This window comes from Pteronotus mesoamericanus, unplaced genomic scaffold, assembly GCF_021234165.1.
Source record: "Pteronotus mesoamericanus isolate MK-2021 breed Mesoamerican mustached bat unplaced genomic scaffold, CSHL_Meso_final contig_347, whole genome shotgun sequence".
Taxonomy (NCBI): Eukaryota; Metazoa; Chordata; class Mammalia; order Chiroptera; family Mormoopidae; genus Pteronotus; species Pteronotus mesoamericanus.
The window spans coordinates 11,259,158-11,326,872 of record NW_026555137.1 but is presented as its reverse complement, the minus strand read 5'-3'; the positions used below and the strand labels follow the sequence as shown (position 1 = coordinate 11,326,872).

The 67,715-nt window shown below is 50.3% G+C and overlaps 1 protein-coding gene across 1 annotated transcript; it reads left to right on the top strand.

Annotated features, from left to right (window-relative positions):
* The first annotated feature begins 32,136 nt into the window (after positions 1 to 32,136).
* On the top strand, positions 32,137 to 65,292 carry PARP1 (poly(ADP-ribose) polymerase 1). Its single transcript, XM_054576659.1, has 23 exons — positions 32,137 to 32,397; positions 36,474 to 36,639; positions 37,320 to 37,435; positions 39,226 to 39,440; positions 40,979 to 41,078; positions 42,310 to 42,426; positions 43,112 to 43,288; positions 46,060 to 46,207; positions 47,199 to 47,339; positions 47,979 to 48,221; positions 48,457 to 48,525; positions 48,755 to 48,887; positions 50,654 to 50,849; positions 55,144 to 55,272; positions 57,604 to 57,687; positions 59,135 to 59,257; positions 59,844 to 59,972; positions 61,336 to 61,434; positions 61,867 to 62,019; positions 62,992 to 63,119; positions 63,861 to 63,922; positions 64,523 to 64,637; positions 64,926 to 65,292. Exons 1-23 carry the CDS (start codon positions 32,278 to 32,280, stop codon positions 65,005 to 65,007), a joined length of 3,045 nt encoding a protein of 1,014 aa, XP_054432634.1. The 5' UTR covers positions 32,137 to 32,277; the 3' UTR covers positions 65,008 to 65,292.
* Positions 65,293 to 67,715: the final 2,423 nt, after the last annotated feature.

The window sequence follows — 67,715 nt, the reverse complement described above, 5'->3', positions numbered from 1 at the left end:
CCTGCCTGAACCAACTGTGGGACCCTGGTGAACCAGGCTGGCTGGCAGGATGGTCCAGGGGAGGGGTCTGTGTTGGCCTGAGAGGGACCAAAATCTCAAGAAGTCAAAGCCAGAGAACCAGCGCTGAGCATAGGTCTGTGAGGTGGGGCAAGGCCAGAGTGGGAAATAAACCTCAAAGACAGAGCTGAAGAAAGAAGAACAATTTGCTTAGAGGCTTGGGAGGTGAGTCAGAGCATGTAATTCTAATCTAAACACAGGAAAATTATAAGAACGCCTGAGGCTAGCCTCGCGTGGTCCAGCCTGAGGCCTACAGGCTGTGAGGCAGGGTGGGTGGAGGCCCAGGACCCCGACTGCCAAAGAGCCGCAAGGAAGGCAGCAGTGACGGAGGAAAGGACAGCACTTCACCATCCGCCAGGAGGGCGCTGGTCCCTCCTCCTGCCCCCCAAACCTCCAGCTTTTCCTGAGTGTCTTCCATGCCCACATTCTGACTTACAACATGATCTGATTATTTCTTGTACCTGAGCACATACAAATGACAAAGGCTTGTAGATTCCACTCCGCTCAATTCCGCCCTCCAGGCGGGCTGCCAGCCTCCTATTGCATTAGTGTGCAGTTCAATGGATTTTTTATTACAGTTGGAATTAAATAACTGAAAGATGGATCCAGTGGGTTGAGGGAAAACAGAAGTTTAATCAAAGGAAATAACAGAGTTGATCTGGTTCTGGAATTGCAGGATGTACCACAGGGCCCGTCAGGGCCCGCTGACGCCATCTCTCTCATACTTTCCCTTTGAGCCTCCCCCCAACCCCAGCCTGTGCCCTCGAAGGAGCCTCAGAGGTGGCTCACACCCCCAGGTCGGAGGGGCAGGGGGCTGGGCCAGGACGGCTCTCAAGGCCACCACGAGCTCAGGGAAGACCAAACTCAGGGTCTCCAGCTCATGTCCGAGCTCTGCTGAAGGGCTGAAGGGGTAGCCCTTTTATTTCCTCTCTTGCCCTGAGGGTCGAAGGGCCACAGACCCCGCCGAAAAGGACTATACGTGAGGAAGGGAGATACAGTGGGAGCTTGTGGTGGGCAGCTGGGCGTGGCCCCTGTAACTGAGGCAGCTTGAGGGTGACAGGGCCTGGGCTGGACCTCCACAGCGGGTGCAGTAAGGAGAGGCACGACACTTCCTCAGGGAAGCCTTCCCTGACTGCTTCAACCCTGCTCAGGTTCCCCTATAAAACACTCCACAGCCCTTAGGATATCCATGACGCTGGCCACCATTATAATGTTATAGTTAATATCTTCCTGTCTTGCTGCCTATAAGCTCCCCAAGGACTGGGACCAACTCATTTTGTTCTCCACTGTCCCCCTAGTGCCCAGAGAGGTGTCTGACAGGTAGAAATGGCTCAACATTAGAAATGAAGAGTTTGGATCACACCTGAATGGTTGGTTTTGGGAAGTTTTTGAGAAAAGGCAGAGCCCAGGGTCAGGGAGGTCATCCCCACAGGGAGGAGACCAAGGCCAGGGCTGGAGGGCTCCCAGGAGGCAGTGGGACCGCAGCCCCCGGGCAGTGGAGTCTGCCAGGAGTGAGGAAGGCCCAAAGCCCAGGCCCCGCAGCCTGGGCCACTCACCGTGATGGGACTCGGGACCCCGGAACGAGACGTAGTTCAGTTCTCTGTAGTTCACTGTGTGATCCGGGCCGGCCGTTCAGCCACTGCGAGCCCTGGTTTCTTGTCTGTAAAATGGGGATAAAAATCCTCACAAGGTTGCTTGGAGGCCTCAATGCCTGGGCCGGCTTTGGTGCTATCTCTGTATCTACAGCTATATAACTCCATCTGCATCTACACATCTGTATCTATTTCTATGTCTACAGCTAGATCGTGACCTCTTTATCTCCATATCTTCCCCGCCACCCGAATCTCCCTCAGAGCCTGAACTCGGGCCACTCCAAGATGGTCCCAGGCAGCAGCGGGAGGTGGTTTGGGTTCGGGACTTTGGATACACGTCAGTAGGACATGTAGTGTCCTGGGTGATGTAGATGCTTTGGCCAAGCTTGCAGATGCCCCAGACCCAGTTAGCCTGACAATCTTAGGAGAGCTCAGGACAGCCTTGCCTGTTAAATCCTGCTCCTGGCTCCAAAGGGCAAACCCCGACCCCCACCCCCACCCCCGTCCTGAGTGCTGGGGAGAACAGCCACAGGGCTTCCTTCAGCTTAGCTGCCAGGGTTTCAGGGTGTGCCATGTTATTAGCGGAGTAAACCAACCTGCTGATTCTGGGCCATGCCCACCCTTAACAGCAGCTCTGGATCTTTCCTCAGGAGATCCTGCAATGAGTCACTTCTCAGGAGGTGGCCAGGTGGAGGGGGAGAGGTTGTGCTTGGCTTTGGGCAGGTTAGGGTTTGAATCCTGCTTCTGCTACTTGTTACCCACGTGACCCTGATGGAGCTGCTCAGCCTCTCCGCACTGTGCTTCCTCCTCTGCATGGTGGGTGTCAAGGCCATGGCAGAGGGCTGAGGGAGGAGCAGGTGCGAAGTGCCTGCTCAGCAGAGGCTCCTGCTCTCAGTGCAGCCGAAAGAGCATCAGAGTTGCTGGTACGCAGGACAGTGCATCTCCCTCCTGTTCACGGAGTTAGTGAGCAGGGACACTTCTGCGAAAGCTTGTCATCACCCTAGAAGCAGCTCTCACAGGGAAAGCCTTCTGGTGTCTGCTCACCAATGTCACAGTGTCCCCAGGGTGGGAGCAGAGGTGGCTTTTCATTTCTTGTAGGTTCTAACTTCCTGACATGAGACCGCAAAGACAGCATGCCCTTGGGGGTCCCAGGGAGGGTCCTGGGACGGCGCAGCAGCTCTCCCAGCACCCAGAGCTCCACCGTTGCTCAGAACGCCCCGGGGACCCCAGTCTGAAGAAACATACTTCCTCCCAAACATGACCGCAGGTGTTTACCCTGTCTTTCTCCAAAACCCGCTAACGTGAAAGCACATTCATTTTGGAAAGTATAAACCCAAAGGCTAGAAGACAAGGAGAAGAGACAATTATAGATAAGAGATTTAGACAAAGTTTAGAAGACAGAAAGCAGACGGAGGAGGAAAATTAGCAGAGAAAGATGTAAGCCAAAGTGCCTGCGGAGGAGGTTCCGGCTGAGAGGCAAACCAGTGCCCACAGGAAACCCAAGACCTGCAGGACTGAGAGGCAACAGGTGCGGAAAGTGTGGTCACGCGTGGGCTGGGAGGAGGAGGTCTGTGTGGGAGTCTACACTGAGGGAGACCCCAGGCTCCCCCTTGCCCCACACAGCCGGGTGGCTCACATTGCTCCTCCGCCCCGACCCAGGTAAGAAGCCCCAAGCTGTTCTCAGGTGAAGCAGAGGGACAGCTCTGAACTTGGGGCTACCAGGCAAAGTGAGGGGTAGAGCGAGGTTCAGGGCTGCAGTCTTAACACTTCACAGTGGGTTTCTGGTCTCCTTTGCTGGCCCTGCTACAGATATCCTGCCCGCAGGCAAGTGATTAAAGGATCCTTCTCCCGAGCTGCTGACCTACCCCAGAGAAAAAGATCGCTGCATACTGACATTTGGAGCTTTCCAATGAAAAGAGCCCCACTTGTCCTCATGCTGCACCCAAGCTGAGCTTCCAGTAAGCGTCACAGAGCCTCTCAGAACTAGGAACAGACAGCCAAGGAGTAACAGATATTTCAGGACAGGCTCCAGCATGAAAAAGAGATCAAAACAAAGGCAGGACTGTGTGGGTGTCAGATCTGAGATGGTGCAGGACCCAGAAGACAAGTTCAGACAGAAAGAATTCTAGTGCAAATCATCAGAGAAATGAGAGAAGACTGCCATTTATGGAAAAGGAAATAATCAGAAAACAAGAAAGAACTCATGAACATTAAAAATATATAATAGTTGAAATAAAAATTCGGTAAACGGAAACCTGCCAGAAAAGAAAACTGACAAAGAGGGGAAAAAGGACAGATGAGAAGATTAAAGAATCAAAGAGACAAAAAACAAAACAAACAAACAAAAAACCACCAGGTGGGAGGAAATAATTTTTAAAATATTTACAAGATATATTACTGGAATAGAAGGGCATGGATTTCCAGACTAAAAGGACAAATTGAGGGCCTATCATTACAAATGAAAAAAAAGACACATACCATGTTTAAAATTCAAGGACACCAAAGAGAGAAGATCCAAAAAACTTCTAGAGAGCTAAAAGAGGGTACAATGAGAGAAGCAGGAGTCAAAATAACACTGATTTGTCTGCAGCAACTCTAGAAGCCAGGAGACCAGGAAACCATGCCTTCAGTATTCTCAGGAGGAAAAAAAAGTTATTTTTCAACTGGGGGTTCTATATTCAGCCCCCATCAATGAATGTTACATTTTTTTCAGATGTAAAGGGATCCAAACAAATTGACCTGTCATGCATCCTGTCTTACAAAACTGCTGAAGGGTGTACTCCAACAAAACTAGGCTGTAAACCAATTTAGAAGATACTGACTCAGGAAGAGCAGAGCTGGGACTGGGCAGAGCAGTGAATGCAAGTATCTGAATGACAGCTATGCAGCAGGCCTAGAGGGCAAGCAGGCAGTGGGGTCGAGGGGAGCTCTGGTCAGGAAGGAAACGCCCGGGGGAAACGGCATGGATATTTTAAATGGTAGATCTCATCTCAACATTCAGAGACCATATTGTTAGGCACTTGCAAGAACTGAAGGAGCAGCTGGGGAAAAAATAAGGCAAGGTACATAGGAAACTAGGTAAATTTAAAATGAGGTAATTATTAACAGCAAGATAAACAAAGGAAGGAAATATAATCACTGCGTGAGACTTGCTCTGCCACAAACAATATTTACACAGTTATAATAATTAAACACTGCCTACTGATATTAACTAAAAATACTGAAGCTATTATCCTGGGAGGGTATGAGGAGGGCAGGGGATGTGAAGAGAGCAAATCCTTGTCTGCCGTAAGAGGACATCAAGAGATCATTTCTAAATTTGGTAAACTGAGAAAAGCAACATGAGCACATTACTTAGAAATATGGAGGTAAATACCAGAAGACACAGCTCAGAGGGTGTTTGTTTCCTGTGGCTGCAGAACAAATAACCACAAACTGAGTGACTGAAAACAACACATGTTTGTTAGCTCACAGTGGCCCTGTGTCAGGAGTCTGGGCCTGGACCTCAGCAGCATCTCACCTGGCTAAAATCGCGACATCAGTCAGGAAGGCGTACTCACCGGAAGGCTGGACTGAGGAAGGATCGTCTTCCAAGCTCATTCAGGTTGCCGGGAGAATTCATGTCCTGGTGGTTGTATGACGAGAGCCTCATCTTCCTATTAGTGGTTAGCAGGGGGCCACCCACAGGTAATAGGCCACCAGAGGTCCATAGAAGCCTTCCACAGTCCCTTGCCAGGTAGGCTTCCTCCTCACAGCCATGGACTTTATCTGGCCCGCAAGGAGAGCCTCTCCATCCAGCCTGCTAAGACGAAGTCCTATGTAACACAGCACAACCATGGCACTAAAGTGCCCCTATCATTGCCAGAGGAGTCCTGCTCTCGGGGACTGTGAGCAGCAGGAGCCCAGGACCCCTGGGGTCACCTCAGGTTCTATCCATCACAAAGAGGTTATTTTAAAAAAAAATTTTTCCTAAGTAAGTAATGCAAAATACATAAATACACCCATTTCCTAACCAACATTCTCTTCCCTGGAAGACAACAAATATAGCCAGTTTCTCGCCTAACTTAACCAATGAGTGTATGTACGGATACATGTGCACATACATACATCACTCCTCACTCTCTCAGTTCTCTGTTCAAATGTACCAGGTCCTCCCTGAGCCCTCTATAAAAATTGCAACACACATATATCTTTTTCCCCTTTTTCACAAAGCAGGTAGCATGCTAGTGACCTCGTCTGCCCCTCACTTTTTGTATTTAATATACCTTGAGATCATTTTATATCAGTACGTAAAAGGATTCTCCGTTGTCTTTCGCTGCTGCGTAGCATCCATTGACCACGGATGGACATTCAGGCCATTTTCAATCTTTTTCTACTGCAAGCAGTGCTGTGATAAATATCTCGGAGGGAGGTCATTTTGCTAAGTTTTGCTTCTGGGGGCAAAGGGGAGGGATGCAGTGTTTTCATCATAAGCCCTGTAGACCTATGCGGTCTTTCTAACTATGAGTTCGTATCACATTAATAACTGTAAAAAAGAGCTGTGTGATCTCTTCAGGGGGTGAGGCTGGCTAAGTGGGGAACCCCTCTTTTCCTCACCCCCATTAGAACAGGCTTCCAAGTCCCTTTTGAGCTGCCAGCAGCTGTTCCCACTCAGACTTTCTTCTTTTTATTTCTCAGGATTTATTGAGCATCTGCTATGTGCCAAGCAGTCGGAGGTTGGGACTTCAGAGAAAAATAATGCTTTTCACTTCAGGCAAAACATTCCACACGTCCCTACAAATATACAAGAGCAAACGTGAACACAGCTTCTCCTGGGTGCTCAGGAGAGAAATGGGCTTCTGGGCCCCTCGCCTGGAGCCAGCGCCAGCGAGAGCAGGAAGTGCATACATCTGAATTTGGGGCGTGGCGGGGGGGGGGCGTGGGATCTGTTTGGGGTTAAGGTCCTGCTTTGCCGTGAGTCTGCAGGGCAGCCCAGGGCAGCCGTGTGCTCCCTTGATCACAGCCCTTCAGACCCTCATCAGCCCCTCCTGGGACACAGCTAGCCCCCTTGTGGTCCCCATTTGTCAAACGAAAAGGCCTTCCCCCAGGAAAGGGCGAAACGAGAGAAAGCCCCCGAGTTTTCTCCTTTTCTCACCCTCATCTTTCTCTGCCCTCTTCCTATTCCAACTGTGATTTTTTTTTTTCCCCTCGTTACAGTAGCTTCCTGGCTTTAGCCGAGTCCCCGAATATCCGGAGCACAGGGCCCTGTGGCCCTTCATCGGCTGTCTCCCTTTGGCCCGGGGGACAGCGGAGTCTAGCGTTTGCGGCAGCCAGGCAGGCACACACCTACTCAAATGGGGGAGGGAGGGAGTTAGGCCTTTGTGCTGCCTCAGTTTCCCCACAGCAATATGTAATGATGAACTTGACCACCACGGGAGTGATGTTTACTGAGTATCTCCTGGGCGTTAGACCATTTCATCCTCATAACAACCTGGAGGACAGTACTGCTGTTATCCCTACTACATAAGTGAGGAAACCAAAGCTCTAGATGTAAGGAATCTGCCTGCAGCCACATGGCTCCCACATGGAAAGCCAGTATTTAAACCTGCATCTGCTTGTTCCTAGGACCAAGGCTCTTAATCTCTGTTGTGGGGTGTACCCTCTAACCACGTGACAAACACATTTTCTGTTTTCTTTCTCGCAAGCATCGGCCTCATCAGCGACCCACATCGATATCCATCCAGCGATCACAATGGCCTGAGTGCAGTTTTTCCATCAGGTAAAAATCCACTTAATCCTGCTCTCAACTGGCCTACATTTCTTCAGCCTGGCGACCAGGGCATGAGACCGTTCATCACCTGCTTTGCTAAAATCAAGGCTACCTTTCAACACGAGGTCTCATCAAGGCTTTACGTCCCGGGGCCTTCCGAAGAGATAAACCAGGAGCCCTTCAAGCCGTCCCCCATGCCCCAAGATCCGTGGGTGCTGTCACATGTGGCCGGCGGGCCTGGCCCTGAGCAGGGAGCTCTTCTGCACTCCCGAAGACCAGGTCAAAAAGTCCGGCCGTGTCCGGAAGTGTCAGCGCGCAGTGGGAGGAAGCCGAGGGTGAGCCTGCTGGCTGCGGCCAAGGGGCAGAAGCAAGAAGATTTGAATGGATCTGGGAGGTCGCTGTCGAGGGCGGTGTTCTCATCAGGCCAGGGCAGCAGCAGGCGGGTGCTAGCCCTTCATCCTCCACTGGAGCCGGGCTTTCGCACGCTGGGCCTGCAGGCGTCGGAGCAAGGCCCTAAATAGGGAAAGGAATCGTAAAGCGCTCCTTGGCATGCGTCAGCGCTCCCGAAGTGTTAGCTCTCATTACACTTATGATTGTTGGAGGAGCAGCCGTGACTCAGCTCCAGGCAACTATTGTCCTTCAGCAAGGTGGATGCTGTCAAAGTTGGGAATCTGGGTTTTTGTTCAAAATCTCCCAATTTTTCCATGCTGCCAACTAAGACAATTAGAACAAAAACAAAGGCACGTGTGGACCAGGTGAAATCAGCCAGCAGAGGTCCCCTCCGGCCTGCCAGCTCCAGGCAGAAATTCTGTGACCCTTTGTAATGGGTCCCCTCCCCTCCCCCAGGCACAGGCCATCGTTGATCTTACTGTCACCAGAGATTGGTTGGCATTTTCCAGAGTTTTATGTAAATGAAAACTTAACAGTATGTATTCTTTTTTCGTCTGGCTTCTTCCACTCGAAATAATCTTGAGATTCATCCGCATTGCTGCTTGTACGAGTAGTTCACTCCTTTGTATTGCTGAATGGTGATTCCATTACATAAGCATAATTACTTTTTATTAAGTGCTTCCTATATGCCAGACATGTATCATTGCTTTACCTACGTTATCTCTTAATCCTCAAATCCATTCACAAAGATGAATTGCTGATCTCCGCTCTGCAGTTGAGGCAAGCAAGTCTCAGAGGAGTTAAGTAAATTCCCACCCGTCACTCAGCTTTCACTCCAGGATTTGAACTTAAGTCTCACTCCTCGGGGCTTCATTGCCATGGGTACCTTTCCCTATGAGGTCCTGGCCTTCCCAGGTGTCCCAGGCTCTTTGGCGGCAAGATGCCTTTGACCTTCCCTCCTAGCCCTGACCCACAGGCTCTGGAGCACAGGGGGAAAGGGTCCGGGCCCCTTGGCAGGAGACTCTTTGCGATGGACCTGGAGGGAAGACGTCAAAGGAAAGGGGCAGGGGCACTGGAGGCCTGAACCCTTTTTGCCCCGCACCCTCCACCCCATGTCTGCTGTGTGCGGAAGATTTTTAATAGACTCCACTTGTTTTTGTGCCGAGGTGGAACACACTGCCTAAGCCTATCAATAGAACCAGGCAGAAGGGTGACCAGGCGGCAGATTGCAGGGGTGGGTGGAGCGGCTCCCCAGTCGTGCTTTGGGTGGCGGTGAGAGACTCGGCTGCTGCGGGCACCGTCGCTCCCCCTTCCCCTCCGGCCCACCCCCACCCCCACCCACTTGAACTGAGCTTCTTCATTCACAATCTGCCTTTTCCTTGTTCTGAGGGAAAAGCCTCTGGGAGTGAGGCTGCAGGGCAAATGGGCACAAGGAAGCTTGTGCCTTCATGCCTCCGGCCTCCATCTGGGAATCCCAGAGAGCAAGCGCCAGCCTCCAGGTGACTTCTCCAAGGGGCCAGCAGGAAGGCAGGAATCACTGTCACAGGAGTCCACCTGTTCGGCGACTTCCACCCCAGCCCACCGGCCTCCACGGGACATGCAGCACCTAGGCCTGGCATCTTCTGCCTGCCCTTTGGGGGAACATTTCCTCTTCCCAGAAAAAAAACCTCTTGGTCTGCTTGCTCTGCACAAAGCCTCTTCTTTATTATTAAACCCCCTTCATTATTTCCTCAGAAGACCTCCCAGCCCCCAATGAACTGGGTTAAACTCCCCTAAAGTCCTCTCCCGCAAGTCCGTTTGGAGCGGGCACCCTATACCTCCCCATCAGCAAAATCCTGTGCCCGTTAGGCCGCCAGCCCCACAGGACAGGGCCTCGCCCACCCTGTTCCTTGTCACCCCCCAGCACCCAGCCCAGCGCCTGCGCCTAGCAGATGCTCAGTGAGTAATCGATTTCTTACAGGGAAGTTTTAAAACTTGCAAAATTAAACAATGTGTTATTTAGAGGTTATGTATAGTTAGTAAACCATAAGGAAGGGCCAAAGAATTGTACACTCAAAATCAGGATGGTGATTGCACACATTAGGATGGCTGTTGTAAAACACAACAGAACAAACAGCAAATAGCAAGTGTCGGTGAGGATGTGGAGAAACTGGAACACCAGTGCGTTTCTGGTGGGAATGTAAAATGGCGCAGCCACTGTGGAAAACATATGGCGGTTCCTCAAGACATTAAACATAAAATTACATTTGATCCGGCAGTTCTACTTCTGGGTATATACACAAAAGAGATGAAAGCAGGAACTCAGATATTTGTATAGCAATCATCACAGCATCCTTATTCGCAATTGCCAAGAGGGGGAAACAACCCAAATGTCTATCAACAGATGACGGGATGAACAAAATGTGGTGCATGCATGCAATTGGATGTAAGGAAGCCTTAAAAAGGAAGGAAAATTAGACCCGTGCTACAACATGGATGAACCTAGAAGACATTACGGTGAGTAAAATATGCCAGACACAAAAGGACATGGATATGAATCCACCTATGTGAGGCCGAGAGTAGTCAGACTCATAGAGACGGAAAGTAGAATCAAGGCTACCGGTGGCTGGGGACAAAAGGAATAAAGTTATTATTTAACTCGGCCTACTAGCTTCAGTTTGGGATAATGATAATGTTCCAAAGATGGATGGAGGCGATAGTTACACTACAACGAGAATGTACTGAACGCCACTGAACCGCACACCTAAACAGGGTTGTGATGGTGTTTCCTGTTATGTACATTGTACCTCATTGAAAAGAAACAAGGTGGTGGTCACCAGAGGGGAGAGGGGGTGCTACATCAAGGCTACATCTGTACCGGTGGTAGGTATGCGGACACGCATTCTATGATACTTACGTAGACCATGGCCTGTATCCAGCCATGCCTGCTTCCTCCACTACTGCATATGTCTGCTCTGTACCTTATTTCATGAATTTTGAAGCATGCATTTTTAAGATGTAATCTCTCTGAAGTTGGGATGCGTCTCACAATCCATGTGATAAGAAAAAAATACCCTGTGCCAGGGTATACTTGGTAAGATTTTATCTTTCTCTGTGGGACATAAAATAACGATGCTTCTATCAATGGATGATGCCTTTAGAGTAGATGAAATACAGGGTAGATATTTGTAAGTAAGAACATATCATAATAAAATTTAAAATAACAGCCTTATTGACGTGTGACTCGCGTACAAGAATACAACACAATGGGCGTAGGCAGAAAGAGGAGAGAATGTGGCTGGTGGTGTGCTAACTGGTGTTTATCAGCCAGCTCTCCAAGAAAAAATAGCCTGATTTGAACATTTGCCCATCTCTGTGATGTAAATACACCACCTTGAGAGATTTCAAATTGCCAGCTTGAGGCTGGAGTTGGAAGAGAGTCAAACAGTCGGCCATCACCAGCCAGCCCGAGCCGGTGTGAACACACCGTTGGTGTGAGGAGACGGAGATCTGGGAAGGACTGTTCCCCTTTCTCCCGCCTGGGTCCCGGCAGGGGCTGCATTCCGCTGGGGGCGCAGCGCTAGCCTGCAGCTGGCCATCTACTTACCACGCCCTCTCCTACGTCTCCGGGCTGGGGATGGCTTCTCAGTGACACTGGTCCCCGCTTGCCTCACTACCCTAGTTGCCTTTCCCAATTCTTCATTAATGCTCTTCAAAATCCCTGCGGGATGTACTGCCTGTTTCCTGGACTCATAAAGAAGGGTTGCTCCTGTTTACGTAGTGCAAGGGATGCCTCTCTGACCTGTAACAGTAAAGCAGAGAACAAGGGAGTGAGAAGCGATGGGTGTGTTGGTCTGCCGACCCCTCTCCAGTGTCCCTGTCCCCGGACCTGCCAACCATCTTTCTCACGTTTCGCACATATCCAAAAATCATCTGTTGAATTGGACAAATTAAAACTATTTCTTTTCTTCTGCTCTCTAAAAAGGACTCTTTCATTGATCATTGGAATCTTCTCTTGGGCCCTTGCCTAGTGAGCCAGTGCTGGCAGGAGCTGGTATTAAGTCCTCCTAAAAAACTTACGGTCAAAACAAACAAACAAACAAAAAACCCCACAGTCCACTTATGAAAACTGCTGGATTTTGGACCAGCGTGGTGAATTTACATACATTAAAAAGAAGAATTCAAAAGCCACTAAATCCTAGTCTGTGAACTAGAAATCAGGACAATGTGTACTTAAACTCTAAGTGAAGGCCAAAGCGGTAAAATGGCATTCTGACGTTCCACCGCTTTGTAGAGTGAATGCCACCAGTATTCCTGCAGCCTGGCGGGCCGGGGTCTGAGAAGATGACATTCCTGATGTGGCCCTGCCCCCAGCCCAGGCTGTTAACCCCGCTGTGCCGAAGCAGCGTCTCTATGCAGCGCCCACACTCGACCCACCACTCAAGTGGCCCCTCGCGTCTTGTCACCCAGCCCATCTGCAGAGGGAAAGCTGTCTTGGTGGAGAATACGGATTCTTTCTGCAGACGATTCAGATGAGGGTTGGGGTTTGGGCTGAGGTTTGTGGTGGTTCATTTTATCTGTCAGCTTGGCTGGGCCACGGTGCCTGGGTGTGTGGTCAAACATTATTCTGTTTTTCTGAGGGTGTTTGGGGGTGATATTGACGTTTGAATCAGTGACTTGGGGTGAAGAGGATTGCCCTCCATAATGTGGGTGGGCCTCTTCCAACCATGTGACAGTCTAAATAGAACAAAAGGCCGACCTTCCCTGAGTAAGAGGAAATTCTGCCAGGAGACGGCCTTCAGGCTTGGGCTGTTCCTGGGCCTCCAGCTTGACAGCTCACCCTGCCAATGGGGCACTTGCCAGCCTCCATAGTCATGTGAGCCAACTCCTTAAAATGCATCTTTCTTTATATACACACCTCCAGTTGGTCCTCTTTCTCTGAAGAACCTGACTAATGCATGGTTGGGGTTGTGATTGCATTAAGAGTTACGGCAGGGATTACAGTTAGGTCTGGGATTAGGGTTAAAATTAGAGGAAGAGCAAGAGTTAGGGCTGGAACTGAGGTTTGGGTCGGTATTGATGTTGAGGTTGAGGTAGGGGCTAGGGCTAAGTTTCCAGGTCAAGTTAGAGTCTGGGTAAGAATGAGATTTGGGTTGAAGTTAGGGTTTGTGTTAGGGTTAGAGTTAGGATTAGGGTTAACATTAGAACAGGGATCAAGTTGACCTAAGGGTTAAGATTAGGGTTAGTTGGGGAGGCAGAGACAAATGTATTTAAAAAGTAAATAAAAAATATATATATAAACAAAAAAAATGAATGAAACATGATGTAAACTAAAAAAAAAAAGATTAGGGTTAGTGTTAAAATTATGATTAGTGTTGGGGTTAGTGTTAGAGATGGGGCTCTTGTATGGGGTGTTAATCTAATCATGGTTTGAGTCTAAGTGAGGGAAAACAATTTCCAACTGGGAGTTGGAGGAACTGAAAAGCCTTACTTTCTCCTCTTCCTCCCCCACCTCCTCCTCCTCCTCCTGAATTACCTCATAGACCTACCTACAGCTTTGGACTTCAGGCTGCCTTGGTAAAATCACAGGGTTTAGTAGTGGAAATGTTATCTTCCTTGAATAACTTACCCAGCTTCTGGCAAGTTCAGCTACCCTAACATCCATTCTCCCCTTCATAGTATTGAAATCTTGATTTTATTTTGGGTTTCTAGCCATGCTCCCAGCTGAACACTCTATTGCTAGGGTCTCTTCCAGCTGGGTGTGGCCTCTGACTACATCCTGGTCCTTGACAAGTGAGGGCAGCGGTGGGTGAGGCTTCTATCACATCTCTGAAAGGAGCTCATGCGCCTCTCTCTGCCCCTTTCTTTTTCCTGCTGCCTTGGACCAGAGTTTGACAACTGCATAGTGCACCCTGTCCCCCTGGGGCTGCCTAACCCAGGCCTGCTGTTGCAATGAAAGAGAAACAGACTCTTTTGAGTTCCTGTTATTTTGGGTGTTATGGTTTTATGCAGTCAAGCCAGAGCCCGGTTAACACAGCCCCCCAGAATGGGGTGCCTTCTTCCCCAGAGGCATGGCAAGCACCCTGTTCCTCTTTCGTCAGCACCCGGAGACCATGGTCCATGAGTACTTGTCCATGTTTTCTCGTCTGCGTTTCTACATGACTCGGGTAGTGGATGACAAGAACTTAAGTTCCTAGCGCATGTACGATACCCGGATCAGTACCCCACTGAGGACCCTTCATGCCCTTATCCTAGCTATTAAACGTGAAATCCTGGCTTTTTTGGTCCCTAGTCTAGCTGTACTTTAACTCTGATTTTTTTTTTTTTTTTTAATATGAGCTGTATAAAGTCAGGGACTCCACTGGTACTTTAATGCAGCAATACCTTATACTTGTTCTACCGTTTTGTTCAGCACTTCATATTCAGTATGAGCTTCTACTCTCTACATGGTAAATCAGAGGCAGTGGGGCGTAGGGGGGGTTGATATGATAAGCGAAACAGAACAGATAAAGTAAATATCAGTAGCAATTCCACTTTATCAGGCAGTTTCCAGGCAGCTCAAAGGGAGAGTTCTCAGGATAACCCTTCTTGTTTTGCATTGAGGGGATGTGGATCTGGACTCATTAAAACCCAGGTACTACACCTCACCAAAGAAGATATACATATGGCAAATAAGCATGTGAAAAGATACCCCATGTCACATGTCATCAGGGAAATGCAAAGTAAAATAATGGTAAGACACGACTGCACAGCTATTGGAATGGCCAAAAGCTGGAACCCTGGCAATACCAGATGCTGGCGAGGGTGTGGAAAAACAGGAACTCTCATTGCTGGCGGGAATGCAAAATGGCACAGCCACTTTCGGAGAGAGCTGACTGGTTTCTTATAAAACCAAACATACTCTCGCCTTATGAGCAATCACATTCCTCGGTATTTGCCCAAAGGAATTGAGACTTACATCTGCACGAACACCTCTGACGTCAGAGCAGGAAGCTGCAGAGGGGACCAGGGCTCAGGCAAATATCCCTAGAGAACCTATTCCCACTTTCTTGATCACATATAAAATAAACAAGAAAAGCTGCCACCTCAGAGTGGAACGCCGTCTTCTGTTTGAATTGTCACATCCCACAGCCTAAGTAGGACCTCAGAGTGGATTTTGTGACATCAGCTATACCTGAGACACCTCCCCCCCGTATCCAATCAAGCAAAAATAAAATATCTATAAGCGGACCCATGCAGTTCCAACCCACATTGTTCAAGAGCCAATGGTAGTTCCCTTTATGGAGCAATCCAAAAACAGGACCAAACAAGGTGTTGTATAGGGTACCTATTTGGCAAAACACAAAATCCCGGAGAACGGCTACTTCTAGGGCAGAAAGGACAAAGGTACTGTCACAGAGGAGAACAGAACCCTCCAAAAGTGTTGGGGGTATCCTTAAGCAAGGTGGTGGGTGCTGGGTGTTTAACACCCCTACCATCCGAATGGTCTTAAAATTGCTGTCAGCAGTTGTCATTGCCTGAAATATACCTTAACCAATTTTTTTCACCTGTATTTTCCTTTGGATGCATGCACAGAATGACACAGGACAGAACTTGAAGTCTGAAAGACCTCTCTCAACGAGTGTAAACTAAGAGCACCGAAGTGCCATGAAGAATACAGAAGAGAGGGCAGAATGGGGGCACCAAGGCCGCATGGGTGACGGACTGGCTCTCCGGAGAAAGCCGGCGATGGAATCAGGGAGCAGACAAGGAGGGACTAGCGGCCCAGCGGGAAACTATACAGCGGATTTGCCCTTTGAGAGATTTGAGTAGAGGGCGCAATTACTCTTCAATTATTTACTCCCTGTTTTTGTAAGCGCTTCTTCAGATGTGACCCAGCTCCAGGTCAGAACTGTGGGGGTCGAGGCTTCTACCGGGTTGCCTTGGGTAAGTGACTTTTATTTAGTATTAATTAATTTATGTCTGCCTCTTCGAGGAAAAAAAAAAAAAAAAGACCTGAGGTGAAGCAAGTCCTAATCTCTCTGAATTTCATTTTCTTCATCTGACAAATTGGACTCCTGATGCCAAGTGGCCAGGTGGCCAGGTGACCAGATGTGAGGCAGGGAAGAAGAAATGAGAACCCAAGCGGAGAGCTCGCACAGTGCCAGGGGCCCAGCAAAGCTCCAGAGCTCAGGTTCCCTCTCCCTATAAAGGTGTGTTGCTGTTTAGTGGGATTATATGACTGTTTCAAATGAGATAATAGGGGTAGAAGTGCCCTAAAAGCAAACACCCTCTGTAAGTGCAAGTGGTTATTGCCGTCTTTATTATTACTTTAATATGTTTTGCAGACATGGAGTTCGCAAAGGAAATAACTTGTAATAACAGCTTTCCAAGAAATTTCAGGCATCTTATGCCTTTTCCAAAGCTCTAATGGCTCGGGAGGAAAGAAAGGTAGGCAGAGAGGCACTTTCAGTCCCTGTCCCTTCCAGATATTGGCAGGGGGGAGGGAGGAAGGACTCAATGTTCTCCACCTCTACCTGAGCCGTCCAGGCTCAGAGAGCGGGGACCGCTGGGTGTCCTGGCTCAGAAGTCATGAGCTGGGGCATCAGCCCATGTAGTTGAACTCCTCCGTGAGTGCTTCCTGTGCCACTCAACGTGGTCTGACAGTCAGGACGCCAGAACTGTACCTACCAGGCTGGACTGTTAGAAATAAAACGAGCCTATGGTCAGGTCTCCGGGGGTCCCGCCTCTCCACCTGCGGGGACTGCTCTGTCAAATGCGGAGCCAGAACGGAACCTGGATGGGGCCCCCATGGACGCAGCAACAAAGCTTCCTGGGAAAGCTCAGCCCAGCTGACAGTCCCGTTGCGGGTCATAGAGCCACGTGCTGAAACCTCTAGAGCCCCTTGGAAAGACACAGAGGCACGCAACCCCTAACGGCCCTGTTTCTCCAGGGTTGCAGACCCATGGGAAGCAGGTCTTAACCTCATCTGCACCTGATTTGCATATGATTGCCATATTCCTGCGCAGCCTTGGAGAGTCACTTCAGTTTCTTCCCACCTCCCCTGGAGTCTTGTTCTTCCTCCATCCCAGGCAAAGCATGGGTTTGTCCCACGTGCCCAGCCGCTCCTTTTGTGATTCCTGAGCACGAATTCCAGCTGTCACCGGGGGCCATTGCAGCCTTCGTTGAACCTGTCACTATTTCCTGCTCAGTCACCTCCCTAGCCACCTACGCTCACCTGCTTTTAAACATGCCCTGAAAGAATTCGTGGTTTATTTCCATCGATTTGCTCTACTCCTTTTCATTGAACTTATTTGACTTTTCCTTAAGACGGGCCCGGAGTCAGGGTCTAGCCCAGCCCTTGCTCGTCAATATTCCACTGGGTGCTGCTCTGCTCACCAGCGTCTGCGTGTCGCCAACGTCCACAATGGAGACTGGTGGCCGGCAGGCAGGGGGGCAGTGGGCGGCCCTGCCCTGCCCCATCTGCCCCTCTTTCCCATCCGCCGGGGAGGGCTGTCTGAGGCTCTGTCCCAGTGGGCCCAGTACAGCCATCCTTGCGTGCGAGTGGGCATGCAGCCACCCACAATGGATACATCCGCTGATACGTGAAGCCGAAACCGTCCAACCCTCCCCCTGAGGCCGTTCAGGGCATAGAAGGAAGATACCTCTTGGCTCATTAAGGGGCCGTCAGTGAGCCAGAGGGGTCTGCATGGACTGGAGGCGAGAGTTCCAGGGAAGACCCTGCCCTCGGGCAATTCCACATCTGCCCCCACCCGACCCCCAGGTTCCTGGGCCTCAAAGTGCTGCAGAAGCACTGGTTCGGATCCTGGAGAGGCCCCCGAGAGGACTACTAGGACTGTTAAAATGAGGTGCTGGGTAGAGGATACTGAAAAGAAGAGCACCTGGCACAAGCAAGCTGCTGGTGTTGGATTATTACTATTATTAAGGTAGAGTGCTCTGCAGGCCTAAAAGCTAACGAGGGAGAAGTAAAAACAGCCAACCCAACAAGCCTTAAAGCACCTGTCCTCTTCCTGCCATCCTAACACTGTGAGAAACAGGAAAGGCGACTCTGCAGAGCTGGAATCTATGTATTCCCCTCTGCGATTTGCTGTCTGCAGTTCATCGTCTGCAAGGATGTGGGAGCTAATGGGGTCCAGCCCCGAAGTGCTCCAATGGGCTCAAGCAACACCCTAGCCCGGCTCCTGGGCTAAGGGCAGGACACGGCCAAGGCCAGGGGGCTGCATTCTGCTTTTCAGAATGTTCCCTCGACTCCCAAGATCTTCCTGCAGAAGGCTGCCAGCTGCAGACGGAGTTTCTCCCTGCTTGCTGGAATGTTGGATGGCTCAGCGGTCCCACTCAGCCCCCGCCCGCAGGCCTGATGCGGGACCACGGCCCAGACCTCACCCTCAGTGCCTCCGGTCTGACATGAAAGCCCCTCCACCACCCTCTAAGATCTAGGACAGAGGTGCTCAGTGCCTCCGGCTCTTCTGAGCAGCATCTGCAAAAAATCATTTAAAAAGCTATTAGATTCATCGCCTGTCCTCAGCCAGTTGTGTGGCCGCAGGTGTGGGAGGCAGAGCTCTGCCCTCGGCCCGCAGGAAAAGTGGAGGAGGTGACCCTGGTCTTGTGGCTGAGCCTCCTGGGCAGGCAGCATGGGCACCTGCTGAATGGGCCTCTGTCCTCTCCAGAGAGCACCACTCAAGAGTTCAAAGGTCTTCCTCTTCACTCCCTCACTCCACAAAGTGGGCCTGATGTAGGGCCCTCACTGAGTCAAAATGGGGTGGGCGGGGTGGGGGGGGCGGCGGTGGTCAACCTCCAGGAATTCTACTTAGTCATCCACCTTGACGTAACTCATGGAAACCAGCCAGAGGCAGCCTTTTCAAATTAACTATCATTGTTACAAGATCATTCAACTCAAAAAAAGATTATCCAGTCCTAAATAATCTAAACGGCTCTTCTTATTTAAAATGCACACATTCCTTTGGACTCAGAGTGAAAGGCCACTTGTACTTTACTTAGCCTCTAGGTGGGTGTCGGGGACAGCCCCTTAGTCACCTTGCAAAACGAATATTCCCGCCCCGAGCAGCTGCCCAGGCCGACCTGGGTGTCGGACCCAGTGTGGAGACTTTCACAGGGACTACGGTTTATATGCAAAATAGCAACCTCGGTCACAGCCATCCTGGATTCGATAGCTGGATGGGCTGGGTTGGCCACTCCTGCCGGTCTGGTTGTAGTTTTGAGGACAGCCAAATATGTTAATGCACATAGGATGAGGTGGCATTCATTAGGATGCAGGCAGCCATCCGGGGTTGGTTAGGAGTCATAATTCATACATTCTACACCAATGTCCTTTAGTCCCCCTCAGAACAGAATCAAAATTTCAAGGGCACTTCTATTTCTCCTCGTCCTTCTCAAACTGCCCCTTCCCAACAACCCGCTTCGTGAGGGGGGAATGAAACCAGAGCCTAATCGGTTTTCCCCCAGCAGAAGACAGAGCTTGTAAACGTCTGGCCTGCAGGGAGCAGGTCTGTCTGGCTCCTAGCTCCCTAGCAAACCACTGCACAGAGATGCAAAATGGGTTTGGATGATAATGGAGGCACATGTCCTCTACCAGAATCCCACAGGGTCTGGGTAAAGCTGACCTAAAATGGGCCAATCGTTGGACCTTACCCTCCAGACATAGTGATTGGTTTACAAAGGGACTTGTGACCAAATTGGGGCCAAACACAGGCTTCCTGGAGATTACCTGGAAGAGACTCCTCTTCATCCGGAGTGGCCTGAGGCAGGAGGATATGCGCCCAGGGCAATCAGCAGCCCTGGGCCTGTGTGCAAATAACAGAAGCAGGGGTGAGCTAGGCCAGAGGGAGGGAGCGAGAGACACTGAGGACCTTGTGTGAGCAGCTGGATCTAGTCGTGCCTAAAATGACAGCAACCCTGTTATGTAAGCAAATAGAGTTTCTATTTACAAGACAGTTTGGTTTCCAGAAGTTCTGATAATATGGTTATGTATTCTTGCTTTTATTTTCATATCTCCTTATGCTGTTCCCAGAGCCAGTGATTAATAAGTGTTCATTAACTTGCTAATTAAGGACAATATATAGCAGCTAAAGCTCTTCTACGCCTATAGGCAGTTAAGCTAGTTCCCAGGAACCCAGCCTACAGGGCAGGGTTCCATGGCCTGCAGACTACTGTAGCTCCTACCCCACCCTTGAAATGTGTGCCTAGAAAATGTCCAAATGTCTCCTGGACAGTCTTATTACCTATTCACTTATCGGTCGCCACCTTGGCCACCCACGATTGTGTATTCAGATTCAGATTGAAAAAAAAGAAATGGTTTTTTCCAATGGGCCCGCCCAGCTTGGTATCACTCCTCCCCTGTCTTCTAGAACCTAATTCCAACAGTCACAATCGTGAGCATAATAATATTACATGTTTACACTTCTCTAGGTGTTTTAACATAGAGTCTAGTTAGTCAGTTCCGGAGGTCCAAACATCCTTAATCCACCAGGGGTTGTCAGGCTTTGGCCAAATTATTTATCTGAAATTCCAAAGAAATTACTTGAGAGACCAGAATGGCTATTTATTAACTTTGAAGGAGAAATAGAGTACTTTATATTTAATTGACAGGAAGAACAGAAAACATTGTCCACTCTGAACGTTATCTTCTTGGTAAGAAAATCTACTTGAGAAATCGAATTGAGAAGGTCATTGGGTAAACTATGAAACAAGGCGAATGGTCTTGGATAGCCACGTTCTTCATTCTCATCAGGCTAGAATAACCGGATGACCCACGCCTGCCCAGTGGTCAGATGGTCATTTCCTCAGGTCAAAGCACCCTCTCCCACAGGCAGCCACAGACTTCTTAAGAAATCCTTACATATTACCAGTTCCTTTCTCACCTCCTTCTCACACTCAAGTTGTTCTCATCATTCAAGGCCAATGAATGGGTTACAATAAATGTGTAATATTATTATGCTCACCATTATGACTGTTGGTGTTAGGTTCTAGAAGACAGGGGAGGAATGATAACAAGCTGGGTGGACCCATTCGAAAAACCATTTCCTTGCTTTCGATCTGAATACACAGTCGTGGGTGGCCAAGGTGGCAACCAATAAATGAACAGGTAATAAGACTGTCCAGGAGACATTTGGACATTTTCTAGGCACACATTTTTTAATGAAAGCCTCAGATATGAATAACCAAGAATAAGAAGGAGGTGGAACCCATCTCTGGTAAAAACTCCTAATTGTCTACTCAACATCTATTTCTCCTCCCTCCTGACGGGAAACTCCAATTTAGTTCAGGGATCACATTCACCACCCCCCCGCAGCCCATGTGCTTCAGAGAAAGTCAAGTTTCCACCAGCAGTAGGAGCAGGTCTGATTAGTCTCAGGTAATTTACACCAATGAGGCTCACGGCTTCTGGAAATTCTCCTGACCGTGGTCCTGCGAACAGTATCCTCCTCGCCCACGAAGCTGAGTGTGGGCTGCCAACTCGCACCAGCCTGAAGATGAAGCTGGCCTCCAGCGGAGCGTGAGTGAGGGAAACGGCCAGAGGCCCTGGATGTCGTCCCCCGCGGCGGGCACCCAGCCTAGGAGTCGAGTGTGCAGGACCATGGCTGTCTTGATGGTTTAAGTGAGTCGAGCTGTGTTTTTTATTTCCTGCAGCCACGGGGAGCCTGGCTGAAGCGCTCCCTCATTTGAGGACTATCTGGAGAGACAGGCCTGTTTGTTTGGTATCCTAGGGCAGAGCATAATAGGCTCATCTCCTTTAGCAAAGTTATTTGATTAGACTCCGAGCCAATGCAGGTGAAACCAGGACCTTCGCTACCAAATTCTAATTAGCTAAATCATAAACTTTATTTCCTCCCATTCATAACCCAAGGAAAAGAGAAAAGGAGGAAAAGGTGAGATGATGAGACTCGTGCTGGGGAGAGCCAGAGAGTTTGACACAGGAGAGCTTGGCCTTGAGGGTGGGGCTGTGACCCGAGCCCACCTGCAGCTTCCCAGAGGGTGGGCGGGGTGGGCGTGGCCAGGCCTGAGCTGGGCTGGCCGCTCTGTGTGTTGTGGGATGGGGAGGGGGAGAGGGAGGGGAAGCAAGAGTTACAGTGTTCTTAAAACCTGGCCGAGGCCAGCCGCCAAGGCTCTTGGAGCCTCCTCCCTCTGTCTCCTGGATTCCCGCCCTGTCTTTCCCGGATAAGATTGCTTCAACCTTCCTTCCTTTGAGGCACAAAATCATAATCTATTCATATTCCCCAAAATATCTTTAAAAGGCTGTAATAGAGAATAAAACTGGGAAAAAGGGTAAAACAAAACTGGCTCAACAGGGTAGAGAAGCCAATTCTGGGAAGAAACTTCCGTTTCATTTCTTAAAAACATTACATGAGATGCTTTCCATGACCTCCAGGCTGGAAGCTTCCCCTGATTTTACCACAACATCTGGCCCTGAAAAGAGAGGACATACAGAGAGGTCACATGTGAGCGGTGGCCTTGTAGACTAACAGCTGACTTGCTGTGGGTCCAAGACTAACTCCAGGACAGGATACCTCCCGAGCTTTCTCCTCTCTGCCTCCTGCCTTCTCACCCCCAAATCACTAACACACTCTCTGGCTGGAGAAAGAGCATCTTTGTGATGGATGCTGAGCAGGCAAAGTTATGGGTCACACAGCGAGGCACAGATGACAGAAACAGGTTCCAGAGCAATGTCTTACGTGGGCCCCTGCCTGTGTTTTCCCACAACTGAGGGAGAGGAGTTTGTCTGAGCAAAGAGGAGGTTCTTAGAAAAAGAGAAAGAAAGCTCACCTGGGGTAAGACATGAGAGAAGGAGGCATGGTGGACTTCCCTTGTAATCCTGGACTGAGTAAATGTCTTCTAACACAATCCAGAAGTCATAGAAGAAAATATTGGTAAATTCAAACACAGCAGCGAAGGGGAAGTCATCGCAATTCCTGTCTCAGAGGGTTAATCTCCCTAATGCATAAAGACCTCCTAGAAATCAATAAAAAAAAAAAGATACAACTCAAAAGAAAGGTGGGCAAATATTAATAGACATTTCACAGAAAAGGCAGTACAAATGGCTCTTAAACAGGTGAAAGATGCCCTACCTCATACATCACAAAAGAATGCAAATTAAATCCTTATGGAGAAATAAAGAACTCTCATAGCTCAATATTAAGAAGACAAATAACTCAATAAAAAATGGGGAAGAGATTTGAAAAGACACTTCCCAAAAGTTTACAAATGGCCAAGTACATGAAAAGATGCTCAACATCATTAATCATTGAGGAAATGCAAATTAAATCTATGATTAGATATCACTATATAGTCACTAGAATGGCTAGAATTTAAAAGATATTCCAAAGTGTTGGTGAAAATGTAAAGCTATTAGCACTCTTATACTTGGTTGATGGGAGTGTGAAATGCTACAACTACTTTGGAAAGCAACTGGATAGTTTTTTATGAAGTTAAACATGCATGTTTTATGTTACTCTGAAATTCTACTCCTTGGTATTTACTGAAAAGAAATGAAAACATATGAACACAAATGGATTCATTTGTATATGAATTTTTTTAAGATTTTATTTATTTTTAGAGACAGGGAAAGGGAGGGAGAAAGAGATGGAGAGAAACTGATGTACAGGAAAAATATCAATGGGTTGCCTCTTGCACGCCCCCAACCAGGGACTTGGCCCGCAACCCAGGCATGTTCCCTGGCTGGGAATCTAACCAGAGACCTTTTATTTTGTAGAATGACACCCAATCCACTGAGCCACACCAGTCAGGCTGTACATGAATGTTTATAGCTGCTTTATTCAGTGAAAATTAAATGGGACTTGGAGGAAAAGGTGTGTTCATTGAAGTCAGGGAGCCTATAACCTCTAGGAGGTCAGGAAGCCAGGTCTGGAAAAGGGAAGACAGCCACCTTCTTTTCTCATGGGCCAACTGCCACAGCCCACAGCAGAGGGGTGAGCCCTGGAACAATGGGACAGGTTGGTACCCAGGGGGTGGGAGTGGGCAGGAGGCTGGGCGCCACCATCCTGTAGCCTCCAGACACCAGGGGGCGCTGCCAGCCTGCGGAGTGGACAGCCACCACCATGCCCTGCCCCAAGACCCTGTGAGGCACCTGCCAGGCCCTGACTGTCCCCCTCTCCGTCCAGACCTGTGCTAGGAAGGCTGGCAGCAGAGGTCCTGGGGCCAGGCAGGGTCTCCCAGATGGAGGCCCCCTCCTCCAGGGGAAGGGCAGGTGTCAAGACTTCACGCCTGCTCCCTTGTCCCATTATTCTTCCTAACAAAAACACAGATTCATAAAATTACTAAGGGCCCCATTTCATTTCTTAATCAGAATTATGGGAGTGGGGTCTGGGAATCTCTATTTTGACACCTCATCCTCAAGATTCTTCCAGGATCTACAGATTGAGAACCCTGCCATCAGGCAAGTGAGTGCAGAAAGCACGCACCCCTCCCCAAGGTTCCCGGCTCTGCCATGGACTTCGCTTGGCCAGCTCCCCTTCCCATCTGTGGATGGATGCGGTGGCTGACCGATTACCAAGCCAGGACCGTACGAGAGGAGCTGTAGACAGACCCAGCTCCTCTCGGGACTTTCATGACGAGCCAGTGGGATCTGGCCCCTCAGGCCACCCCGTCCTCGGCCCTTCAGCCTCGAGGCTCCACTGGAGACGTGCTATTTCCATTCTGTCATCCATTCTCTCCTTCCTCCCAGGCCTCCTTGCCTAGGGCTGGACACACTCAAATGGGGTTCAGGATGGCCTGGGCCGGGTCAGGACGAGCGTCATGCCCCTGTCCCTCTGCCAGGCGCCCAGCCTGTCAAGGCCGCTGCTTATCTCCATCTTCCCAAGGACCCAGGCAGCAAAGCAAAGGGCTGGCCTGCCCCTTGGGCGGCCTGGGTCAGCCGTGAGGGCTAACCCTGACTGGCCTCCATCTGTACCTCAGAACCCCCTGAGCAGCCAGAGGAGAGGAAGGAAGGAAGGAAGAACGAGCATGGGGACTCACCAGAGGACATTTTATTGCCCATTCAATTATTTTTTCCGTTAGATCTCTCCTGGAGGTGTATGCAAACCTGTTTGCATCTGATAGGATAGGGCAGATCAATAAGGAAGGCCAATACTCCCTGGGAGGGCTTTGTCTCTGAAGACAGATGTGTGAGCTGCTCCCCAGGACTCCCTGGCAACTGCCCAGGAGGAGCATGTTGGTGGCATTCAGTGCTCTGACTAGACACATGGGTGTTCCCAGCCCCTCCTTTCTTAGCTCTGTCTACAGAGCCAGGGCCTGAGGCTTGGTCAGGCTTCCACCATGGAGTCTGGGCCAGCTCCATCACTCTGAAGGGCCAGCCATTCCTAGCTCCGCCCTTCCCCCCACCCCCATCTACAGGAGGATGGACAATGCAGCCCCCTGCCCAGCACCCTCCCAGGCTCTCGGACCCCGCTGTTTCTCTCCACTACAAACCCAAAATGCCAGAAACCCCCCCAGCTCTGAGCTCAGCTCCTGTTTGCCCTTCTGGAAGGAAAACTCAGAGCTGTGAGGCTCAGCTCCAGGGGTAAAAAAATCTCCTGTCCTCGGCACCCCGGCCAAGAGGAACGCCTGGCCCTGCCAGAGGTAAGCCACCACATCCCTCTGCGGGATAACCTAATTTGACTTGCTTTCTAGTTCGGCACTGTCTCCAGCGGGGATGGTGCCTTCATTAATATGGTGGAGTCTGGAGCCCGCTGCTGCCTGCCAAGCCTCCAGCTAATTGCAAATTGATGCCAGCCTCTGGGTAAGGGCTAAATAAGCTTCCCTAGCAGCCCGAGGGCCCAGGTCCTCAACCCAGGCTGTGCTCCCCTGGCCCTGCAACCTCCCCTGATGGACCCCATGTTCACCATTCCAGCCCCCCTTCTGGGGGACACATGGATACTCCCTGAGGGGTGCAGGCGCCCCAACAGGGACCAAGCCCACTCATACTCCAGGCCCCACCATCCTCTGTACAGTTCCAGGGTGTGCCAGGCAGCGTGAAATTCTTAATAAGACAACGTGGACAGCTCCCTTCCTCCTTATAGGTGGGTTTATTTTTTTTACTCACTTATTTAAACATCATCGACAACACAAAAAAACCTTTTAACTATGGTCCGATCAGAGCAGTGACTCAATTTAACAATGAGCCAATCCAAACCTTGGCACGTGAGCTGTAAAATTGTAGACGTGCCAAGCAAGGGCTGTCTAACCAAGTGTTTGTTCTATTAGAGCCGTCACGGAAATCCCCCCCACCACCAAGAGGTGGTTCTGGTTCGTGTTGGGACAATCTCTGCCTTCTCAGAACCATCTAGAACCAGAACTGGGGACCCCAAAAGGGGGTGACTCTAGGGGTTAGGATGATGCTCCTGGCTTGAGGCTGTGTTTGGGCATCTGCCTGGTGAGTGGGGACAGGCTGTTTGAGGCCCCAGCCCAAGGCACAGGCGATGAACCGGAGCCTAAGGCACCACCGGTGACGGAGGGAGAGCGCCAAGCACGCCCTGGGCAGCAGTCCCCAGGCCTGCCTCACAGTCACCACACCTAACCAGCTCTTCTACCACGCCGCCTGCACGATCCCACGGTCAGGACGGCCACGTGGGAGGAATCCGTCGTCCTAGCTGATGTCCCCACCAGCAGTTCCTGGACAAAGGCCCAGATACCTGCCGATGGAGAAAGAGTCATCTTTCAAGATGTGTCCCAGTAAGAGTGAACCCTCCCTGTTCTCCTGTTGCCCCTCAGGGATCCCCGCTCCTCTGTCGTCAGCTATGATTCCACACGGGTCAAGACAGGAGCATCGGGCCCTGGCCAGGGACTGCAGCTTGGGGGCCAGGCCCGCCCCACCATGTCCCATCCTCGGCCCAAAGCCAGGGCTGCTGTTGGGGGTGCACCCGGGCTGCGTATAAACAGCATGACTGAGAGCTCCCAGGAGTCCCTGCCCATAGAAATCCCTGCTGTCTGCATCCTCAGGGCTGGGATACCCGATCTTCGCTCCTCAGGACAGAAAAGTCTGGCGCAGGCCCTAAAGGGCTGACGTAGGAGGGGGCACTCAAACACTCCACCGTTATCTGACTAAGGGCACACGGCCCACCCTGGGAGGCCTCTGCGCCCACCAGGTGGTAACCTCTGGGGGCTGCCTGCCTGTGGCCTCCCTACCCACCTCCAGCCTCCTCACCTCCGACAGGTGTCTTCTGTCCCAGCCTTCCAAGGAAAGGCTCAAGGCAGGGAGGCGCTCTCTGCTTACTGTTGCACGTGCCCCCTGTACACTGCCTTCCTCCCTTTCTCTGCCCCAGAGGCGGCTCCCGCAGAGACAGCTCTTGCAATCTCGTGCTGCCCTCCCGGTCTCTGGATATCTACGTCTCTCCCCTGCCCTGTGCTCACTCACAGCTCCCCAAACCCCCTACACACACCCTCCACCCTCATCTTTCTCTCCAGGGGCTGAGAGTCCCTGCCGTGGATCTCAGGTGAATGACTGAATGCTCTAGTTTATTTGCCAGCAGCTCTCTCTATAGCTCCAGCCTCAGTGACTCACAAGCCCTCGGTCTACAGGGACGTGTATAATTCAGTGTTGAGAGGTCTCTGGGATGTGCTGTTTGAGACTTAAAAAAAAAAAAAAAAACCTGCCATGAAGGAGGCTTAGAGCAGATCAGAGCCCCCAGGAGAGGCTGGGTGGGAGGCAGGGTCCTGCCCCGTCCCGCTGTGCCTTAGAATCAGCAGAGGAGCTTTCAAAACAGATGCTCCCCAAAGCCCAGCCCAGGCCAAGTAAACAAGCCTTGGGATTTTTAAAAAGCTTCCTTAGTGATTCTAAAGTTCACACAGAGAACAGATCAGCAGAGTGGGGAGGGAGAGAAAAAATGGGTGCACCCTGAGCCAAGGGCATGTCAGGCCCACCGCACACCTCCCCTTTAAGGTCATGCAAATGTTCGATGCCAGAGGATGAGGGGGACAGAGGACAGTAAATGCACGTGGCTCTGAAGGTGGCCCTGCAAAGTTCAGTGGTTCTGGAGGTGGAGAGGGGGCTCCTGCTGCTCAGACACCCCAGAGGGGCACCGAAGCAGCCCAGGCCTCTTGATTTTTGTCTTCTTTCTTCCTGGGTCACCTCCCCCGTCCCTGTGCCTGCACCACCATCCTCACCCTCTAATCCTCCCAGCTCAGATGGCACTTCCCATTCATTCAACAAGCAAGTACATCGCACCTACTGTGCACTGGGCCCAGGTTTCTGGACTGGGAAGTGGGGACAGGCTTCCTGTCTGAAGCTGCTCACTGAAGCAGAGGGACCCTGGGGGGTCACAGATAGTGCAGGATCCCAGTGCCGTGAGGGTCCTGCGAGCCCAGAGGCAGGGCTCTGAAGTCAACCAAGGTCTGCCCGCGGGGGCCTGTGGTTTTCTGGTAGGGCGGGACACGTGAGCCAAGATTTAAGGGGCACTGGGATTCCCTGGATGCTTCCTCAGTCCCTCATGGGCTCAATTAACAACCGCTTTTCCCCTGGGACCACTGCATGCTGCCCCTCTTCTCTTCCAGGTGTGCAACAATGTTTACGCAGCTGCATTTGCAAACAGTGGTGAGGCACTTGGGTTCAAGGAGGGTGCCTCCTTCACCTGGGTAACCCCAGGGCCTAGTACAGCACCTGGTGCCCAGTGAGCACTCAGTGAATGGTTGTTGAACTAAATGCAATTGTGGGTCTCACTTCTGTTGGGGAGGGAGCAGCAAAGCCAGGGCCTCCCACATGACCCCATCCTAGGCCTCTGTGGGCCCAGGCCCTGCACCTCCCTGCTGTTGGGACTTGTGTTCACTCGTAGCACCACTGGGGGGGGGGGGAAGACGTGGTAGCTGAGGAGGTTCCTTAAGAAAGTGGACAGAGAGGAAGAAGGAGGAGGGCTGTGAGGCTTACATGCAGGGTTGGGAGGCGGGGGGACCAGGTGTCCACCCTGCGACAAGGGCCAGAAGCCTGCAAGGAGGGTACCTAGTATACATGGCTTCTTGCATAAAGGGACCAAGCAGACTCCACAGGTGTGCTCCAGGCCTGTGCACAATTCACAGAAGGGATAAGGGACACGGACAGGGACTGACTGAGCAGGGCCTGGGGGTGCTCTGTGAAGAAGAAACGGGGGAAGGAGAAAAGACAGCACTCACGGTGTGTGACCAATGCAAGTGATGAGAAGGTCAAAACGGAGGAGAAACATGGCCTGAGGCCACTGGGGAGCCTCGAATGGCCAGCAGGAGGCCAGGTCCCCTTCACAGGACAGGCCTGCTTAGGCCTCAGTGCTTATCCCAGCAGGGCAGGAGGTGGTCAAGACTCACCTGTGATTTTTTTTTTCAAAATACAGTGGCTCAGTCCCATCTGTTCCAGAGATTTGGATCTGAGCAGGAAGGGGCCTCAAGATGGGGGAGGGGGGTATAGAAATAAAGGAAATTAATATATGTAAATTGCGTAGAAGTGCTCACATAAGCACTCAATAAATGTTAACTACTTTATTTATTATTATCCAAAAAGTATACATTGACTATATACTCTGTGCAGCACTGGAAATATCAACACTGATACACCAACCCCACTGCCCTCTTGGAGTTGACAACTTGGAAAGGGAGAGGTTAAAACTAGTAGATTCAAAGAGTGTGATAACCCATTCATCCTCAAGGCCTGTCTTCCCTGCCCCCTAAATCCATCCACTTCTCTCCATCCTCCTTGCCTGCAGCTCTGGTCCAGACCAGCATCCCTTCTTGCCAGGGTGGTTCCCCAGTTTTCTCTGCCTGCCGTCTTGCCACAGGGTATCAGGGGGACTGTCTAAAGGCACATCTTCCTCCTCCTCTCCTGCTAGTTCCCAAATCTCTCCTAGAGCATGTCACCAGCAAACAAAACAAGACAACCACATGGGATGGATCAGATCTGGTGGCTTTCTTTCATTAACGTCATGCCTAATGGTAGTTTCCTGTGATGCTTGTACAGGGTGTGTATTGGACACCATCTAGTGGAAAGTAGGGCAGCTTTTTTCCAGGCTATGGAATAACTCCCCAAGCCCTAGACAAACTCCCCAAGTTTTAGTACAGAACAAGATTTGAAAATGAAAGATTACTCTTGACCCCACAATTAGGTCAATGTGGTCAAGATTTACAGCCTATAGGCACCCTGCCTATCGCTGTGCTAAGAAAAGAGTTTCAAAAATGAGCCCGATGGCCTTTGACCTCGAGGATTCCCAGGTTAGATGGATAAACCACCTAGGTGAGTAGATTATAATATAGGATTTGGCGTACAGCTGAGGAGAGTCCATGGGTTTAGACTAGGTCTAGGCAGCTTTGGGGGAAGGCTTCTTTGTTCGTGATCCCAGGACGCAGTCCCTGGTTGCGGAGACGGCCCTGCCCTCCACACCCCATCTGTGGTGCAATCCAGATGACCAATACCTGGCTCCCTGAGCCCGAATCATCACAGACCTGCTCAGCGCCACTTCCCTAAACCCCGGCCCATGCCTTCATCTCCTGATTAGAGAGATGCCTCTTTCTAGAACATTAGCCCTGGACTCACATAAATTAATTGTGCTCCTACTGGGACAGCGTGGGAACGCATGGACGAGGCCAGCTGTGCTCTCTCCCGCCCCACCACTCGGCAGCTGGGTGACCTTTGGAAAATCTCATTACCTCTGGCCTCAGTTGTAAATCTGGGACATGGCTCCAGGATCTCTTCCTCTTTAAAAAGTCTGGAGGTTTTGCTGCACGTCATTATATTCCAGGGAATTAAATTGAACTCCATTATTTCTCAATATGTCAAATAACAAATCACAGCACAATAGGGCTCTACTGTCATTCAAAAAATCAAAGCTGAAAACAACAAATTGTGTGTATTTAATTCTAACAAAATTTCCTGCCCTCTAAAGTTGTAGAGAAGGGAGAAGCACAGAATATTGATGCTTTAAAAAAAAAAGTTTTTGAAAAATAAGTCATCACAGTTGAAAAGTGCCTCTGTGGGAATGTGGTTAGTAAGTCTGCACTCTGATTAGAATCATGTAACAATTTACAAAGCCACTCTGTGTCACTAACACCAAGATGCTCAGCTGGATCATCATGTCACTGTGGCTTGGTAAAGCAATTTCCCTCTTGAATGGGTGACCTATCGGTAGCTTTATTTTCTTACTTTATATGTTTTTTTTTAAAAAAAAAGGACTAAAATAAAATCAGCCCAGTCACTAAGAGTAGTACCTAGAGCCAACTCACAGTCACCTGTTAAGAGAAACACAAGAGCAAGTATGCTGGCCACAGATGGAGCTCACCAATCAGCCTGTGGAACAGACATGGGTTTTATCTGCAATTTTTGGACAGAGTATGTGGGAGCCAGAATGTTATCACCAAGTGGCCGTGTAGGGCTGACCTAGTTGTCAACCCAGAGGCCAAATGATCCTGCCTAATTTGGTTACTTTCTAAGTAAATTCTATTATTTGTCCCACGATATAATCCGTTTATTTTATTTACCTTCAACATATCTAATAGGTCATTAACTTAGGATTCTTGCCATGTCTCATGATCTGCTTGCCTACTCAACATCCATGCCTCTTAAGTTACTAGCCTTCTTCCTTTCTATGTTTTAATACGTTTTTTGAGTTCCATTCACCCTATTTATTTTTCTTGTCTTCTATAGCAGAATTGAATATTCTCAAACACAGCACACTCCGTTATAATAACGTTTTCAACAAATAGAATAAAATGCATAGGATTGAAAAAGAAACAGGTTATAAAAAAAGAGTTCTACATTAAATAACAAGATCTAGAAGCAGCAGGTCTTTTAAGTACTGCAACTTCCAAGTAGTGATAAGCTTGACAAAAATACTGAGTTGTCTCGGGCACCTGTGAAGTGATAGGAAAACATCTGGGAAAACATTTGGCATCGCCAAAGTCACAGGTACTGTTCATTCTCCTGGGGTTTGTATTCATGCATTTAAAATTCATAATGAAGGCGATGCCAGATTTCAGTTAGTATTTGGTCCCGACGGTCTTCAGACTGCAGTTAGCGCCCCGCTGAGGGCCAGCCGGGGTTAACCTCCCTTGGGCAGATCAACCACATTCCCGAGCCAGTCCAGCGCCTTCCAAATCTGGCGCCCTCAGGGGACAGAGGCCAAGCCTGTTAAAAGAGAATGAGGGTAGAATTACTTGGGAGGGCAAGTAATCCTTCCAGGGAACAAAATAGTTAAAGGGGTGGTGCCGAATCCTCCGCAGCATTACAGGATCAAAGCACGGCCAGCCTCTGCAGGCGGCCGCCGCAGGAGCCCGCGGAGCTCACGCAGCCGCAGGCGCTACGGAAACACCGCCTCGTGCCGCCGGCCTAGAGCGCGCGCCGGAGGCCCCGCCCCTTGAACGCGTGCGCCGGGGGCGTTCCCGCCACCAGGCATCAGCAATCTATCCGGGAGCTGCGGGTGGTCGACGCTACGTGCTCGAGGGGCGGGCTGACGGAGGACGCACGCACGCGAGGGGCGGTGAGGCCGCGGCGGCGTGTGTTTAGGTGGCAGCGTCGGCTGGCTGTGCTGCAGAAGCACGAGTGTGAGGATGGCGGAGTCCTCGGACAAGCTCTACCGGGTCGAGTACGCCAAGAGCGGGCGCGCTTCTTGCAAGAAGTGCAGCGAGAGCATCCCCAAGGACTCGCTCCGGATGGCTATCATGGTGCAGGTGCGAGCGAGAGGCCGCTTTGTGCGCGGCGGGGCTTCATGTCCGGGAAGTGTGGGGGGAGGGCTCGCCTGGAGGAGCCGGACGGGCCGGCCTCTCGGAGCCTACTCGGGGCCTGTGGACGCTGCTGCTCCGGACCTTCTGGAAGATTTTGCTGATCTTGAACGGAAAGCCCAGGAAATAGAGTTGGAAGCTGGGGGTGCAGAGTTGGAAGCTGGGGGTGCTTTTTGCCTTATAAATAAAAATGAGGAACCGTTTCTGTTAACATTCGCCCGGGGGGGGGTGGGGCGCGGAATGTGTGCGTGGTCTTTTGAGGCTCGTCTGATATTCACCTACTTTGTTCTGGAAGAATTTTTTTTTTTTTTTTTTTGTCCTACATTGATGGTGACGACTGGCATGAGAGGATTTTGCTTTAAACCTATTTTTGGCTATCATTTCACTCGCTCACTTTTTTTTTTTTCAATTATGCGAAACTGCACGTCGGTGTCGTTTTTGTACTGTGCGTTCCCCTTTAGCCTGATTTGTAGTTTAAAATAACATTTCCCCAAACTTTTCAGGTTCATAGTCGAGCTCTCTTGATGCAATTTGCAGCTCTCCGGTGTAAGAGTGGCTTTGGGGGTTCCTCGTGGGGACTTGTTGACAGATCGGGGATCCACCCTCCGCGTTCCCTTGGGCTTTGGAGATGCCCGTGGGTGTTGGAGTGCTCTGTAGGGGGGCGGGGGTGTGCCTGAAGGCTCCTGCCTGCGGAGGGGGGGGGGTCCTTCCTCCTCCAGCTTCCATTTTACTCACGTCTCCCCGTGTGATCTGGATTCCCACCTGCCCTGTCTCCCCACCTCCAACATAAAGCTGTCTATTATCCATGGTCAGGGGAACTTGATTTTCCCTCCGTGCAGCGAGGCGATAGTGTGTTTAAGGAATGACTGGAGAGTCCTCACTGGGTTTTCAATACTGCTGGGGTGGAGGGGAGTGGCTCTAAGCCCTCCCTTCTTGCAGGGGCTCCCAATCTGGGGTCTGTGGCGAACGGGTAACAGGTCCTGGAGTTTAAATGAGAACAAACGTACATCTCCATAAAAGTCATTTTCTCCTGTTATGTATATAAGCCCCAACGGGGTATTAACAGTACTTGTGGTTTTTGTCACTGCTGGTAGTTACCGGTATTTTCATCACCTTGCATTTGTTGGGGATTTTTCTAAATGTCATTTATACTCATCACTGATTCAAGATCGCTGTTAGTTAGCTCATGGGTTACTGTATTCCAGTAAGCTTTTTAAAAGTTTCGTTAACTATGTCAGTATAGTTGGTTCCCTTTGTGAGCCTTTGTCTTTTGTCCTGTATTTTTAAATGTTATCCTGGTAAAGGGACATCGTTAGGCTTCACTGGGCAGCCAAAGAGGATCCTGTTCTATGGAGACAGAAAACCTAAGTATAGCCAGGGTGATGAGCGAGGACACTAAGGAGGAAAGGGGAAGGGTAGGCCTGTCTGGGGGAGGGGTCTGGGGTGGCTCCACTGAGTAATCAATTCCTGGACCTACTAAATTGTAACATCCTGGGCCCTCTTTTTTTCCTACTTGATAGCGTAGGAGATTCTTTTTTATTGAAAGTAAAGGGAGTGGAGTTTTAATTCAGAATAAAAAGTTGGTTTTCTAGGCTGTACTGGTGGGGGCCGCAAAAAAAAAAAAGAAAGAAAAAGAAGCCATTCTTCTTCCACTTGGATTTTAAAACCTTCTTTTACATTTGTATGGGAGGATTGTTCTGGGAGTATCAAATCCCTGACGCGATAGCTGTGTGCCCTGGAGCAGCCTCGAGGGGGATGAACTGGGAGGAAGTTGTGAGCCAGGCAACCTCCTGTCTTGAAGAGGGTTAGGGCCTTTTGAGAGGGTTGGGTTGAGAGGTGGGAGTCCTCACACAGGGTGTGATAACGGTCTGTCCGTTCCCTGGGGTGGGCAGGCAGTGGAGCAGGTGGGTGAGAACCCTGGTGTGGGGTAGGTACTCAGTGCTGAAGATTCTGCCACTTCTGACAGTCACGCGGCTGCCAAGTGATAGCCATAGTCTTTCAACCTTGGTCTAGTTTCCTTCCTGCCATATCATTCTCAGCCCTAAGGTCTAGGGTAAAGCCTTGCTTTGTTTGGTCAAAGGTTCTTCCTCTTGAGGGACATGGGGGCCCCAGTCACCCATGCATGGGAACACAGCACCCAGACTGAGGTTGAAGGGGCAGGTGTGAGGCCCTGGCGGAGCCAAGGAGGAATGGCACGGTCATGAGTGCCTGTGCGGGGGCAGAGCCACTGAGCCACCTGTCCTCCTTTGCATGAGCATAACCAGAACGTGACAGAGGAGGGGTAGGCGAGGGGTACCAAGACAGGAAGGGCCCGTCGGAGGCCCCTGCAGATGTCATCCAAGATGGCCTGATGCATAAGGACGTGTCCGCTGCCTTGGTGAAAGTTTAAGAGCCAGAACACGAGTCTGCTCTGGAATGCCATCTGTGGTCTGGTGTGGGGCGTCTTTTCCACAGCGGGGATCCCCCTTCCTTCCTTTCTCCTTTCATCCCTCCAGACTTAGGGCATTCTGCAAACACCCTGAGTGCCCGCCTTAAGCAGGCTTTGCCGGGTGCCAGCAGACAGACATTTTGCCTCTCAGGGAGCTTCTAGCCCAGTGCAAGGAAAGTATTGATTAAGTAATCACCCAAATGGGTCATTCTGAACTGGAAACTGTGGGAGGGGCCTTGGGGGACCCGAGAAAGTGCCGTGGGCTCTGGCTGAGGGAACAGCCAGTGCCGCTGTGAACCGGGCTGCCTGATGCTGAGGGGTCCTTGAAATGCCCAGCCTTAACCTTCCATTTTAATCTTGTAAATCTAGAAAGAGGCTGCTCACATAGTGGTTGAGGGCTAGGCCGGAGACCTTGTCACTGCCTTTTCACAGTATTTCCCCTGTCCTCACACCTCCATCCTAAAAGTGCTGTGTGCTCTACTTTTAATGATGTTTTAATATCTTTGTTTCATGTGCATAACATTTGGCTTTATGTTAGGTAAAAGTGCATGTTTGAGGCCTCCCTTGCATTAGTCAGAACCATTTGTGTATTTTTAAGTAGCTCGTCCGACCCAGCAGCATAGTGGAAGGGACTGAGGTCGGTTCCCACCCAGAAGCAGTTGTGGGTGCCAAGGACCACGTAAATACCAACATTCGTCCCACGTTGCCAGTCACTGTCCCCTGCACTCTGTAGAGCCTGGGAGGGCCTGGCGCTGTGACAGTAAAAGGCCTGGCACTGTCACGTCAGTCCCAACCCACATGTGCAGCTTCCAGGGCAGGAAAAGTTGCCAGGAGAGGTGACCCCCTTTCCCAGATGGCCCGTCTCCCCAAGACCTGCCGCAGAAAATGGCGTCTCCTAAGGGCCCGCGAGCAAGCTGGCAGTCTGGTCGCTGACTTGGGAGTTCTGCCGTCCGCCCTGGCTGGCCTGCTTCCCCCGTCCATTGTCTTCCTCGCCTCTCTCTCATAGAAGTTAATTCATTCCATTCATATCTGTGGGGCTCTTGCGTGCCTGCCACTTCTCTGACACACTCTTTTCTTGCTCATTATCTGGGACTGGGCCTTGTTATTCTAACTGCAAGGGCACGTCCAGAGCCTTTCGGGGCCACACAGGTCCTCTGAGTCCAGGCCTGGCTCCGGGCAGACTCAGGTGGAGTCAGGACACGGGACGGACATCTTGTGTGCACTTTACTGTGCTCAGACGTAAATGATGTCACTGAAACAGCTGCATGTAACTAAAAAGGTACATGGGCAGAATCCTGTTCAAAAACGCCTGCATTCCCCTGGGCGTCCCATGTCCCGAGAGTGTGCTCTTTAGCAGGCAGCAGCTCTCTTAGCTGTTAGGGAAGAACCTGAAGAGAAATGGGGGTTGGGAGGAGGCTGCTGTTTCTTATCTGTTTGCAACTTTTCCCCTGGCAGGTGGGGGCATGGGAAGCTGCCCTTGTTCCACAGAGAAGACGACGAGGGTTTCTGATCGGTTTCGCAGCTGCGGGCTAGGCTTCAGGCTGCATTGGAGGTTAACTTGAGTGTTCATTTACGCCCCTGTTTCTCATTCTTCTAGTCACCTATGTTCGATGGCAAAGTCCCGCACTGGTACCACTTCTCCTGCTTCTGGAAGGTCGGCCACACCATCTGGCAGCCTGACATTGAGGTGGATGGGTTTTCTGAGCTCCGGTGGGATGACCAGCAGAAAGTTAAGAAGACGGCGGAGGCCGGAGGGGTGACAGGTGCGTGCACACCAGGGAGCCAGCCAGTGTCACCCCCAACCCCGGAGCTTACAGGGGACCTTTTCCAAACGAGCGGAGAGAATGTTCTCCAGCTCGACCCTCTGTGTTACTTCAGCTGCACCTCACTGATCCAGCTCTGTCCTGTCGCAGGATAGTTTATTTTTCCAGATGCCTGGAATGGGTCCTTGAAAGTTGATGTGTTAGTAGACATTTTTAGAGCAGTTTTAGATTCACAGCAAAATTAAACAGTGAAGAGAGTTCCCGGAAACCTCCTGCCCCCACGGAAGCACCGTCAGCATCCTTCACTGGAGGGGGGCGTTTGTCTTATTCCTGATCAGAGGGGAAACGCTCAGCCTTGAGACATATTTCAGTACTTTCCACAGTGAGGGAGGGAGGAGGCTCCAGAGGAGGAGGGGAGAGGTGGAAACTGAGACAACCACCAGCTACCATTGTGCTGTTTCAAAGAGCCTGTCTGAGAAAGGTTTTTATTTTATTGCCAGAAAAGAAGCTCTGTTAACCAACCGCAAGGTTAGAAACGGCGTAGATAAAATGGATCACTGACCCCCCCCAGAACACAAAGTGTCCCAGTAGAAGAACCCCAGGGAGGTGGAAGGGGAGGAGGGGACGCTGGAGCTACGCTGAGCCTGTCGAGACGAGTGTTGATGTGTTTGATTCTTCAGGCAAAGGCCAGGACGGAGTTGGCAGCAAGACAGAGAAGACACTGGGTGACTTTGCAGTAGAGTACGCCAAGTCCAACAGAAGCACGTGCAAGGGCTGCATGGAGAAGATAGATAAGGTGAGAGCTTCGTGCAAGTCTCCGACTTTGGATTTCTTACATTGCATGTCCTGGGATATCTCAAAAGAAGAGAAAAACGGGGGCTTTAAGTGCAAGCCCAACACTGGTGGTTAAAAATAAAGTGAAGATCTTAGGAGAAACAGGAGGTGACAGTGACTTTTCCTTCAGTCAGGCCTGGCTGTAACTACTCTTGGTCCAGTCCTCATGTCTTTAACTGCGTCCACTCGTGGGAGATGGGGTTGGCGAGATGGGATTGGAAGGCATTCACACGAAGGTCTCTTCTGGGGTTGGCAGTGGCTGAGAGAGGCTGTGGGTTAAGGTTAAGGAGTGAGTTTCTTCTCTGGTGTAAGCCTCCGGGTTTCTTCTCTTTCACCGCAGGGACTTCATCAACCACCCTTTCCTCCCTGTTGTCATCCCTGAAGAATGACAGCCAGCTGGGGGGAATGGACGCTGTCTGAGTAGTAGCGGGGCAAGGGTGGAAGAACTGGCCTGTGCCCTCCAGCCTCGTCACTCTTCTCTGATCTTAGTTTAAGGTCCCTGCCTCCCTGGAATACTGTACCAGAGACGAGGAGAGCCAGTGGGATTGAGAAAGGAAAATCAGGACATTGCTAGATCTTCTCCAGCTCCCTTCAGCCACTACAAATTTGAGGCAGAAGTTTAGTTTCCAGGGGAATATCAGAGGCTGTGTGCATTTGAGCGTGGCTTGGCCTGAGGCGTTTTGCACAGTGTCGGCACCCATCGTGCGTGGGGTCGTTGGGTCTGGGGCTTGCGGGTGCAGAACTCTCCGAGGAGCTTCAGGCCTGGAACTGTGGGCCTGGGCAGAAGGGCAGGACTAGGTTTGACAGAATGAGGATGGGGCGGGGCAGGGGCAGGGATCCCTGCTGGGAGGAGGGGCCGGCTCTGGCTCCTGGGCCTGCAGTGTAGTGTCCCAGGTGCAGCGCAAGGCCCCAGCGCTGCCCCGGCCCCCTGTATTAGGTGTCTTATGCCTGTTCCAGGTCAGCAGAACATCCTCAGGAAGGTGTTATGTCAGCCAGTGGTCATTGATGCCAGTTCAGCACTCATAGGAATCCCTAGTTTGGGATGCAGTAAAGAAGGAAACTTTATTCGCTGCAAACAGCTCAATGGTGATACAGCATAACTGTGAAAACAGCACCGTAGAGCTGGGGAAATGAATTCCGTCTTCAGTGGTCTCCTAGCCACAGGGGGCTTAAATGGACAGAAATGCCCACCCCTGCACCAGGATTGTTCCATCCTCATGCACATGAAGGCTCCAGATTCTCAGTTTGGTCCAAAGGGCGCTGTCCTGATGGGCAGACCTGAGCATCCCGGGTTGGATGGGGAGAGCCTCGTTTCTGTTGGGTGGAATAGGATTGCAGGAATTCCGTTATAAGGGCTGGCTCAGGTGGCAGGAACAGTGCAGGCAGGCATCTCGGTGCAGGCTTGTCTCTGAAGTGAAATTTGCGTGAGAGGCCCCTCTGTAGTAAGGGCTGCAGGGCTCTGGGGTTTTTGTTTTTGTTTTAGTTTTAATTTGGGTCTAGTTGGCCACCAGGAGCCCTTCTTATTAGGTGTCTTCTTAGGGTTCACAGTTACCACTTCTTGGACTTGTCCAAGCAGGTAGGTAGTGAGCTAGTTGAAGTTGTGTCCCTTTAAAAGGGGGGTGGCTGGGACTTGAGGATAACACACAACCCCTGGTGGCATGAAAGAACCAGAATCTCCCAGCGGTCCTCATGTCACCTCCGGGTGGACCGTCCTTTCTTGTCTCTCTCAGTACCACGTGGTTTTCCCTGCAGGGCCAGGTGCGCCTCTCCAAGAAGATGCTGGACCCTGAGAAGCCCCAACTGGGCATGATCGATCGCTGGTACCACCCGCGCTGCTTTGTCGAGAACAGGGAGGAGCTGAACTTTCGGCCTGAGTACAGTGCGAGCCAGCTCAAGGGCTTCAGCCTGCTTGCTCCTGAGGATAAGGAAGACCTGAAGAAGCAGCTCCCGGGAGTCAAGAGCGAAGGGTGGGTGGAGGGCTATGGGTCACAGGGGGGTTCAGTGAGGGGCTTGATGGAGGCCCGGAGACCCCGCAGATGCCACACCACTCTGCGTTTCCTCCTTGCCAACCTCGAGGGAGCCCGGGATGCAGACTGAGGGCCGCTGACGGCCGGGCGCTCTGCCCCTTTCCTGGCTGCGGTGGCAGAGGACTACAGGGACCTCCCAGCCGTCTGAGCCTGTGGCCCCTGCAGGGCCCACTTCCCCGTCGCCGTGGCCGCTGCCCCTCTGTACGGGTTCCTTTGTGACTGGGTGTCTCTGAGAGGTGGTGCTGGGAGGATCATGATAGGTTTTACACGGGGTGGGGGAGTCGGGGAGCAGGCAGTAAGGCGTTGCCTGGTGTAGAGGTTAGAACCGTGTGGGTTTCTTGCGGTTTAAGGCGGGAAGCCCTACCAGTGACTTACTGGGAGTCCACGGGCACTTCCTGCCCTTTCTGGGTTTTCCGCTGGTCCTTCGTCCCCAGACAGGGATTCCAAGGGAGACACGGCAGGGCTGTGGCGTGCACCGTGCCCCTGGGATGGTGGCTGCATCCTGTTAGGACCAGGGTGTCCCGGGCATCAGCAGGCAGCTCTCCTGCGTTATTTAAGCCCATAGCACCGAGTTCACTGCACAGCACGTGTGGCGCAGGCCTCTGCAAGAACACGGGAGGTCGGGCCCATGGGTTAAACGACTGGGGCGTCGCAGCTCACAGGGTAGCGGCAGGGGTCCTACGTGCAAACGTAGGCCACGGCTACCGCCAGCGTCAGCGGAACACTTGTGGCACGCAGGGTGCTGTGCAAACCACTTGAGGTGGCTTGTTTCATTTCATCGTCACCACAGTCCCCTGGGGTAGATAGTATTCTTTTCCCCGTTTTTATGGATAAGGAGAAAACAAGGGTTTGACTCAGGTCTGTGTGACAGCTGAAACAGAGCCTTAACCACTGTGGCTGTCCTCTGCTTTTAAGGGCTGCCGACGACCCTCCGTGCCCTCTTCCAGGCGGGGATGACACGGCAGAACTGGGTCGCCCACGTTTGCGGAGGTGGGCTGGTGAGGGGTGCCTAGACTGTCACTTGCTTGGGCTTTTCATAGCAGTGCAGTCTCACCCAGAACTGCCTCTTGGCCTTTGGAGCAGCCCTGTGCTGTAGCTTGAAAGACTCAGCCGCTGGCCCTTGTGCTCTGTCTTCCTGCCCCTCACCTACAGGTTTCCTTTCAGCATCGTTCCTACCAGGAACTTTCCAGGCTTTCTCATTAGTGTCAAGAGGTACACGGGGTTTTTGGCATCAGATGGAGCCTGAGCCTTGGATACTATGCTGTGTTGTTCCAAGGCTCTGGAGCAACCCGAGCCCCCTCCTGGGCAGCAGGGAGCGTCCCGCAGTGGATGGAGTCAGTGCAAACGCTGCCTGGACAGACAGCAGGCAGGGCTTGCCGGGAAGAATTGAGATAACAAGATGCTGTGGCACCCCAGTCCCTGGACTTCAGAGTTTTCTTGGCTCTGGTTCTTTCTTTTATATCCCACGTCTCTTTTAGAAAGAGGAAAGGCGACGAGGTAGATGGAATAGACCAAGTACCCAAGAAGAAATCTAAAAAAGAGAAAGACAAGGATAGTAAGCTTGAAAAGGCCCTCAAGGTGAGTTCTGAGCTGTGTGTCTCCTTTCACCATTCTGTCTCCACTCCCTTTCCTCGTTCTGGGAAGAAAGGTCAAGAAGGTGTGCATGCGCCACTTACCAAGACCTTGAGGAATTCCCAAATTGATAGCTCTTGTTAAAAAGCATGGCTTTTTCCCCAAGGTGGTTTTCTTCCCTCCTCCCAAAGAAACAGTTCTTACTTGGAGGAGAACCCACAGTAGGCTCCAGGCGCCAGGTGGGAGCCGAGCGGTCAGCCCCACCCGCCAGCTTCCCCTGAGATGGTAGGTTGCTGCTTTAGCCACGCAGTACGTCGCTGTGCATCCTGGGCCTGCAGGGTCGCCTGCAAACATTAAACTTAAGGATGTGAAAGGTTCTTAGCATAGACAAGTGTCTTGGTGAGACAAAGTCTCATGTATTTTAAATGAAGATGTCTGGTTTAAAAAAAAAAAGCAGTATAGTGAAGAGGGGGAAATTACCCGTTAATCAATAGTTGTTGACCAGAGATTCATCATTGTGTTTATAACACATGTATTGAAGCAAAGTACAGATTATTAATCAGAAAATGCTAGGTGTTTGGGGAACTGGGGGAGAACATTCACTTTCTTTTAGGAACTTGATTTCTGTGAGCCACCTGCCTGGCTCTCATGCAAGTGTTCAGTTTTTCCCAGTGGTAGAAAAATTAGAAGCAGTTTCTGATGGTTCCAGTTGTTAGATAAGAATGACAAATTTGGTGTGGTTGCCCTTTGTAAAAATGTCTGTTACAGTCCAAATCTGGCTGCTGTAGAGCTGTGGCACCGTTTTGCACTGAGGAAATAGGTATTGGGCACATCCCCTACACGCCCCCAGGTTGGTGGAGAGCCGCCATGCCTGCCCCTCTTGAGTACCAGGTGTCAGGCCAGTAGCCTGGGTGCTTCCCAGCTCCTTCCTGTGTCCCCTGGGGTTTGCTTCTGAGGGGTCGGTTCCAGGGACACTCGTTCTGGACTGCAGCCTTCCCACACCCCTCGGTGGTCTCCCCACCTTCCTCAGTGTCCTCTGGGAGGCCACGCTCTGGGGTGCTCCGCCACCCACAGGAGTGGGACTGGGAGCACACTTCCCAGCTGATGAGACTGGGTTTGGAGGGCAGCTCAGCTAAGCGTGTGGTTGGAGACAAGTGAGACCAGCGGAATCTCCTCCAGTTGTTGGGTTTCTTCCTTTGAAAAGAGCGGTTTCTCAGCAGCTGGATCTTGTTCGTAGGCCCAGAATGATCTGATCTGGAACATTAAGGACGAGCTAAAGAAAGTGTGTTCGACGAACGACCTGAAAGAAATGCTCATCTTCAACAAGCAGCAAGTGCCCTCCGGGGAGTCGGCGGTGAGCTGCCTTTGTGTTAAGTGAGAGGCGTGTGAGGCAGCCAGGTCGCTGTGCGGTGACTGTCCTCTTGGACTATGGGAGGCCCTCCGATGAACACCTGCTGGTATTAATTGGGCGGAGTGACAATTCCATAGTTGTGTTGCATGGTCATTGCCATCGTGGTCACCATTCCCCAGTGGCGCGAAGGGGCGGCTCTCCCAGGCCCTTGCAGACGCCTTCCACAAGGTAGCCCTTGGTTGAGCGTTTTGGCGAGGGCTGAGATGGCCGTACATTTGCCTTGTATATTCATGCCACACAGGCCTAAGGAGCTCTCTCTGCACCTTCCGCCCAGACAACCCAGGGGCTGTGAGGTGTGCGGGGTGAATCGAGACCACCTCGTGAGACCCGTTTCCCCAGCAGGCCCTGCCCTGCCGTTTCTCTCTGGAAAAGAAGTTGGCGCTGCTCCTATGCAGAAGCAGTGGGTGCCCTCTAACTCCCTGTGGGAAGCAAGGTTGTGTGTGGAAGTAAAGTACAGAAACTGAAGCGCCACATGTAAAGCAGCTGCTCGGGCGGGGGCGTTAGTGTGTCTCAGGGCGAGCCCTCGTCCGTGTTAGTGAAGCCTGGGCAGATTCTCCATCCCACATTGCAGACGTCATTTTCTGTAGCTGCTGCTTTGCTTTTTGACATGTTTCTTCACTGGCTTCAGATCTTGGACCGCGTGGCTGATGGCATAGTGTTTGGGGCCCTCCTTCCCTGCAAGGAGTGCTCGGGCCAGCTGGTCTTCAAGAGCGATGCCTATTACTGTACGGGGGATGTCACTGCCTGGACCAAGTGTATGGTTAAGACACAGACGCCCGGCCGGAAGGAGTGGGTGACCCCAAAGGTAAGGGGGTGGGTCCTGGGACCCTCGGGCAGAACAACATGGTCCCCTCACTCAACGGTTACCACGACTGCAGGGCAGTGTTCCTCGGACCCCTTAGTGTGGCCCACCCTCGATCCGAATGCGAAATTCCATTATTGGTTCCGTATGTTTAAAAACTATACAAATGTAAAACCAAAGCATTTTTAATGGGTACAGATTTGTCCAGTTGGTGTAAAATCCTCTTGTTTGCAAAGACCATGGATTAGTTCTGTTCATCAAGTGCTTAGCATGTGCCAGACGCTGTTCTAAGCACAAGGAACATAGGACGAATAAGTGGATTATAATTCCTGTCTTTATGATAGAAGAGTTTTTCTTAAGGATATTTCCTTGCGTGAGTGTTGGAAGGGGAGCTGGGTCCAGAGTTCCTGTTGTTGATCTTTTTAATTATGGGACTGCATATTGAATTCTCAGTGGCAAAAAAAGCCCAAAACGTCAGCTGAGGAACCTCATTTGGAACTGTGTCGGTGAGGGGTGGGGCTGACGGTGTGCTGGGGACTTGGCTGCTACAGGGACTCCCACCTGTGTCCTCAAGCTCAGCCTGAGCCGGCACCCAGCTGCCTGGGGACGAGTCGTGGCTGCCGCTACCTAGGGTTTGGGATTTGCTCTCCATCAAATTCCCTCCCCCTCTGTTTGCTTCGGGGAGACGAGCATTTGGAACAGTGGCACGTAACGAGCACTCAGTGGTTGTTACTTGAGTGTCCTGTTGGCACCACCGATTCCAGCAGCTAGAACAGAACTTCATTGTCCCACTGGCCGCCCTGCCCCGGCTTGTTTGCTTCCTGCCTCCTGTGTCAGCACTGCGATCACACACGCGCCCCCCCCCCCCACAAGTCTTTTCTCTGAACTTTCTCGTGAATGAACGCTCTTAACAAATTTGGCCTTGTTGTTCCTCTCGCCCTTAATATCTGACAGTGATTCTCTAGTTCCTATAGAAGTATTTTCCCAGTTTTTTTAAGTGTGCAAATGTTACAGACCCCTTTGTGGTATTTGCATCCCTTCTACTATCTTTGAGAAAATAGTGAGATAGTAAGTAATGTGAACTGTTTTGTAGTTTATACATCAGTTGCACAGCACCTATCTATATTTTTTTAACAAGTATTTTAAAACGGTGTATGCGTGTTTGAGACATTTTCCTGAGGCCCTTAGCTGTGTGCTGCTTGTGGGAAGTCAGGGATTCGCAGACACCGGGCGGTGCCCCTTCTGTCCCCAGGGCTTGGCCCACAGAGTCTGTGTCGGTGCCACCTCCTTCGCTTGAACCCCTCCTGCCCCTCAAAAGCCCTTCATGGTCCGGCTGTGCTGGCCTCCGTGGCCTCTACCACCTTTTTTCTTCTCACGTGCCACTCTCACACCTCTGTGCACGTACATCTCTAATTCTCCACGCTCCCAGCAACAGGGAGCTAGCTGCCTGGGGTTCCAGCAAACCACGGTAAAGTCAGTCAGGTGCCTTTGCCCAGACAGCGCCGTCTGGGGTGCCGCTTGGCAGCTCACTGCCTCCAAGGAGGCCTCCCAGCTTTCCCAATCTTGCATCACTATGGCATGCCTGTAGTTTAGAACTTAGCTCTTTTACTATTAAAGTTTTCCTCCGTGTATCTGGCTTTCCGTCAAGTTTCTTCAGGGCAGAAACTTTTTAACTTCAGTGTGACGTGCGGCACAAGTTAGGGGCTCAGCATATGCTGGGAACGGATCCGTTGCCTCTCACCCAGCAGGCATTCACTGAGTGGATATAGCCGGGGCGGGGGGGCTGTTTCTTCCTTGGATGAGAACTCCAGGGCCTGGGAACTGTGGTGTTCCCCGAACTTCATGCACAGTAGGCCACCCCCCGCCATCCGCAGCAAATAGACTCAGAGGATGCCTAAAACCGCGGATGATGCCAAACCCTATGAATCATGTATGAAGTGGGATAAGGATGCCTTAAACACCAGCGCTGCAGCATTGTGGCATTCGATCTGACGACTGAAATGGCTATAAAACGGCGCATGGGCAGGTAGAAGACACAGTGCAGAGACGCTGGACAGAGGGGTGATCCCTGCCCTTGGCAGGGTGACGTGAGATTTCACCACACTGCTCGGTGGCGTGCAGTTTAAAACTTAGCTGGAATTTTCCATTTCATCTTTTTGGGCCAAGTTTGGCTGCAAGTAAATGAAACCTCAGAAAGCAAAACCATGGGTGAGAGGGGTCTGCTGTATTTGACATTGATCAAGCGACCATTCAGAGCCCAGCCTGTTATAAATGACCCGGGATGAAAGTGAACTGTGCTGGTGGCAGGATTTGTGTTGAATGCTGACCGTTCCTGGGCTCCGCAGCTATGCGTCCTCCTAGAGAATTACCCTGATTTCCAGCTGAGTAATGATCTGTTTCCCGGCACGTGCAGTCCTGGGGGCTTTTGGTAATGGGGCACGCGTGAGAGGGGAATGACTTGAGACTGAGGCCTGCAAGTGGTAGCCAAGTTTCAGCAGTGCTCCAGGTTGTAAACTAATTTTTCTTTAAACAATATATTTTTTTAAAGTATCCCTAGTACCAGCCCTATTGTAAATGCAGATTCACTAGAAATAAGTACCATATTTGTACTAATACTGCACTTCATACTAGAAGCCTCACATTTTCTTATGTTATTCTTTATTATAAACAGAAAAAACAGATTCTTTGATTTGGACAAGAAAAACCCTCTTTGCTTTATCGGGTAGTTATTTCAAGTGGGAGCGGGTTTCTTAACTGACACTTACATTCTTTAGGAATTCCAAGAAATCTCTTACCTCAAGAAACTGAAGGTCAAAAAGCAGGACCGTATATTCCCCCCCGAGACCAGCGCCCCAGCGGTGGCAGCGCCCCCGCCTTCTGCAGCCTCAGCACCTGCTACTGTGAACTCCTCTGCCCCGCCAGGTAGAGCTCCAGGGACAGCCAGGGTGGGGGGTGAGCTGGGGCCCTGTTCCCCGAAGGACCCCAGCTGTCCTTCTGAGTCCCTGTTGCTGATCCCGTGAGGGAGCCCTGTCCCACTACGTGCAGCGGGAGATGGAAGGTGGGAGGGAGGCACCTCAGAAACCCCAGGTGGATAGCCGTGCCTGGGATGGCGCTCTGTGCGTCCTGCCTAACCAGGATGGAGCGCCTCGCGTTCCTGCTGCGGGGCAGCCCTGCTCCCGGCGTGATGCTGGGGTCTCTTGTGTACAGAGGGCTGCGGTACGAGGTGTTCTCCTCACCAGCAAAGACAGATCGGTTTGTGTTGTCAGGAAGAGAGACCCTCTGCCCTGGTTACTCGGGCATGTGGAGGACCTGCAGGACTTCTCCCCACGGCAGCTCTAGTTTAAGAATGTGGCGCCAGCACAGCATTCCCATCCGCCTTCAGTATGGCGCACCCCCAGCCTGGGGCTCCCTGCCCTAGGTTTAGTGCTAGACAACATGAAATGCTAGGGTCTTCTTTTTGCCTGGAACGGGCTGTCTCAGGTCCTGTGATTAATGGCTTGAGAGACTGTCAAGTAAAATTTTCTTTAACAAGTGTTGCATAAGAAATTGCACTTTGTATTTAGGTGAGAAATGGGAGGAGAATAATAATAAAAGTAATTGGAAGTTAACATGATCTACCTCTCTGCTTCCTATCCACTGCCAGCCTCCTGGTCCCTGATCCCTAGTCCCCAAATACAGCCTTTCTGTGCCCAGGGGTGAGTGCAGGTTCTCAGGTGGCACTCTGCTGTCCTGTCCTCCGCTTTCCCATGAACCCTCTACTTCTATTTTCATAGACCTCCCTCAGGAGAAGCTACTGAAAGGGGTGTCCTGGCTTCTCCCTGGGAGCTTGCTGCCTGCTCCCACTCCCCCTGCCCGTCCCAGCCACCCTCCCTGGGAGGCAACCCCGCTTCACGAGTCTGTCTTCCCATACCAGATAAGCCGCTGTCCAACATGAAGATCCTGACGCTCGGGAAGCTCTCTCGGAATAAGGATGAAGTGAAGGCCGCGGTTGAGAAGCTCGGGGGAAAGTTGACAGGGACCGCCAACAAGGCCTCCCTGTGCATTAGCACCAAAAGTGAGTTTAATCTTACGCATAAACCTGAGAGAATGCTCTCTGTCTCTTGCAACTGTGATGAGCATTAGGTGAAGTGAAGTGAAGTGCATAACCCAGTGTCTCTCTCCCAGCGTCACAGTGCGGTCCCCTGGGAGGGCCACCAACCTCGGTGCCTGGAGCTGCTGCTCTGGCCCGTGGCATATTCGTGTGCCTTGTGTTCCCCGCTAAAGACTAGAGGTGCCCGTTCCCACCACCTGGCACTTTGCCACAAGAGGTTGGTAGGTTTGCTGCCAAAGCAAAAGTTCACAATTTAAGTACATTTGGAAAGTGCACTTAAACAACAGTAAATAGGTTTCTTTGCAGCGTTATTACACTAACAATCATTATAATAACTCTCCAAGACCAGGGAAATAAAATAGAGCATTTTCCAAACGTATCTGACCTCAGGGTCCTTTTTCTGTGCAATGTATAAAGCTGGTAAGAGACACCTGTGAAAGTAATCCGAAAGCACCAGATTTGCAAAGAAAGGAGAGCTGTGGGTGATGAGGGTTTGGAAGTAATCAGTAAACATGACTAGTAATTTGAGATTTAAGATCAGCTTTAAACTTACTGTGTAGCTTCTTTTTCTTTCTTTTTTCTTTTTTCCCCTCACTTGAACAGAGGAGGTGGAAAAGATGAATAAAAAGATGGAGGAAGTGAAAGAGGGCAACGTTCAGGTTGTGTCTGAGGATTTCCTCCAGGACGTTGCCGCCTCGACCAAGAGCCTTCAGGAGTTGGTCTCAGCCCACATCTTGTCCCCCTGGGGCGCCAAGGTGAAGGCGGAGCCTGTAGCAGCGGTAGCCCCAAGTGGGAAGTCGGGAGCTGCAGTCTCTAAAAAGAGCAAGGGCCCCATCAAGGAGGAAGGTGAGGCCCTCGCCACCCTCCCCGGGGCCCCTTCTGCTGCGGGTCATGGCCTGCCCGGCGCCTGCCTGTGGAGACCTCGCCCTCCGTGCCCCGGGACGGCCTGGGCGGGGGAAGGCACACAGATGCCGTGTTGGCACATGATACCAGTGCAAATGGCCAGCTCGCTTTGCCTTCCAGCTTCCCTGTTTAAAAATATTTTTAACCTAATGTTCACGTTTCTCCGTCTCCTTCCAAGGAATCAACAAATCTGAAAAGACAATGAAATTAACTCTGAAAGGAGGAGCTGCTGTTGACCCTGATTCTGGTAAGCCAGCGGGAATGTGAGCAGAGTGGGGCCTGCCTTTGCTCCCATGCCTCCTTGCCGCCCACCGCCTGGCCCATCCTGTCCCGGGAACACACGCGTCTTCCGGGAAACCTGAAGGTGGTGGTAGAGGACCCTGCCGGTGTGGGCCCTCTGCATGCAGACCCCTCTCCCTGAGCACACCAGCCCCTCTGTCGGGGAGGGAGCTGTAGGAACCCTGCCTCCGTGACAGGTCTGGAGCATTCTGCGCATGTCCTGGAGAAAGGCGGGAAGGTCTTCAGTGCCACCCTCGGCCTGGTGGACATCGTTAAAGGAACCAATTCCTATTACAAGCTGCAGCTCCTGGAGGATGACAAAGGCAGCAGGTGTGTTCAGGGGCGGGGGGGCCTCGAGGGGAGCTGTGCTCCGTGGAAGGTGTGGGCCCATTTGGCTGCGCTGCCAGCCTCAGGAAACCCACCTCTTCCTCAGTTTGGGGGAGTTCGGGCTCCTCCCAAGGACCGTGGTGAATAATGAGGCCTCTAGTGAGCGGAGGGTGGGCTGTCACCACCGGACAGCCTTGCCCCCGTGTCCTGTCGGGCCATCTTCCCAGGGTGCATTGGCACATAGTCTCCCAGCTCTTTTCCTGCAGCCACTCGAAGGTTCTAGATTTTCTGACACCTTTACACATGCTCTGAAACTTCCAAAGCAAGTAAAGTTTGGCAAGAGCTGACCTTACCCTTTAATGTTACTTCATACTCATTAAAGGTGTTTTGGGTTTGCCTTTTTTTGCCCTTTTTTTTTTCTTTTTTTTTTTTTAAACCTGGTGGAGCTAGGCAGGGCCAGTTCTGGGGGGCTGAGGGGCTGGGCTGGCTTTCGTCGTCCGCACCTCACTGGTTGATCGTCCCCTCTTACAGCCGGCATGGAACCGGAGCTGTGTGTGGGCAGAAATGTGTGTGAAAGGAACTCGTGCTGCATTCTAGTGGTGAAAAGACATTTTTTAAAAATTACTTTCATATGTTAAACTTGACCCCTTTTCTTCTTAGCACTTGAAAACCATTTTCTTATAGGAAATCCAAAAAGGTTTACTAGTGGCAAGGCAAACCCCTGTGGCCGTGATAGCCCAAGGGAGTTAAAAGTCAGCCCCTGGTCCATCCCTGCTAGCCTCAGCTTGTAGGCACTGTCATGGCTTAAGGTCTTCCCTTCCCCTCATCTTTTCGTTAGACCTGTAGTTTAAGACGTGAACGTCAGAGGTTACCACAGAGGGTACACAGTATTTGGTTGGCTACTAAAAATTTCTGAAGAAATAAACCTTACCTGTCATCTAGTTTGTTGCCTACTCTCGTCAGGTGTGAAAGTCAAAAGTGGTTTCTTATAAAATATACCTTCCAAAAACTTTGTATTTATTGTACTTCAGGAGAAGGAATAGGGTTATTTGTGGAAATATATACGGTGTCATAGTCTGTTAAATGACAGGCAACAAGAATAAATTTTTCCCCCACTACCTGGAAATTCTAGTGGTGATGGTGGGTGTGTGCATTTTCCTGGTGGCCTAGATTTCCTGGTTTTTAGAGTGAAAGAATAGTGTGGGCTATTAGGGTCAGGGAATGTTTTTCAGGATCAATATGGAAACAGAATGGTAGCCTGGGTCCGAGCGTGGGTGTGAGCCGCTGTCCCAGCCCTGCCCGTGTTACCGCATCTCAGCTTCTGATCTGAACAGAGAGTTCTTTACCTCTTTAGTGTATGTTGTAAATGGTTGCATCTCTCTAAACACATGACTTCCAAATGATACTGTCTTTGGGGAGAGGAATTGAGTGTTTTTATGTAGAGGTCTGTAGACACCCAGAATCTGGTCCTCAAGCTTGGCTGCTAGGTCCAAGCTTAAGCTATTCTTGGGCACTTTATATAGTCCATTTGAAAGGACATTCTTTAATTACTTTAAACGTATTGTAACCCTTAATTCAATAAAAGTAAAATAAAGGTCCTCTATTATAACATGAGTTCTTTTGTTCCTCTGTGTCAGTCACCATCATTTTGGGTGTTTGTAGTTTTTTCTCACCCAAGTGGAGTGGCAAGGAAGGGAAACGCCTGAAACATGACCAACTAACCCGCAAGAGTGTATCTGATGCTCCCCCTTCCTCCCCACCCCTCATAGGTATTGGATATTCAGGTCCTGGGGCCGTGTTGGCACAATGATTGGTAGTAACAAACTGGAGCAGATGCCATCCAAGGAGGAGGCCATTGAGCACTTTACAAAATTATATGAAGAAAAAACCGGGAATGCCTGGCATTCTGAAAACTTCACAAAGTATCCCAAAAAGTTCTACCCCCTGGAGATTGACTACGGTCAGGTAATCACTTAATGCTCTTACCCCATCGAGTTAGAGTAACAAGGGTACCATGTTCTTTTCAAAACATGCCACAGATCAGATGGCATCACCAGTGAATGCTACCAAATGTTTAGAGAATTAATACAAGTCCTTCACGACCTCTTCCAAGAAATAAAAGGGAAGAAACGCTCCCAACTCATTATGTGAGGCCAGTACCACCCTAATACCAAAATAGATAAAGACATCACAGGAAAGCCCTAACCTGTTTTGACTTGATTGGAGCATTGTCCCGTAGACTGAAAAGGTCGCGGGTGTGATTTCCAGTCATGGTACATACCCAGATTGCGGGTTCGATCCCTGGTTGGAGCACTTATGAAAAGGAAACCAATCAGTGTTTCACTCTCACATCTCTGCCTCTCTGTCTCCCCTTCTCCCCGTCTCCCTCCCTCCCTCTCTCTTTCTCTCTCCCCCTTCCTCTGTTTCTGAAAGCAGTGAAAAAATGTCCTTGGGTGAGGATTTGGAAAAAACTAAAGATCAATAACCTTTTGAATATAGATGCAAAACCCTCAACAAAATACTAACAAGTTGAAGATAGCAGCACATAAGGGTTATATATCATGACCTCGTATGAGATGGCACCTTGGTGTGTTAGCAGTTAATTGAACCTGTGTTCATCATGGATCCTGTGACCTGGTTTGTTACCAGATAGAATTACAGTGGCATGCTCTGCTAGGTCGCAGTTTTCTTGTTCGTTTTTATTGTGATACAGTTGATGTGTGTGACATTAGTTTCAGATGTACGATGTCATGATTCATGTTTGTATGTGTTGCAGTGATCACCACATGAAGTCTAGGTAACACTCATCACCTGACACAGGAAGTTTTTTTTTTTTCTCGTGATGAGAATATTTAAGATCTCTCAGCAGCGTCCAGGCACACAATGCTATGTTGGGGACTGCAGTCACCGTGATGTGCATTACACTCCATGGCCTATTTATGTTCTAAGTAGAGGCTTATACCTCTCGAACGGCTTCATCCATTTTGCCCACCCCACCCCCTACTTCCTGCCTCTGGCAACTGCCAGTCTCTTCTCTGTGTCTGTTGCCTTGTTTGAGGGTTTGGGGTTTTTTGCCTTGGTACTTTCTTTGTTTCTTGTTTGTTCGGGGCTTTATTTTGTTTGTTTTATGTTTTTTGGATGCCACATATAAGTGAGATTGTGTGGTATTAGTCTTTCTCTTACTTCACTTAGCATAATAGCCTTAATGTGCATTCATGTAGTTGAAAGTGGCAAGATTTTTTTTTATGGTTGAATAATTTTCCATTGTGTAGATAAACCATATTTTCTGTATCCACTCATCTGTCAGTGGACCCTTAGGCTGTCTCCAGGTCTTGGCTATTGTAAATAATGCTTCAGTGAACATGGCGGTGTATATATCTTCTTGAGTTAGTGTTTTCATTTTCTTCAGATAAATACCCAGAAATGGAATTGCTCGGTCATAAGATAGTTTTATTTTAAATTTTTTGAGGCACCTCCATACTGTTCCTCATATAGTGGCTGCACCAGGGTGGAATCTGCATTTCCACCCACAGTGCCCCAGGGCTCCCTTGTCCCCACGTCCCGGCCAACACGCAGGTATGAGGTGGTATCTCACTGCAGTTTTGATCTGCATTTCCCTGATAATTAGTTGTATTGAGCATCTTTTCATGTAACTGTTGTCTGTCAGTATGTCTTTGGAAAAGATGACTAATCAAGTCGTCTGCCCATTTTTTAATAAGATTGTTTAGGTATTTGTTTTTGTTATATAGTTATATGGGTTCTTTATATATTTTGGTTGTTGGCCCTTTATCAGATATTTATTTGCCAGTGTTTCTTTCCATTTGATATATTACTTTTTATTTTGTTGTTGGTTTCCTTTGCTGTGCAGATAGGTCACAATTTTTAGTCCCAAATTATTGTAATAATTTCCTGAAATTTTTATTATCTGTATTTGAAGCTTGGCCATCTCCTTCTGTGTGTTACCATTCTTTTGGCTGATGTTTTTATAGCCATTTGTTTTGACAAAATGCTTGTTTTTATTTTATTTATTGTATTCTTTCCCCATTACCATTTATACCCTCTTATACCCTCTTCTACCTCCTCTGCCCCCCCACAATCACCACTGAAAACGTATTTACTTTTTTTTAAGACTTTTTTTTCCAGAGAGGGGGAAGGAAGGGAGAAAGAGAGGGAGAAAAATGTCAATATGAGAGAGAAACATAAATTGGTTGCCTCTCATATGTGCCCCAACCAGGAACTGAACCTGCAACCCAGGCATGTTTCCTGACCAGGATTTGAACTGACAGCCTTTCACTTTACAGGACAGTGCTCAACCAACTGAGCTACACCAGTCATGGCAGAAAACCTATTACTTTTATAATGGGGTACATGTTTATTTTGCAGAAGGAAAGAAATTTGTAGATAGGTATAGATTTCAATTCCAAATCTTTGAGGAGTAGCATGTCTCAAAGGGAGAATTCTCTAGTTTATAGTGTCATGAGCTCTCACCATTAAACACAGAATTTAACACTTGTATAATGTTGAAGTCAAGACCTTGGACTTTAGGGTTAAACAGACTTGGTCTAACTCAACAGCACCCCCTACTGAGTTCCCATTTCAAAAAAGCTTTAACATTTTTGAGAAAAAACAAAGGCTCAAAAAATAAAAATTGCCCAAAATTAACCAAAATTTAAACCATGCTGTATGTTTTTTTCAGTCTTTTACTTCACGGGTACTTTCCACACCATAAAATTGGAGTTTTTTCTTACATACTGTGTTGTGACCACTTGCTTTTGGCCATAATGTACCAGGAATGTTTCTCTGAGCAATGCTATTCAATAAAAATAAGTGACCACTTAGGCAGTTTAAAATATTTTAGTAGCTACATTTTAAAAGCAAAAAAAAAAAAAAGTAGTGAAATCAATACTAATAATTTTTTAACCCAGTATACCTAAAATGCTGTTTCAACATGTGGTTGAAAACAAAATTATTTTCTTTTTTTCTTTGAAATCTGGTATATTTTTAACCCTTACAGTACATCTCAATTTAGACTGGACATATTTCAAAACCAGTGGCTACTGTATTTAGTTGATCTAGAGAATCATTTCTTAAGGCTCTGTAGAATTCCATCCTGTAGATAGCCGTAATTCATAATTTACCAAACACTACAGCATGGATTCCCCTCCAATTAGGGATTTAGATTAGTTTCAGGTATTTGATATAACAATACTGAGATACACATATATACCTCTATCTCTGTGGTTACCATTAGAGGTGAAGTTCCTGAGTCACAGAGTATGCATTTAAGTCTTTTTTCACACAGTAGTAGTTTGTCCTTCAGTGAGGTTAGAACCAAAAGGTCAGTGTATTTAAGGTTCAGTGTTTTGGTGTTTAGAGTAGATCCACTGTAACATTGACTGCAGCAGCCGTGAGCACTAACACAGCACAGGTTTCTCTCTGCAGCTTGGCTCAACCAGGCGGGTCCCAGGATCAAAGTTCAACGCCAACTACCTTTGCTTGAAGCAAACACCAGACGCTGTTAGTTGCTAAGACAGCATAGCCCCTGCCCTTATGTGATTCAGAGTGAGAAGAATTAAGGCATTTCCAGTACAATGTGGACTTGACGTAGCCTGGATTGTCCAGACAGTGGGGGGCCGAGTGGCAGGCTGTTAATTAGGATGTGCATCCCAGGGAGGAGGAGTGTGGGGCGGGGAGGAAGGGCTAATGCTGGGATGCACTTTAACACGGTCAAGCTGCCTGGCAGGAACTGGGACTGGTTGCCTGATCCTTTGGGACTGCAGAAAAGGCTGTATGAACTTAGTCGGCCCTGGGATGAGCCAGCGCAAGAGAAGTCGAGGAGTCCAGTGTCCCCTTGATCCAGGGTTTGCCCCTCCTACCTACGCAGCACTTCTGAGTGTGGCCACTGGGCACATCCCCAGACAGGGCACCAGCAACCCGAGTGTGGGAGATGATGAGCAGGAGGTGGCGAGGGCATGAGGGGGCGTGAGTGCCCTCAGAGCAGCCTGTGCGGGGCCAGGCACTGCAGCGGTGGCTGAAATGAGCACCCGGCACGGCCAGGAGGACTGGGGGATGCACCAGAAGTGTCCGGTCCCTCCGCAGACCCCCATTTCCCGGCAGATGCTGCCCAAACCCTGTTGACAGCGGACCCTTTTGCCGGTGACACTCCATCTGCAGCCCAAACACTGCCACCACCTTGGATCGTTTAATTGGGTCTTTTACTGATTTTTTTTTCCCTCGCCACATACCTTTTCCCCCAAAGGATGAGGAGGCAGTGAAGAAGCTGACAGTAAACCCTGGCACCAAGTCCAAGCTCCCTAAGCCAGTGCAGAACCTCATTAAGATGATCTTTGATGTGGAAAGTATGAAGAAAGCCATGGTGGAATATGAGGTTAGTGCACTTGATTGTTTTCTCTGTGAGCACCTGCTGGGGTCCACGATCAGAGAGCTGAGTTGGTAACGAGCTCAGTGGCTATTGCTGGATTCAGCCACTCGACCTGTCCTTAAGCCTGAGACCTGTGCTGGAGTGCTGAGGCCCAGAGAGCTTGCAGAGCAGTGTCGGAGCCATGCTCCTTTGTGGCCTAGCCAAACAGGCCATCTGGCGAGTCTAGGACATAGCCTGCTTTCAGTTAAAGAGCTGCTGTGACCGCCGCTGACAGAAGTGCAGGGAACTTCTGGCGCGTGCTCCATTGGATAAAATTCCTACCAGCTGTTCTTAGGAAGAAGTTGGTTACCGGGCTGGGTGGGATGGGGTTGCTGGTGGCAGGGATTAGTCCCACTCTCCTACCCAGGGCAGAATGTCCTCCATGTCATTTCCAGCTTCCTGTATTCGGGTTTTCAGTGACTTATAGAAGTTCTCAACTATTATCAGACCCAAGTCTCTTTTCGTGTCATGACATCCTGATGCTGTTTTCACTCAGATGAGTAGTTGCACAGGAGGAAAAGGGCTGGAGCTCTGCCCTGCTGCTGGCACGGGCCAGAGGCAGAGTGGGGTCCCCGCTCCTATCCTCACGGGTTCCATGTGGGGCCAGGGTAGCCAGGTAGAAGCAACCATGGTAACCCTGGGAGCTTTGTCCCCAGCAGGGGAACGTGGCGCCCCCCATGAGGAGGTGAATCCTGAGCCCAGAGCCGAGTGGTGCGGGGGAGGCGACATCCAGAGCCCGGCCTGCAGCCCTAGAGGCCTTGCTGTGCTGCAGGTGTGGCCCTGGGACCAAGGCATCTCTCTCACTACTCACCCCCTCCCTGGGCAGAGCTGCTGCCCCAGCCCCCGCCGAAGGGCTGCCCCTGGGGTTTGTTTTCCGAGGGTAGGGGCAGCTTGTGTTGACTCGGCTGCCTCTTGTCCTTGTGGCCTGTGTATACGGTCTGAGGGCGCAGGTTAGAGACCAGTGTTTTCTCTTTTAAGTAAATACCAAAATGACACAACCTAGGGAATGTGGAATGTGGCTCCCTTCAGAGTACCTGCGCTCTCTGGTGATGCTGCCCTTGGTCAGAACATCTTTTGGAATGTCTCCTTTAGCGTTGTTTTCAGAGCCAATTTATAATTCATTCTAAAAGTCTCTGCTTTTTTTATTATATCTTTGTGGTTTAAAATAGATTATCCACCTTCTTCCCTAGAGTTAGCGCTAGCTATTTAACTCTTCCAGAAACCCGTGCTCCCTCAGGACGGACAGTGTTGAGGGCACGGAGATGCGCATGTGCCGTGGCTTGCGGTAGCTGTTAGACGCTGTCACTGCTGGCTCCTGGTCGGTGCCTGGTGAACTGGGAGCACTTTCACAGTTTATTTAATTTAGTCACCACAGTGGCTCCATGTCTACGATACTTGTTCGGCTCCATCTTTGTTCCAGGCACTGCAGGTGCAGGGGATACAAAGATGGGGGAGGGGCAGTGTGGGCCCCAGAGCCCACAGAAGTCCACTGGGACTAGTCCCAGACGCAGTGTCAGGATGCAAGCATGCTGCACTGCTCTGCTCAGCCGGCCCCCTGCTGCACAGATGTGTGAGGGGGCCGGGTGAGCAGTGCAGTGGATATGGGTGCCTTTTGAGGAGGGTGGCCCCATTTTACACATGGAAACCCAAGGCTGAGAAGCGGATGCACCACCAGTAAGTGGCGGCCAGGCCACCTGGCCGCGAATCTCATGTTTTTCACAGCAGCTCATCCTGCCTCTCTTGATGGTGGTCCCCAGGGTGGTGTAAGCAATAGCAGTATTGTCGAAACATGTTTAACCTGTTAGGATGACTGATTTGAAAGAGGCACTACCAACCTGATATAAAATGGGTACGTTCAGGAATATGCTCTTTTAAAAATATTTTTTACCACTTTATGGTTGTTTCCTGTCTAGGGACAGACTTGGGTCTGAGACTCCAGGGAAGGCCACCTGGGCTCACCCTCATCCTCACCGCAAATTAGTTGGGAATTGTGCTGGGTTCTCCCCGAAGTGCTGGGCTGGTTCACTTCATCGTGCAGGGGTGGGAGGGCCCTGGCTGGCCCTCCCCTGCCATGTGCAAAGTAGCAGGAATCTTCCCGTTGACCTTGGGCCCCCACAGTAGGGGTCAGGCTGCGAAGTCTGCGAAGCCGGGCCACTGCATCTTCCCGGGAAGACCAGGCAGCGTTACTGCTTCCATCAGGGCCCCAGGAAGCCTGAGATGGGCGGTCCGCCTCTTCCGTTCCTGTCCCTGTGCTGCACAGGGTCTGGCTTTGAAATGGGGAATCCCCTGTCTCCTCAGATTGACCTCCAGAAGATGCCCTTGGGGAAGCTGAGCAAAAGGCAGATCCAGGCCGCATACTCCATCCTCAGTGAGGTCCAGCAGGTAAGCAAGGGGCCAGCGGCCCCGGCTCTGTCTCAGCTGCCCAGTGGGGCTCCTGGGCTGACCTTCCCTGGTGACCCCTCATCTAGGGGGTGCGGCAGTACATTTACTCAAGGTTAATGGACGTACTGGGCCACCGTTTGTGATGATTTAGGCCTTTTTCAATTCAAGAAGTGTGACAAGTGCTGCCACTTCTGAAAGAGCATCACAAAACTAATGAACTGGCAGTGTTTTCAGTGATCAGATACGTAGTAAACTTCCTGTTAACTTGATGAGGAACTTGGTTCTCTATCTCATAAAAATCTTCTGGTTTTATTTTCTGTGCCCTTAAGAGTTAAGTTGAATTTATTTTGCAGTTACTAGGAAATCATCAATTAGAGAGCTACATAATGTCTTCCTTTCATTCATGTCTCCTCCATTCCCAGAGCATTCAAGCTGTGCCCTGGAGGGTTCCACTTGTACCTGGGGGTGGCGGGGCAGGCTTGGCTGGTGAAAGAAGAAAAACACAGGAAGCTGAAGTCAGGCCAGGAAAATGGCTTTCTGGCTGGAGCTGAAGAGAGGCCAAGATGTAGGAGTTAAATCCACTTAGAGCCGGTCTCGAGCACTGGCCTCTTTTGGTGTTACTCTCTGTCTTAGATGTGAAAGGCTTTTCCTCAGTTCTTTCCTGTTCCAGAATCCCTAGGTGGAAGGGCTGGGACAGTGTCCTTACCCATTTGCACAGGGCAGACTGCAGCAGACAGAAGTGTTAGGACCTGGAGAGGCAGATGTCCCTGCAAGAAGCAGATTTGCGGCCTCGGGCCTGCAGGGCGCCAGCATGCTGCCTCTGCCATCCTTGGTCCACCCAGTGTGTCTGCCAAATACTCAGTATTCTGTGGTCCACCTCCTCCATCTCTTTGTGCACTTAGAACACTAATTGTCACCATGGCAGGAAGGGGAACTTAGCCCTTCTGTACCTGACCACCTGGACCTCCTGAAAATAAATCCCCTGATTTAAGGGTGAAATTCAGTGGATGAAGGGGGCCAGGCTGAATTTTATAGGAATGGGTTTTTTTCCCTTTTAACATTCTATCATGAAAAGTTTTCAAACATACAAAAAGCCGGAATAATTTCGCAGCACTTCTTGTGAGCCCACCGCCTGGATGCTACAGGTAACACTTTGCATAGCGGATCTGTAACTCCACAGCTCTTGGTACAAATGAAATTTTAATGGGAAGCTGATTGTGTGCTAAGCCTCACAGTTTGAGGATGGGGATCCTGCCGCTGCAGGGTGATGTGACACCAAGAGGAAGGGGACCATCTGGGAAATCTTGTGTTTCCTGGCTCGCGCACACACCAGGCGACCTCAGGACTCCACCGCAGCACCCACCTTCGAGAGGAGGGAGCCCATCCATGTTCTGGGGGCGCAGAGCGCCTGCCTCAGCCTATGTTCCGTCTGTCTCCTCCCCTAAAGGCATTGTCCCAGGGCAACAGCGATGCCCAGATCCTGGATCTTTCGAATCGCTTCTACACCTTGATCCCCCACGACTTTGGGATGAAGAAGCCTCCACTCCTGAACAACGCAGACAGTGTGCAGGTAGCACTGGGGTCCAGGAGGAACCTTCGGGTTTGCCGGGCTGTGGTGCTGCTCAGGGTGTTGCCCCTGCGACTCCCTCTTCACATCATCGTCCCTAAGGGCAGGGGTCCGACCTGGGAGGTCCACTTCTGTGTCGTCATTTTGAAGTGGGGTTTCTACGCACATGGGTGGAGATTAGACCAGAGGCGGGAAGGATGGCTTTTTCTCCCTTGCTCCCCTGCATCAGTCTGGGGGAAAGAAGCCATGGGAGGGGAGAGCCTCCCGTATTCTTCCTCCCGGGTTTCCGTCCCTGCCTCACACGGGAGCCCATAATAGGTGGCCACCTGTCACCAGTGTGTGCAAGAGGAAAGATAGGTCTGAGTCTCGTGGCTTTCGCCTCTCCCCTCCCATCGGGACCCCACCTTAGCGTTCCAGGAAAGCCTCAGTGGTGTTCCCTGTGGACGGATGACAGGCTGTTCCCGATCAGCTGGGAGTTCCCCCTTCACTGTCCATCTGGGCCGTTGTCTGCATGCAGGTTTTCTGTCCCAGCACTAGGTTTTCTCCCTCACCTTGGTACCTAACTCAAGGACTTCGTTTGTTCCTCTAGGCCAAAGTGGAAATGCTGGACAACCTGCTAGACATCGAGGTGGCCTACAGTCTGCTCAAGGGTGGGTCTGATGATACCAGCAAGGACCCCATCGATGTCAACTACGAGAAGCTCAAAACTGACATTAAGGTACCAATGCCCACCCTTTCTGAAGCATCCTAACCACTCATTCCAAGAGCTGTGGTCCCCAAACTTGAATGTGCGTCAGGATCTCCCGGAGAGCTTCCCAAAACAGACCGCTGGGGTCCAGGAATCAGCCTTTCTATTAAGTCCCAGTTGCTGTTGGTGGTCCTTCAAGAATCTTAGAGCAATTCACCTACAGATAAGCACCTTGTTTGCAAGGTGGGGTGTACCTTAGTTTGGTGTAGAGACTGGGTTTTGAGGGGCCTTACAGAAAGGTCTTTTTCCCTTAATCCAGAGATGATCCTTGTTTTGAGGGGTGTTGTGGCAGGAACCCAAGAAGGTGTGTTGCCGGTGTCCCATCTCAGAAGTGGAAATGCCTGACGGCAGCTGGGTTTGTGCACTCCACCTGGAGGTGGCTGTGTTCACGCACAGAGTCCTTTCACTTCTGCATGGGAGACTCAGGCAGAAGTCACCCTGCCTAGGCTAACCAGAGGAGAAATTTTGCCTCAGCTCGCAGGTTGCCCTGACCTTGAGCCTGGTCTCCTGTCCCGTGAGCTGCTCCTCAGCCTGTGAGTTCTCTAGGGTCTGGTGAGCCTCGTAGGGCATGTTTATATGACTAAAAAGAACCTTTGTTCCTTGCTTAGGACAAAGCATAGATCTGTGGGTCCGAGCAGAGTAAGACACCGAATGTCATTTGTTTTGCCCCTCGGGGCGCCTTTGTGATAGGAATGCGCTGGGATCAGTTATTTGTGGGAGAGTTATTATTGTCCTCAATTAGAATTCTGAAGCCTTTTAATTAAGAGCAGAATTCCTAGATTTTCTGAACTTTGGATGAGAATATGAAAATAGGACACAGAGCCTTTCCCATAACACACTGTGGCTTTGTAGCACAGATTATATTAACTAATTGACAGGTAGATAGTGGGCCGATGCTCTGAGCCACAGTGTGCATGGCCCTGAGGAGTCAAGAGATAGAGCCTCCGTCCCCATCCTCAAAATCCATAGTTGATCAGGTCCTTGCCGCTTTTGGTCCCAAGTCTTGGCTGTGGGGTGTCTCCTGGCCCACACGTCTTAACTCCATGAACCTGACTGTTGTCTAGGAGCTGGTGCCTTGTGCTAGAGGCTCTCTGTTCACAGTGAGCACAGATTTTTAGCTCTCATGGCACGAAGAAGTGATGCCCAAGGAAGCGCGTTCACTGGCCTGGTGTCTCCCAGCCCTGGGGCCTTAGCCATGGACTCCTGGGTCCCATTGGGGCTTTTATGAGGGCCATGGTATGATCTGTATGTCAGCTGAGCTTATGACTACTCCTATCTCTGTGTGGCTCTCCTGGGGTCTTCTTGCACTGATTCCAAGACACCCCTCCCCTAGGTGGTGGACAAAGATTCTGAGGAAGCCAAGATCATCAGGAAATACGTTAAGAACACTCATGCGACTACACACAATGCATATGACTTGAAGGTCCTTGAGGTGAGACTGTTCTTCCTCCTCCACCAGCTCTTCTCGCTCCTTCCGCCAGCCTGGCCCAAGGTAGAAAAGAGCTGTTCACAATAACCAAAGGAAGTGACTCATTTATTTGTTGGGGGTGGCTTTATTCTGTTTTAAAGGACATTTCTATCCTAAAACCTAGTTTTTTCATTGTAAATTATTATCAGAGAGCCAAAAGGAAGTGCTGGCATCTGCGGTGCCTGGTACTCATTGTCGTAGCTCTTCTCTGCTGGTGGGACCTGGGCTGGTCAGGCTGCTCATTCAGCCTGACTGAACCACGGATACCCCAAGGTCTGCTGGGAGTTCCAGCTCTGGGGACAGCTGGCCGACTCTCCTGTATCTGGTCATGTTCTTGGGTTAACCTGCATAACAGATGGCTTCTTCCATCTCTCCTTTACTTAATGCTCCAACCAGATCTTTAAGATCGAGCGTGAAGGGGAGAGCCAGCGCTACAAGCCCTTCAAGGAGCTGCATAATCGAAGGCTGTTGTGGCACGGGTCTAGGACCACCAACTTTGCGGGGATACTGTCTCAGGGTCTCCGGATCGCCCCACCTGAAGCGCCCGTGGTACGTGCCTGCCCTGGAGAGTGTGGGCAGTATCTGTCCCTGCTGTCAGTTCCATAAAGAGCTTTACCGATGCTAAGGTGATGCATCATGTGCCCCAGTAAAGAAGGGGCCTTGTTTGAAGAGGTAGGTGTTGGCTCGGCTGTGGCCTAGAGGTGGCCGTTGCCAGGCATCCCTCTCCAGGTCCTTAGCGCAGCCCCGAGATAGTGCCTTCGCCCTCATTCTCCTGGCCCAGACACTGTCGGCGGTGACTGCACATGTATCGAGCATAGTTTCTGGAACAAAAGAAGTAAGTGTTCAGGCACTGCTCTGAATGCTAATTGGGGTGTTGGCAGGCAAAGATCAGACTTTGGCCATGGGCCAAGCCGAGTTTCCACCTGCCCGTACCACTTCCCAGCCTGACCTCCCGAGTTCCACTGTCTTCCTCAGGAGAACATGGGAGGGCCCCGCCCAGGCTGCCCAGACACAAGGGATCGTTAGGTCACCTGGACAGGAACTTAGAGGTGGCCTTCCAAGCCCCTCATTGCAGGGTTGTAAAAAGCAAGGAGGGACGAGGTTTGGTGCCTCGCTAGTGTTGTGCAGTAGCACGTGACTTGGGCAAATGACGTAACCTCTGAACCTCATGTTTCACTTACAGAAGGGAATAAAAATAATGGCCAGCATTTATTGGGTGTTTACATGTGCCAGGTTCTAGTTTAACTAGCATTTATCAACTCATTTAATTTTCACAACAGCCCCATGAGGTTCCTTTCCCCAATTCAGAGAAAAAGGAAGTGGGGTCCAGAGAGATTAGGTGCACCTTGCAGCCCCTTAGCGCCCGGCAGGCCCGGGACCGGCAGGCTGTCCGAGAGTTCAGGCCCTGCCGCCCTGCCGGCGGCGTTGAGAGGACTGGAAGTGGGTGTTGCAGCGCTTGGTCATAGGTGGTGCTGCTCACTTCCCTGTAGGTTTTCAGCTGTCCTTTCTCCAACCTTCCAGACAGGCTACATGTTTGGCAAAGGGATCTATTTCGCTGACATGGTCTCCAAGAGTGCCAACTACTGTCACACATCTCAGGGAGACCCAATAGGCTTAATCCTGTTGGGAGAAGTTGCCCTTGGAAACATGTGAGTTTGCCTGGCTTTGGGGCCAGTGGCACTTGGTGGGGGGTGAAAGTGGGGGCTCTAGGAGAGCTCCCCTTGGCTGGGAGGTAAACCTGGAAATTCCCCGCCACAATAACAGGACCCGCCAGTTAGGTGGCAGGTAGCAGAAAACCATTTAAGTGAAATGAATGAGGGCGATAGAGGAAGACCTCACCAAACCCAAAGACGGGTGCAGCCAGGCCTTGGGAACCGGCAGCATCCTTTTTCTTTCTGGGGACGGGGAAGCAGTGAGGTTGGCTTGAACAGAGGATAGTCACCCCGCCACCCCCTTCCCTTGCTGACGTTTAAGAGACCAACTCGGATTGAACTGGAGTCAGTCCCAGTTCTAAATACTCCGCAGAGGGAATCAAATTGGTCCAGCTTGGATTGCGGCCGCTTTGGTTTCATCAGCTGTAAACCACAAAAGCAGGGTTATGTGATAGACCAGTGGTCCGGGATCATGAACTGGACAGAAACCCCCAGAGTGGTTGCCACAGCTCCAAGTAGAACCTTTCCTTAAAGTGGCTCCAGAGCAGCAACCATCGGCACAAACGTGTAAGAAAGAACCACACCATCAGTTTCTAAAGCCAGAGCAGGAGGGAGCGCCCCACAGTGAAGATGGGTTAGGTCCTCTGGAGTTTCTCATTCTCTCCCTTCCCTTGTCCTGCAAATCAGAAGAGCCCTGTGTCCCTGGAGGCTCTCCTGAGACTGTCCTCTCTTTAATAGGTATGAACTGAAGCATGCTTTGCACGTCAACAAGTTACCCAAGGGCAAGCACAGTGTCAAAGGTAATGTGTTTCCAAAGCTGCTGGTATATCCCCCGTCATCCTGGACAGCACAGGAGGGAGCTTTCTTTGCCCAGAGACTGCGTCCCTGTGGCCGGCCGTCACACAGCTGGGGCTTTGTTTAAGGAGTTGCACTCTGTACCCTCTGTGGCTGCAGCTGGCATCGCAGATGCCATGGGAGAGTCCTGGTTTGCGCACCAGTAACCGGGTCCATTGGCGTGGCATTTTAACCTGACTCTCAGCACCAGCACTGAGGGACCGCTCAAGGACCCAGTGGCACCTGGAACATCTTGGATGGTGGCGCCCATAGCACCTTGAGTTAGGACCCCCAACTGCCTGCTTGAATTGACTGCTTCCGCATTCTGTTCAGCAGAAGTATGGGGGGCGGGGCGTTGCAGTGTGCATTATTCTTATTAAAATCACTTAAGGCTGGTGCCCTGGGAACTTGGTTTATAACCTATGTTTTTATCTGGAAGAAAGAGTATAGAATTTGTAAGTCTTTAAAATGAACACACGAACCCAGAATAAATGGACCTCATCTCCCTGAAACATTTCTCAACCTCTATCCCCACAGTTCACCTCACTCCTGCCTCTGCTTTGCAGGTTTGGGCAAGACAACCCCTGACCCCTCAGCTAGTATTACTCTGGACGGTGTAGAGGTTCCTCTCGGGACTGGGGTTTCGTCTGGAGTCAGCGACACCTGTCTGCTGTATAACGAGTATCCTTCCATAATGGGCTGGGTGAGCCTGGAGGGGTGGCCTGGGATTGTAGCATTGCCTGGGCAGCCACTTAACCTGGGCAGACTGGTGAGAGACTGGCCTTTAACGGGTCTCCTGGTGAGCAGTCCCCTTCTCTGGTCTCCCCCGGACCGGTGAGAACCTGGCCCCCCGCCCCTGCACACACCCAGCGTACAGGGTGTGGCCAGCCCCAGCGTTCTGCCACATTTGACGCGCAAGCGCACTCTCCTCCGTGAAACCATTTGTTCCTTGACATGCCTCCCCTCCAGGTACATTGTCTACGATACTGCTCAGGTAAATCTGAAGTATCTGCTGAAACTGAAATTTAATTTCAAGACGTCCCTGTGGTGAACTGACGCGTGGCTGAGTCGCAGCCCAGTGGCTCTGGTATGAACTTGCCTGGTGTGCTCTGCACTGGCTGACCAGGCAGAGACCTCAGCTGGGTTGCCAAGGCCGTACCTTCACTGAACCTCCTTAGAAAGATCTGAACATTTGGTTACACGTTACACGATTTTTCCCACCTTCTCAAGTCCATTGTTCAGGTTGGTCTTAGGGCGGGTTATTTGGGGATTTTTTTTTTCTCTGCCAGCCGTAACCCTGGTAGGTACAACTAACAGTAGAGGAAAAATGTGGAGACACGGGGGTGGGGGGGTGGGGGGTTGTCTAGACTAGTCCTGAGGAAAGAGCTAAGACATGTTAGAGCTTCTGACTTACCGGTTCCCCCAGGGAAGGAAAAAATAATCTTCCACCCTTCTAAGTGTTCATCTTTAGTTTTGGTTTTGGAAAAATGTTAAGCATTTATTTTAAAGTAAAAATAAAAACTAATTTCATAATATTTAGATTTTCTTTTTTCATTTGCATTTATTGTCATCTTTTTAGGTTTTGGGGGTGTTGTTTGGTGAGCGGTGTGGGGAGTCCAAAAGGAGGAACATTAACAGTGTTTTCTTACTTAGAAACAAAAGGCGCTTCCTTTTTTAGAGACACTTGAATGTGGAAATTCTCAGAATATGTAGTATAGTAAGTTACAAGTTGCATTTGAAATTCTCTACTTCCCTATGAGCAGTTTTGTCTTCCAAATTAAAACTATATTGCTGATGTATTTAAGGGTCAATAATAATTCTCAATTAATATGAAAATGATTTCTGTATTTGTGTACTGTGTGTTTGGTCTCATTCTGACTAGCGACCTAGTTAGTCCTCACGGTGCAAGGTCCACATAGACTACAGGGAGCTTGTGCCCGTGTTTGCAAGAACCCAAAACATGCCAAGCGGCGGACAGGGCATTGCCCAGCTAAGTGGCAGAAAACCAGGCATGAAACCCCAGAAAGCACTGTCCTTCCGTGAATCAGGTACATTCTGGTGATAAACTCAGGTCAGCATGTTGTTCTTTTCTGTGGAGTAATGTGTTACATACATGCCAAATTGCGTCATAGTACTGCTGTGTATTGGCAGTGATGCTTAAATGTTTACATTAAGTTCCTTGAAAGCAGAGGTGGTATCTTACAGCACTTTTGATCTTTTACAGAAAGAGAATAGAGCCCTAGCCAGTGTGACTCAGTTGGTTGGAGTATCGATTCCCAGTCAGGGTAACCCAGGTTGCAGGTTCAGTCCCCAGTAGTTCATGCAAGAAGGCAACCAATTGATGTTTCTCTCTCTCATTGATGTTTCCCTCCCTTCCTCCCTCCCTCCCTCCCTCTCCACACCCGCCCCCGCCACCGCCCCCCCCCCTCTGAAAGCAAGGGAAAAAAATGCCTTCAGGTGAGGGTTTGGTTTTTTTTTTCCCTCCAATGAAAAAGCATAGTAAGTGGACCTGAAGGTCAAGCCATGGGCAAGAAACTGCAGCGAGTGAGTCGTCGTCTCATTCCCAAAAGCTACACTGGATTTTTTGGCAAGGGAGACAAAAGATATGTCATTCAAGACAGGAAAGAAGAAAAACACATTTTCTCTGAGTCGAGCTACATATAAGTGATTATAACAGCTGATGCCATTTCTGAACTATGGTTCTGTCCTACAGAAGCCGTGTTTATGACTTCATGCAGTTCATGAGAGAGCCATACAAGCCTGGGTTCAGGTGTTAGATTTCAGATACAGAGATGCAGGAGGTCAAGCTGTTAACAGTGGATATCTTAAGTTTTTTAGTATCCTTAATTTTTATGAAAATCCTTAGCATCTTTGACCTGAGACACTCTGTGCCCCACCCCCATTCCTGATTAGCTAGCCATTCATTAAGGCTCTCAGGCTCCCTGGATCCTGAATATTCTGTATCCCCCTTTTGTTTTTTTTTAAGATTGTATTCATTTTTAGAGAGAGGGGAAGGCAGGGAGAAAGAGATGGAGAGAAACATCAATGTGTGGTTGCTTCTCAAGCGCCCCTTACTGGGGAACTGGTCCACAACCCAGGCATGTGCCCTGACTGGGAATCAAACCTATGACCCTTTGGTTCACGGGCCAGCAGCACTCAGTCCACTGAGCCACAACAGCCAGGGCATGTATTCCCCTTTTTTATCAGCACAGAGAGGACCCTCACAGTATATGATTAAACAAAGTATTTTTAGGCTGGAGTGACTGCTTAGTGGTAATCAAAACTGATTTCTTAAAGGGAGATTAACGTTTCTTCATATTTTCTAAAAGAAGGGACTGACCATATAATGTCTCAGTATTCATGTTTTGGTTTCCTTTCACTTTAAAAATTTAAGTCCTATCAGGGTGCAGCTGAAATGTGTGCACCCTGAAATAAAATTTTTATTTTTAAAAAAATTTAAAAAATAACCCTCAGAAACTGCTCAGATGAGAGGCTGGGTGCGGCACTCTACCTGCTGGTAAGGCACCTCCCTCCCACCTGTGCCTGGAAGCGCCCTTGGCCGGCAGGAGCTGCCCAAGGCAGTGTGTGGCCCACATTTCATACCACGCTGTGTTCACAGAGGCCATTTCCATGGTTTTAAATATTCTAAGCATGGTGTTAACCGATGGGTTTTGCGTTGTCAGTTCTCTCACTGCACGTCCAGCGTGGCCCTCCTTTGGAGGTGGAAAGCAGCTCCTTTAGCCTTGCAGAGCATGTCTG

Bases quoted from the DNA above. Each gene is read 5' to 3' on its own strand.
- PARP1 (XM_054576659.1), top strand. From the start codon at position 32,278: ATGGCGGAGTCCTCGGACAAGCTCTACCGGGTCGAGTACGCCAAGAGC. The intron at 48,888-50,653 runs GTGTGTTCAGGG...CACCCCTCATAG, and splicing joins GAGGATGACAAAGGCAGCAG to GTATTGGATATTCAGGTCCT. The intron at 50,850-55,143 runs GTAATCACTTAA...TTTCCCCCAAAG, and splicing joins TGGAGATTGACTACGGTCAG to GATGAGGAGGCAGTGAAGAA.